Source organism: Colius striatus, chromosome Z (assembly GCF_028858725.1).
Source record: "Colius striatus isolate bColStr4 chromosome Z, bColStr4.1.hap1, whole genome shotgun sequence".
Taxonomy (NCBI): domain Eukaryota; kingdom Metazoa; phylum Chordata; class Aves; order Coliiformes; family Coliidae; genus Colius; species Colius striatus.
The window spans coordinates 25,467,239-25,528,186 of record NC_084790.1 but is presented as its reverse complement, the minus strand read 5'-3'; the positions used below and the strand labels follow the sequence as shown (position 1 = coordinate 25,528,186).

The 60,948-nt window shown below is 37.8% G+C and overlaps 1 protein-coding gene across 3 annotated transcripts; it reads right to left on the bottom strand.

The window, feature by feature from the left end:
* Positions 1 to 207: 207 nt before the first annotated feature.
* On the bottom strand, positions 208 to 32,859 carry SNX2 (sorting nexin 2). Of its 3 annotated transcripts, XM_062017814.1 has the most exons (16): positions 32,713 to 32,851; positions 32,497 to 32,626; positions 23,574 to 23,691; positions 14,798 to 14,961; positions 13,529 to 13,595; positions 13,274 to 13,317; positions 13,046 to 13,187; positions 10,513 to 10,591; positions 8,098 to 8,173; positions 6,646 to 6,759; positions 6,325 to 6,418; positions 5,458 to 5,663; positions 4,272 to 4,415; positions 1,613 to 1,693; positions 1,433 to 1,504; positions 208 to 371 (listed from the first exon to the last, which is right to left on the bottom strand). In XM_062017814.1, exons 1-16 carry the CDS (start codon positions 32,751 to 32,753, stop codon positions 321 to 323), a joined length of 1,623 nt encoding a protein of 540 aa, XP_061873798.1. In that variant the 5' UTR covers positions 32,754 to 32,851; the 3' UTR covers positions 208 to 320. The 3 variants fall into 3 exon arrangements, with proteins under 3 accessions (XP_061873798.1, XP_061873799.1, XP_061873800.1); XM_062017815.1 differs by lacking the exon at positions 32,497 to 32,626 and having other exon boundaries at positions 32,713 to 32,859; XM_062017816.1 differs by lacking the exon at positions 1,433 to 1,504.
* Between the last annotated feature and the right edge of the window lie 28,089 nt (positions 32,860 to 60,948).

Genomic DNA, 60,948 nt, shown 5'->3' with positions numbered 1-60,948 from the left:
GGTAAACCTACTACAGAACATTGTATTGTAAAGAACAAAAATATCAGCTTTCTGGCCTTGCAGTGCACGTTTTAGTGCAAGTATTAAGACACAATAGTGTTCAATTCAGCAATGTACTGCAGAACATCATGCCACAGTCCACTTCAAAGAGGGTCAGGACATGCAGCTTATTAATAAAATGCGGTAGTATATAAAAAAAGCCACATGTTAATTCATAAAATATATAGTGGTTTATTTAGATGATTTAAAGTGATTTCACTGTGGAATTTAGTTTTATCCAGAACAAACATCCCCATTGTCTTCCTATTTGGAATATTGTTTTAGGCGATGGCTTTGGCTTCAGGCAGGAATGCCTCCCAGTATTTTATTAGCTTGAAGAGAAGGAAAAAACACTCATTATTAAGTAGTAAATGTCAGAAAACACACGTACTTTCATTCTCTTGTGGTAAACTTGTCTCCACTGGACAAGGTAAGAACACAGGTGCTTTCATAGAATCACAGAATCATTATGGTTGGAGAAGATCTTTAAGATCATTGAGTCCAACCAGTCACCTCACACTGCTAGGCCAGTCACTAAACTAAACTGTATCCCTCAGTACTTCATCTATGTGTCTTTTGAATAACTCTAGGGATGGTGACTCCACCACCTCACTGGGCAGCCTGTTCCAATGCATAATAACCCTCTCAGTGGAAAAGTTCCTTTGTGTGACCCATTCACATTATTATGTAATGCAAGAAAAAATACAATAAATAAATATATAAATCTGCTCTTAGCAGCAGAGCTGTTACCACACAGTGAACACAATGCTACAGAGTACAGTTATACAGAATTTGCTTGCAAGATCAGTTTGCTATTCTTACCTCTAAGTGTACCGCTTTTTTGTTTGGTTTTAATTAAACACAGGGGTTATATTCCTGAATGAACAAAAGAAAGACTCCAGACACTCTTTTGGTGATAAGGTCTCCTTCTGCGGTATTTGAAACCCTTGTACTGCTTTGCAATATTTGCAACATTTTATACTCATTAAAAAGGTCAAGAAACATTTAAGTATTCAAGTCTCTTCAATGCTTCTAAGCACGTATTCATTACAATTTATCCAACCAATAACTGGAAAGTATTACTTCCATTTCAGAAGATGACAATACCCTCCACTTCCCCTTATCCGTAAGGGAGCTTCTCTCTTGCTTCCTGGAATTAGGGCTGTGAAAGGCAGCACAGCAAAAGCTGAGGAACTGCAATAATTACATTATTCTCCAATATAGTACACACTCTAGTTATATTTTAGGAAGTGCTATACTTGAAGCATGTCTTTTTTAAACTAACTTATTATGAAACGTATTAAATAGTAACTTGTACAAGACTTAAAATTTAACTAACTTATTATGAAACGTATTAAATAGTAACTTGTACAAGACTTAAAATTTATCTTACCTGCTGTTGTGTTTGCACTAATGACTCTAAGTATTCGATAATAACAGTTTTAAAGTCTTTGACTCGTTCCTTCTGTTAATAGATAAATTATAGCATATTAACCTCTTAACCAATTTGACTTGAAATTTCAACATTATCTAGAAGTACAACTGTAATTTACTTGGACAAAATTATACGTGCCTCAAATCTTCCCACTTCCTTGCGAATGGTTTTGGAGATCTGTTCAAAGTCTTTTTCCCCTTGCTGAACTTTTGTCTCCCACTGGCAAAGCAAAGACATGAAGAGGTTAGACATCATGTTGTTCATTCAGTCTATCAGTGTCTGAACTTTTAGTTTTTTTAGTTTGTTAGTGATAGTCATTCAAGAGCTGAAAAGAACCTGTTTATTTTTTTGTTGTACTTAAGGCAAAGTCTTACAAATAACAATTTTGAAGTAACAATCTGTAAAAGAGGATGTCATCAGATAAGTTAAAACAATGTTAAAAGTTAAAACAATGGTATCTGTAGGGTAATGCTCTCTATAGATGAAATGTATTGCCATTAAGGAAAAGAACATTTAGAAAGAAAACAGGATTGCTAAAGCTTTACCTGTTATTCCATTTAGAAACACCACTACAAAAGAAATCTAAACCCACAAGCTTTTGTGACCACCTGTTCAATCAAATGTGGAAGAGTCTCAAAAGCTAGTTCCCTGAACTTTCCTAACCCCAGAAGAGATTATTAAATCTTCTTCTCTGCCCATAGTCATGTATACAATTATCATATTTCTGTTGCAGATGACAAGCTATTGAGGAGGTGTTTATTTGCTTTCCAGTCAGAATGCATGTTGCTTAAGTAAGTCAAAGCACATGCTTTCCTCTTCAGTGGGAACTGTTTTCATAGAAAGCAGGACTAGAAAAGTCATCCTGCAGGTAAGAAGAGCAAAAAAGGAAAATCAAAAAGTGATGTTGCTCATGCGGTTTTGCCGTATTTAGAGTATGGCATTTATGTAACAGTACATGACACTAGGCTACATTTCTGCTTAGTTTATGGGAAAAGACATCCAACTACACAATAAGAGCTCATCTTTATCTGTGTTACCTTGTAACTGCTTTTACACACCTAAGGTATTCTTAAACTTCAGTTGGCTGTGTAGATACACTTTAAAAAAAGCTATCAGCTTCACAATTCATATAGGTGCAGGCTAACAACTATTGAAAATGCAACTGTATCTGTTCATCTCAAGGTATTAGTCATGGAAGCCAATATATCCAGTTAACACTTATCTTCCTCAGAAAAAGGCAGCAGGCAAGCAATATAGTTCAATATAGCAATCTGTTGGTGCTATTTATTGAGAGTGAAAAGGCCTTACTGGAAAAGGCCTTACTGCCTTTTCAGATACGTATTATGAAGCTATGCAATAAGTCAGAATAGGACATCCTTCACAGATTAACAGCCTGAAGAGTTATCTGAGAACTGAAATGATATAAAACTCACACAAAGAAAAGGTATATATATTAAGACTGCCTGTGCGTGCCTACCACAGCAACTACAGGTACCTGAGACTTGAGAGAAAGCCTCTACAGGTCTAAGGGATACATCATCCCAGTTTCATCATGCCTGAATGCCATGTCCCATATGAATTATCATTGGATAATAGTCTGCCATCTTAGTTTCTGACAAGGAGAAATTTCTACTTATTCACCAAGGTATTTCTAGGACTGTTCTTTGGCCTTCTATCTGCAAAAGGCAACAGTCATGCATGAAACTTAAACTGTGTAGGCTTCCACTTTGCACTTTCTCTGACAGAAGGATTACTATTAAAGAATGCATCAATACTGAACGTATTTCAATGACAGCAACATTCAAATTGTGGGTTTATTAATCATCCAATAATCATCCAATCAAGTTGGAAAAATAAAATTCTTCAAGAACATAATAATTAATTATTTTAATATTGGGACTGAGAAAGTACCATTGAGTATTTCTTGCTACTTCCAATACTCAGGAAGTACTTCTGACAGGGAGTTCTAGCTCAGTTGAACTGTTGATGGATGGGTGACATCAAGAAAGACAATCAGCAACTATGTGGTCATACAAGAGTGACAATAAGTTTTCCCAGTAAAAATGGCCTTTTTTTAAGAAAAAGAAAGCCAAGTTAATGAAAAGCTTCGCATTATATGCAAAATACATTGAAGGGCAGAAGGAATAAAGCAGCATGTGGTTAGTGACTAATGAGGAAGCCAAACAAAGTAACTGCATAAGAGAGCTTGAAATCTGCAATGATGTTCTCCCATTATTTAATAGGAAAATAGAACTAGAATGCATTAATGTTAAATAATTAAGTTGTCCTACCTCTTCAATTTCCTTAGTGAAGCATAATAGAAAAAGTGTATAAATTATGACACTTCAACATGTTAATTACTTTTACTGAAATTACACCATATATACATACGCATATATATGGGTAGGTATGGTGCATAGTTAAGCAAAACACGGGAACAATTCTCCGTTAGTCAACTTAGCTGGATTTTAGGTTTAGAAGCAAAGAGATGCTCCTCTGCCTACCCATGCAATCTGTTAATAGTTAAAAGCATTATTTAATTTGTCCATATTCCCCTCCTCCCATCTCCCAGACTCTGCAAAGACAGTATTAAACTGCCTTACAGATCTTATGATGAGTAACAATTGTGCACATTTAATATTTTAAATAAATTCCTTTTAACAATTTCAGTAAATATGGAAAACAGCAAATGACTAGGTGATTTGTAAATAAAAATGGTATAAAGTAGTGCATTAATGCAGAATGAATGAGTTAATGCAGAAAGTGTGACCTCCGAAATAATGTTTGATAACATTACCTCTTTTATCTCATCTTTAGCTTGCTGCAATTTATCAGGTTTGTTTGCAAGTTGGAGCTTTGCTTCAGCCTCACGTTTTTTTTGTAAAGTGACCTGAGCATCTTGCCACTTCTGCCAGCACTTCATTCGATGATCAAACACACCCTGTAAAGAGAGATTTATTAAACAACAAGAATTGTTAGAGCTGTCTAAATTGAAAAAGTAATTCCAGATAAAACCAAAACAAACATACTCAAAGAAACTTCACTGTGTCTACCATAGCTTTCCTTTGACAGCATGCTTGCAGAGCTCAGTATCTTCCACAAGTAACATGGTATTTGAGAAGACTTTTCAGAGCAGACACCTTAGTGCCCCAAACCGTTTTACGTTCCTTATTCCAGCAAAACACTACCAAAACTACCAATACAAAGTGCTCCATTATGCAAACATTTCCCTAAATGTAGAATCTAGTGAACTTGTCATGCATATGGAATTACAAGCATATTCAGTAATACATTTTTGTTAGCAATGGACTAAGTTACCACAATTAAAGCGTATATACTTAAAAATATTTTATATATTTATATATATATATGTGTGTGTGTGTGTGTGTGTGTGTGTATATATAAAAATAAAAATATGTGTTCACATACACACAGACTCCCAACAACCTAGCAAATTCAAAGATATTTCTCAAGCAAATTTGTAGATATCCCTTCCCATGTCAAAACCTCACTATGCTGTGTGGCAGAACTTACACCAACATTATTTTCATCGTTGAGATGCAGATCCACAAATAGTATTTTTTTTTGTCTACAGGAACTATTTGCTATTTACCAAACCTGGCCAAATCATAAAGATTTCTAAGCACACCTCAAAAATAATTAACCTGAAAAAAACAAGTACAGTATGCTTAGACACAGTTGCGTGTGGTATCCCCAAGTACTGTGCACAATTGGTACCAATTAAAGTAGATGATGTTCCCCATTTACATTTTCCCTTAATATTATTAATCCGTTCCTATTTTTTATCATTGAAATAACTGATCATGGATGCATTCATTTTACTCAGCTAGAATTTCAGGCAAAAACTTAGTCTTAACTGTGTTACAATGCATGTAAGTGCATAAGTTCACCTACCCTAAGTCTAAAAGTTGAGGAATGTGACTTTAAACACAAAAATCAGTATTTTTTCTAGTAGTACTCACTTTCACTGCAGCAATGAGACGAATGTAGTCACCAAGAAGTTCTGAGAACACATAGAAATCAGCAAAAGCTTGTTCCTGATGCAATTGATCTATCTTCTCCTCAACCTCTGCAAGCTGCGACAAAGCTCTAGAGAGAGCAGTGTGGTCCTCGGAGTTACCTAACATGGCAGCACTTTTAGCAAAGGCAGCCGTGTTGGCTGAAAGCTCTGAAATACAGGAGAAGTTAATTTATTACTCAGCAGCATAGGTCAGTGGAGCAGAGACTTCTGCCTTACTTCAATTCTAACTTCACTAACTGAAATAAAGCTTAAGACACATGGAGATCATAATGAAACCACATTTAGAAGAAAAACTGCACAAGAAAGCCTGTCCATCAGTAAATGTTTTGCTGAGCCTGTTAGTGCCATGCCTAACCTGTCTAGCCAAAGACATGGAAAAAACTGTCACTTCAGTATTATGAAAATGTTTATTTCAGAAAAAATGCAAGCCAACAAAACAAAAGCCAAGCCACCTACAGAGCAATTTTAACTAGTCTATAGCATAGTTGTTCCACACAGTTTAAGGGTTTTTTACCACAGAGAGTAATTCTTGACAGTTATGAGAAAGCAATTTAACAATATTTTCACCTACTCTTGCAACTGTAGAGCTGAAAGGTGACCCCGTATCTTAATACAATAAAGAAGTACACAGGTATACAAAAATGTTAGTGCAGCTTAAAAGGTACAATTAGAAGGTTTTTAGTTTAAAATATATTGTGTAACTCTATTCATCAGTTAAAGAGGTCTGATAAACTAAGGTCTTGTTTCATTGCCATTTCCTAAACTGCTAAGAACTTTAGTTCATGCAGCCACATAAAAGTAAAGTTACCTTTTCTGTGGCAGACTAATGCTTCAACACTGGCATGAAGTTTCCTAAGCTGCTGATCCAGATTCTCAAATTGCTGTTGCTTTTCTTCAAACCACTGACAAAAGATGAAAGAGTCAAGCATTACAAATTAGATTACCAACAACATTTCTGGTTTTAAATAAACAAATTATCCAGGTACTGCCAGGGTGGTCAACTGAACCAGCTAAGGATTCAAGACAATAAGCAAATTAATAACCCATTTTCTACTTCTACAGCTTTAAAATGCAATTGTTGAGGCTCATTAATTCATCTCATTATTCAAGCCGAAAAATCAGCTCTTACTGCATCCGATTCATTCATCTTGATTGTCATTTTGTTGACAGCGTCGGCAGCCTTGTTCACCATCCTCAATATTCCTGCTCCGCTCAGAGCCTGAGTGTTAACTGCTCTTGGCAGCTGGAATTGAATGACAAATAAGGGCGAACAGACTAGTTAAAAGGACGGAGGTTTAACTGGGCACAAGGGGGAAAGAAAAGGATATAGTGTTTTCTTTACTTCTATGTGTTTCAATATAGTGGAACCTAATTTCTGATTTACTACTTTTACATTCTCAAGAGGAAAACTTAAAAATATAGACTATTTACTTTTGTTCTACATCTTTACATTTAAATGGAAAAAACCACCCACTTGTCCAAAGTTGTTATGAACTAGACAAAGGTCCTAACTAGCCACCTATACACTACAAACTGCCACTGCACAAAGAGAAAAGCTTAGATTTAAAACAAATTAGATAAAAGAAATACTATAGAACATTTAATTGTCACGCACAATTTGTACCATGTGTTGATTTATAAAGGTTTTTGTGTTTCAATACGGGTCAAATTTCAAAATGTACTTCATATGTATCACGACAAGTGTATATTTGCTTAGGTACTTAGAAATCCCCAAGGGTAAGTAAACAAACTTTAAATTTAATTGAGATCATTATTCAGGCTAGTCTAAATATGCCATACTGGGTGGCCCCTATGTCAGGCCATTTACCCATGATATGATGTTTTGCCTGACAGCAGCATTGACAAATCCACTGTAAGTTATCATATCAATGATGCATTTGTCAGTAGTGAGGTCTTTGCGGCTTATTGTTATAACTAAGATATGGACGTTGGCCAAAAGACAGTTCTGTATTACAGAGAATCTACTGTGCACATTTATGTAGAGAAATTATGTATCTTTAACAATATATTTAATGTTGTGAAAGGTGCCAGATTGATAGCACAAATGACTGAAGTCCTTTAGTAACAAAATACCTAGTCTGGCCAGCAGCATTGCTAGTGTTTTCACATTATCCTACCAATATACCTCAAGCTGGACTCCTAGAGGTAAGACAGCTACTTCTAAGACAGTCTAATTCTTGATCTTTCTTAACAGTTAGTAACAAAAACTATGGATTTTCACTACGTTTGAAGAGCTTCACTCAGAACTGGACAGAACAACTTGGTTGAGAAGTCACTGAACAGCAAATAAGCTTTTGGTCCCTACCACTCCAAGTTTTAACAAAGGTAATGGTGCACCTCTGCCTAAGTAGCCTCTGCCATTCTGTCCCATGAAGGGTAAAATCCAATTTGATTTCATATGAATTTGGAAGACCAGGCCTCAATACAAAGAGAATACATTACTTTGCAAGTTACTACAAGTAAAAGCCAACAGGAGAACGCCTCAATACAAAGAGAATACATTACTTTGCAAGTTACTACAAGTAAAAGCCAACAGGAGAACTTAAAAAAACTTAAATACCTCGGAACTTTCCAAGAACTGTCTTAAATCGGGATCCTGTAACAAGGCTGGGTGTTTTACTGTTCGTTGTAGATACCTATGATTTAAAAAATTTAAATATTAGGTAACAAAACGGATTTAATGCCTGACAGTGTTGAAAAGTGTCCTCCTTCTAAAGAATGGATACAGTGCAGCACACAACCTCCTTTATTATGTAACATGGCTTGAACACTCTTAAAAAACTCACTTCTGAAGAGTCAAATGATAGCTTAGTCTCCATGCCTCTTCAATCCATTGCCTCTCTGCTGACCCTTCAAACCATATTTTCGCATTTTGTCACCTCCCTCTAACAAGCACTTACGCCAAGTCCTACACAGAATTACAAGTTATGACCACTAAGCTGTTGAAACATTCACTGCAGCCTTACGCCACACCACCTGGAACTTCTAACAAAGTAATGCAGTCCCATACCACATAATATAACAACATCCCACGCCAAAGGTGCAGGCAGTGGTTTCTGACACAGTGGTTTATATCACAAACTCCCTAGGGTGGGACTTGATATAACTGTACGTTACACACTAAAAATAATATACTCCCTATTTTCATGACCTGAGTGAAGTCCTCCTCCTCTAGTATCAGCCAATTTACACCTGAAAAAAACCCAAGCCAAGCTCATTTAAACATTCTTGTACAGTGTAATGGACAGTCTTTTTGTTACAGATCATTCCATGTGTCTTATTTTAGAATTTAAGGAAATCTTGGAGACTAATATTGCTTTCCTGACCACGTTTCCCATAGATCTTGGTTCAAAAGAGAGCAAATTGAAGCAGATTTCTTTGTTCTGACTTGCTGGGGAACATGAATGTGTTTTCCTCAGATCTAGGCAAGTGCAAGAGAACTATTGTCTCTAAATTTAATTTGAACACCTTGGTAGGTAGGTAAATTTTTGATGCTGAAAGGAAAAGACTTTCCTTTCTGAAAGAAAAAGCTAAAGTTGGCGTGATGAAAAAGATGCTCCTTGCCACGTAAAATAGTCATAGTCTTTCTGAGAATAATAAATGGAATATATTGTGAAGCCTTCCAAATATTGTCAAAAGCCCTAAGGAGTCTATTCCCCTGTACAGCAGGAGGGCTCTACATACACTAGAAATGCTACACTAGTTTTACTGTTTTAAGAAATAAATGAAAAAGCAGCACTCAAAGCATGCACACAAGCTTGTGAATGAACCTTTTTCTCATCTACTTTGGTTGTTACAAGTAAGCAACCAACCAAGAGGGATAAGTCATCCCTTACTACAAACACAGACTTAAAGTTGTGTAGAAATATCTGTTCAGTTGTCTAAACCCAGTTATTCTAATCCTAGCTGTTATTCCAAGTCTTCATATCTCACCATACCACTCATTTAGCAACAGACTTATATAACTAGAGCATATTTCAGAGTTCCGCTCCAAGAGACAGTAAAACTTCAGTAGCTTCTGGCTGCAATTTTAAGTGGTGGATGTTAAGCCACATGCCAATTTTCAGTAACAGGTGACCAGAACTGAACAACTTATCAGTGTTGTGAGGTTCAGCATAATATCAGATGTTATTAGGAAATGGAAATATATTAGCAATGGGATTCTTAAGAAATTTTTTTGTTGAGATTGGCTTTAGAGCTCCAGAAGTTTTAGAGCTTAATACATCAACTGTTAAATAATTCTTTCAACGTACAATCTACCACGTTTGACTTTTTCTAATTTTCTAGTTTAACTGAAAAAGTTATATGGTGTATTGTTCTCAAATGATCCAGCCGCATCATAGCAATGGGCATATTATAAAACCATACAATAATTAGGGCAGTAGAACTTACACAAGTAGACTAGTTGATTTCTAAAGACATTACTAGCCATGTCATCAGGGGGAAGTGATGCAGTATATCAATGACAGTACCCTTCCACAGCAAAGATACTTGAACAGTTTAAGTTGTACACCAGTGCTGGGAGACAGATCCAATACCTCTTACGGCAAAATTCAGCTAGTCACATCAATGTACTGCAAGTCATCAGAAGACCATTTTACTTCACAGTGACTAAAAGTCTCTTTCACCCATCTTCTGATTTTCTGTGAAACATATACTGCTGAATTGCATTAATTCCTTAACACTAAAATGCCAACATAAGCTGATAAACTAAGTTTTACTTTCCAAATCTTGAAATCTTAATTTTAAGCACCAACCAGTTTGAAATGAGTTAGCTATATTCCTCTCTATAAGTAAGGCTACACTTCTCATTATAAATTTGAATTATTCCATTTCTACACAAAAATTTGGCAGCTACATACAGCCTCCAGAATCCACCTAAACACATGTGACCCAGAGTCCAATTACAGAGCCCACATAGTATATTACAACTCATTCTGAAGCTAAAAAAATTTTAGTCAGATACATACATTACCTTTCTAGAGCTGCTCTTCTTTTCTCTACAAATTCAGTAGATGAAGAATCCTCCTTGCCTACTTTAACCTTGGTCATGCCTTTGAAGAAAATGGAATCATAATGACTTTATTATAAATAAATTGTTATCGTAACTGATGTGTCAAATTACAATGAAAACTACTACACTTCTAGGTCCTTCTAGATCAACAGTTCCCAAAGTTGTTCCTCACTCAATCTCCCTTCTGGTACTAAAAGTTTCACATAGCAACCAATGCAGGGGACAAACAGCACCATTAGAGGAACAAAGAAAGACCCTTAACCTCTTAGTGACGCTTTAGTTTTTCCCTTCTCTGTAACATAATGAAAATAAATCTGATTGAATTTTTTTTTTTCAAATGGTATATACTACAGTGTAAGGTAACTGTAAATGCACAAAGTTACCTGAAAAATCGAATATTTCTTTAAATACAAGGATTAAAAGTATGCCAACAAAGGTGAGGTAATTCACATGCCTCATCTTTTTCTATTAGAGTACTACTAGTCAACAATATTTCACTGCAGAAAGCATGAAATGCTGTGGTTTAATACAGAAAACCCTTCACATTTCAGAGTAAGACAAGTCCATGGGGAAAAAAATGACTATGTAATCAAATTACCAGTATGAGGAATGCCTAACCTGTGATATTAACGTTTATTTTATTTCTAGATATGCTGTCAGGTTTCTTTCTCTGCTAATACAAGACCACTTAAATACAAGTGTAAAGACAGTTTATGTAGCTCAACGCTTCACATGAAATGACTTTGTATTTTCTTAACATCAGAAAATGCTATTTTCCAATATACATATATAAGTAGTGAGGCACTTTGGATGAATGTCCAACTGCTGTTCACCAATTACTTTGTTTAATCCTGTTGTTCCACAGTCAGTAACTGACCTTCTGGCTAAGGTCTGAAATGCCAACCTCCTTCACCTGTCACCAAAATAAATTAAAACGCCAGGCATCATTAGCAGTCTAACAGACTGAGCAGACTAAGAACACTTCTATAATACACACTGCATAACACTGAGTGTACAATATTTCATATTAAGATTTTAAAAATAAACGTGTGTGACGTAAGCACAATATGTAATCTTTCTGCTGTTTTGTCAGCTCTCTGCTTTAAGATGCCTCATGTCTAGAATCCCTTATTTTGTCCAGAATTAGAAATGTACAGGCTATGTATTTTCAGACACAATGAGATACTACCAGTGCACTGAAGTTTGAAGTGGGAATTTCATGCTCTATCCACTTACCTGTAGCTTAACAAGCATTTTATACAAGGAAATGAAATGATAGCCAGTGTTTGCTTACACTGCAGTATTTCCCATAATTTTACACACTTCCAGGTTTATCAATATTTATGGTGGTTTTGTACAAGTGGTATCTCAAAACCCATCCAAGTTTTACCTTAATAATGAATTTTAATACAACGCAAGTCCTACATTTCCATGTAACTGCACACTGTCATAAAGGCCTTAAAAATTTTACCATGCAAAGGACTTGACTAGAAGTCTCATTCCATCTTTGTATGTCTTGTTAGCATTCGTAAATAAACTTATGTTTATAACATCAAAAATCAGTTATTACGAATCACACATCACTTTCAAGAACTACCAAAAATTCAGATAAAACTTTCAATGTTTGAAAAATGCAATGCTTTCCACAGAACTAAAAATGTGATTTTGCCAAGCATTCTGCTGCTCAACTCTATCCAGTCTGCCTCTTCCTACGTACAGGAAAAGCTGCTGCTCTGATTAGCTCTACAAACTAAAATACTTCAAAGAAGTCCTGCAATTCCCTACATTATCATGCAGCATTCTAGATTCAAATCACTTTTTTGTACAGAAAATAATTCAACAGGTTTAACAGATTTTCAATATTTAGTTATTTTTAAAGAACTTCTACTACTTAGAGCTCTTTAAACTGAAGTTGCTTCAGTGTGTCAGGCATGCTTCTTAGTTCATGGAGAACAAATCTGATCCTTCAATGCATTCATGAAGACTAAAATCACTCAGAAGTGTTTTCTGAATTAGAACTTTTCAGAATTAATTGGAGGTTTTAGCATTCACCATGACCTAAAGAAACAGACTAAAATGTTAGAGAGGTGGAGTATATATGAAGCTCTGTATGTTGCAGGCAACTGATAACCGCATAAGTTAAAAATAAAACTTTCATTTAACATCTTTGTTTTGATAGACTAATCAGCTCTTGAAGCACAACAGTGAAGAAAGAATGAAGATAAGAAACAGAAAACCATGTTTTAAGACAAATGCCCTTCTTATTAGCAATGTTGGCCTGAGCTAGAAAGAGAGTCTTTCAAAATTAACCTGAACTTTTTAAAAAGACAAAACATCAGGAATATTTAATACTTTGAGGCACCTGATAAGCAGCAAGTAGTATTTGTGCAGAAGAGTATTTATTTTGCAGGTCCAACAGGTATTAAAATACTTAATTTATATCACAGTACTTAAATGACACGCTTAAGTTCAACCCTACAGGATATACACTTACCTACAATACTTTTTTCTGGAGCTGGAGGCACAATGTAACCAATATGCATGTACTTTGTTGCTAATTTGCTGTGCAAGCCAAGAAAATCACTGAATCTTCTTTTAACAGAGAATTCATTTTTGTGGAACATAGCAAGTGATGTCTTAAAAAAAATAAAAAGAAGAATTACTGATCCATCCATTCAACTATGATACAAAGTCATATGCAAGTATTTGTTGCACTAGTTACCTTTGTTGTTACTCTGTATGCCATATAAGCATTCATGCCATCTCCTGTAAGAAAATTAAGATATTTATCCTAAGGCAAGTGATTTTAATTCCTCCACACACTTTTTGTTCCAAAATATTAATTAAATGGAAAGCTATTTATTTACTAAAAACTGTCAAAACATAACTGAATAAGAAACCATGCTAAAAATCTCAGAATAGTCTTCAAGGGGTAAGACAGTCTACCACTGGATTTACTAGGGCTCAAGGAACTTACCAACTTTCTCTGGGTCTGATACATTGATTTCTATATCAAACAGATCTCCGTTTGCTTCCTCTTCAATCTAGGAAAAAGATGCCGTATTTCAGAAGCTAATGTGCATTGATATTATGTACAAAGGAAGGAGGACAAAAATCCTGCTGTTTGCATAAAGAGCCTTTCAAGACTCACCATCCAACATACATAATTGCTAACATTGACTATGACTGCAACACAGCTCATGTGGTGGACTAGGAGGTATTAAGGTTTATGGTTGGATCCAATGATCTTAAAGCTCTTTTACAACTTAAATGTTTCTATGATTTTAGTATGGCAGCCTTTCTCAGGACTTGTTGGCCTCAAAATTTTAGTATGATCACTGTGTGACTTACAATGTCAGCAGATACTACGGTTCAAAAACTACTCTCATTTGCAATGCTTCCGTATGTCTCTAGTCAAAGGACTTAACAGTCTTTTTTACTTACAATATCTGCGGTAGAAAATCTTGGGAATGGAAAAGTTACAGAGAATTTTCTGATACTTGCCAGAGCACCAATCATGCAGAATTTTGTAATCTTTCATGTAATATATATAAATTTGTTAAAAACAAAGATTTTAGGAAACACCATGGCAGGTGGGATAGTGCATGAAGGATGAAGGTGGGAAAAAATTAGAATAAAATGACTTCTTGTGGTATCTGGGGAAGCAGTCAGATATTCAAGTCACAGTAAGTCTTGTTTGCAAACTCATTTAGCATAGGTACTGTCTAGTAAGACAACACTCCAGAATGAATGGTATTTGGTAACGTCCAGGCTTTGAATGGAACAACACATGTAAACAGCAACGTTAAAACTACCATTAGCCTAAACCCTTTGCTAGCATGCAGGATAACAGTGAAAACTATCTCCTCCATTTCCCCATTAACAACAACTTCAGAAATTCAAGATGAAATCTGTAACATGCTAGGAAAAGTTACGCTACATCATTAACATTTCACCTGTATCCAGTTCACAGCTTGAACCTACATGCACTTTTACAATATCTGATCTGAAGGAATGGTCCTCTAACTACACATCTCCAATCTAATCACCAAAGTAATGAATTCTTGTGCCATTTCATGAGTCAAATTCACACTAAGCTTAATATGCAAGATGAAAAGAATCAAGTTTCTTTTACATAATTACCCTTAGCAAAGGATAATCCCATGAGTCTACATTTTGGAACCACTATTTTATAAGAAGAAAAAAAATAAACAAATGACTTCTATAATTTAAGTTTACTGCATACCTCTTCTCTGGATCTATCAAAAATCACAGGGGTTGTCACACTTTTCGATTCCATCCTGGGAGCTACTAATGTAGTAGGTGTTACAGGAGTGACCGCAGGAGTAGGTTTTGGTGAAAGTATTGGATCCCTCTCTGGACTGTCCAATGAAACTTCTTCTGTTGCTTCTAGATAAATATTTTTGGGTTATATATTTTTGTGCATCATAAAGGTTACAAACACGCATACTAACAAATGACTATATAGAAGTTTAATAAGATCATCTGTAAGTCTTTGTAATCATTTGTGCCAGACCTCTTTCAATACACAACTAAGACTAGATGTGACATTTGAGCTTGCAGTGCATAATGGGTTAAAGTAAGATTAATATTGCGCTTTATTTTTTTAACATATTGTGAAATAAAGAGTCTTAAAGCAGCCACAAGTGATTAAGTAATTTCTTTCTGCATGAGATAGTGTGAAAACTACTAATTTGGGGTTTTTAGCACACAAGCAGCTCTTTTTCAGCATCTGTACCAATTCTAGGTTTTGCACTCCGAAAAACAGCTGATTAGTCATATGCTCTGAAACTGAGTAGACCTAGTCATGTGTTAAATGAAGTTACACAACCATAACACACCCCCTTCCTCCCCTGACTAAAGCCCACAACCTGTAAAACAGAAGTGAGACATTCTGACTAGTAAGATTAACTATCTTTAGTGTCTATCTATCTTCTATCTCTTTGGGGCTTAAAACAGTTCACTAGAAAAATGAGTACCTTCTTCAGTCTGTAGATAGATGAACTATCTTTAAAAAGGATGTCAATCTCTGCTCCACAAATCCCATGTGCTTTACTCCACTAACTGGTTTTGACCACTGGCAAACTACACACTTCCTGGGTATACAGAAGCTCCTGTTTAAACAACTAATGCTGTGGTTCTTGCTATATGGGTATTTTAAGAATATTAGTTCCTTAAAAGATAAAATTGAGCACAGAACAGTCATTCGATACCACAGTTGACTTCACAACTGATCGCAAGCCATGTTACTAATTAGACTTCCACAAGTACTTTACCAAGCAGGTTAAAAGGCACTAAACCAGATCCACTCCAAGTTATACAAAGTTACCAAGAGAGTTTACTACCCAAGTTGGAAAAGACCTGTGCTTCCAGCTTCTGTCTAAATGAACCCCTGAATTTTCAAAAGAAAATATGCCTTCTTTCTTCTAAACTTTTTGAAGTCTGGTGCATAAAATGACTAGAACTACTCCTTGGTTAAGAAAAGAGGAGTTTTAAAGATCAGATCTACTTTAAAATTTGTGAAACAGTTACACTGTATGTAAAAAAAGTCTTTTTTGTCCCACACAGGACTGTTTATTTCTCCAGAACAGCCTGGAGAAATACATTCCACGAGCAATGTAAAAATAGAACTAGAACTAGCACCCAATGAAGCATATAATTTATTACTGCAAAAGGTAATATCATATTTCATAATCAATATATCAAAACCACTCATCCCTGCTGCCACTTGGGAATATTCTGTTAGTCAATTCTGTTTCCCATTCTTCTGCAACACTTTTTTTGCCAGTCCTTGATATTTTCCATAAATTAAAGAAAAATCACGCTTCTGTATATCAAAGATGAAATTACTGTGGGCCTAAATTTTGTCTGATACTGAAGGTCAATAAATGCAAAAATAAACTTCAAGGTCACTATGCCATAACCTGGTGCAAAACAGATGCTCATTCCAGCTTGAAGCTCACAAAATATGCTGTCTTCAATTTAGTTTGGATTGTATCACAGAATTGCTGAGTTTGGAAAGGACCTCTGCAGTTGATCTAGTCTAATCCCTCTGCTCAAATAGGGTCAAGTAGAGCAGACTGCCTCTAGACCACATCCAGATGGGTTTTCTGCATCTCCAAGGATAGAGAATACACTTCCCCCTTGGACAACCTGTGCCAGTGCTTGACCACTCTCATCATTAAAAAACACAAAACAATGTTTTTTCCATATGTATTGTCTATCTGTACTTCAGTTTCTGCCCACTGTCTTGTCCTGTCAGTGCACAGCCCTAGAGAAGTCTGGCTTCATTTTCTCCGCTCCTTCCCATCAGGTGCTTACAGATATTGTAGTATTCTCCAGAAGTCTGCTCTTCACTAGGCTCATCAGACCTACCTCTCTCAGTCTCTACATCTATGTTGTATACCTTATGCTCATCATCTTCATGGCCCTGCACTGGACCGAGTCTCTCTCTCTCATACTGGGTAGCTCTGACTTGGACTTCGCACTCCAGCTGTGGCCGCACGAGGGCTCAGCAGAGAGCAACCATCACCTCACTTAACCTGCTGCTAAACTTAAAAGCAAGTACCTTTTTCTAGTCTCCATTTTTAATATGAACAAATATTATCTAAAAGCTTTCTTTGACAAGATTTATTTTCCTACCATTGCTTTATTCTTACTGATAACCCTTCTGAAGAATCCTGCTGATGCTTCCTGCTTCAAATACTACAGGAAGAATACTGCACCTTAAACTAATAAAGAACATTAATTCAAAACCTCAGTTCATGTGGGAAGTCATGCTGAGGGAAGTGGAAAATAAAAGCTTTTACATTATAGCTCTCTGGTGGTGAACAGCATTCAATATATATGTGTTATACAAATAGCTTCCACAGGAAAAAAACATACACGTATGTAATGTAAGATGTTATAAACTGAATATGATATAACATCAAGTAAAAAAAATAGGAAAAAACCCATTCTGCCTTTGTCTATCACCAGCTATACTCTAGAATGTGTGTTTGGAAAAAAAAATCATTAAATCCCACTAAATATTTCTCTGTACCTTCAAAGTTTAGACAGGCTTATAAAACAAGTCATGAAACAATTCAAAACACACAGACTTTTAACTTTCATCAGCTGTGAAAACATTCCCGTTACTGTATGACTTCAATAAAAAAGTGTGAATTCAATACAACAAACTAGCAAGGTTAATAGATGAAGAAGCAGCACACTTCTTCCAAGCACTCCTCTTTTTCAAACTTGTATCCGCACACTCTTTGGTATCATTAACTGATCTAAGCTGCGTATCACATGAAATTCAATTACCTACCTGCTACTGTTCCACTGCTAGCTGAAGCTACTGCTAAGCTGGTGCATTATTTCTGCAAAAGAGAAATCTGCAGGAACAAGCAACTGGAAAGGCAAGGTTTCCTTTCAACAGGACCAGCAACATTAAGACTTCGTCCACGCTAGTATTTCTCAAAGACGTGTGATATCAGATTGGATGAGTATGAGTGCTGCCTACTCATCCTCCTTTCTTTCTCCTGAAGGAACTTACTCATAGAAAATTGTATCTGTTCGTTTGACAGCAGTAGGTCAGTTCTTTTAGGAAGAAGAAAGGAGAACTTATGCCATCCTCCCTCTTGTTAAATTTTTGTATGCATCTCTAACATCACGTAAATCTAGAAAAGTAATATGGAAAAGAGTGGAAGGGATGATAAGTCAGAGACTAGAGACAAGGATGATGTATTTTCATTTAAAACAAAATATTAAAAAATTCTCAAGGGAAAAAGAACCACTAACCTTATATAACAGCAACAGACTCTCCCTAGCTTTTTCCACATGCCTCCCCCTGCTCAAAAAGAATCCTTGAGTAAGGACCTTTGAGTAAGGTGAAGACCTGTTTCCCGAGAAATAGATTTTTTCTGAAAAACTCTGGCATTTTTGCTGCTTACACACATTCTTTAAGAAATCTGATGACACAGTCCAGAATAAAAAGTTTCATTGACAATTCTTATTTGTGGTGGGTTTTTTTCATGGCAAGATGAATTTGACACATTTCAGAGGAGAAGCTATGGCACTTCCAGAAACATTTTTTCTGTTTATTAACTTAGATTTTTCTCTGAACACTGACGTATTAGGTTGTGGTTCTGTGGTGTGGTTTTTTGCCTGTTTTTTAAATAAGAAATTTGCATCAGTATTTGCACGCAAAATGAAATCTAGATGTTTTGGCTTTCCTGTGAAGTTCTCAAAACCATAAGCTGTTCTTGCATTGAGACAATCGGTCTGCCTAACTTTCAAATGTTTACATCAGCTATGGTAGTTACCAGGATGTATTAAGCACTCCCACCAATCTAATGCTGTAAGTCTTCTACACATACATACCTACTTTATAATCTATAACCAGTCTTTGTTATGGATCAGTGTCAAGACACCTAGCTCCAAAAGAAAATGAAAACATCTCATCTTGCTTCGGAAGACAACTATTTGTGCTTAATCAACATTCTCTACCAGCACTCAAGTATAGGCCTTCATCTCAGCATTAGGTAATTCTTGCATCCTTACTTACCACCACCAGTATTTCTGAAACATCACCTTAGAAAGTGCAAGTTTGCAAGTCCTCACTAGCAACTCACTTCACCTGAGCAAGTTATATTTACTGGTCACACTTGTAAATGTCAAATCTCTAAATATTCTGATATGGCTTGAATGTTTAAATTGGCTTACTAGTATCTTTGAAAATGTACTCAAATTATCACAAAAATGTCAAAGCAAACCAAAGTAAAAACTGTTGTCCAGAACATAGGACAAGGTACTAAAAAAAGGCTGCTACATGCAGTTGTAGCAGTACTTCAGAGACATGTCCTAACAGAATTGATCAGGAGAATTCCTATACCTAAGTCATTGCCCATGACCCTTACTGTTATATCAGAAGTGCTAAGGAGAATCTTAACGAGAACAGGAATAGTTTTAACACAATGGCCAGCCACTAATAAGGCCTTCTTCTGACTTCAAAACTGTTCACTTGCTTTTTTGCATTTGTTTCTTGCAGAAAATACCTAGAACTGAACAATCAGCTTCTAAAAAGCAACAAGGCATCTGCACTGAACTCTTTTGATCGGATGCATCACATGACAACAGCCTGATGGACACCAGGATCTAGAAAATTTAGTTGTTCATCTGGGCTTAAAGCACATGTCTTGTCCATACACAAAACTTCAGGCCAACATTCATAGAACCATAGAATGATAGGGTTGCAAAGGATCTTTAAAGATCATTTAGTCCAATCTCCCTGACAAAGCAGATCCACCTAGATCAGGTCACACAGGAACATGTCCAGGCGGGTCTTGAAGACTTCCAAGGAAGGAGATTCCACACCCTCCCTGGCCAGCCTGTTCCACTGCTCCGTCACCCTCACAGTAAAATATTTTTTTCTTATGTTTAAATAGAACTTTTTGTGTTGCAGCTTCATCCCATTAACCCTTGTCCTGTTGCTTGCTACAATAGAACAAAGGGATGTCGCAACCTCCTGACACCCACCTTTTAGATATTTGTAAATATTAATGAGATTCCCCCCTCAGAATCCTCTTTTCTAGACTAAACAACCCCAGTTCCCACAGTCTTTCCTCGTATGAAAGATGTTCCAGTCCCCTGATCATCTTGGTGGCCCTGTGCTGGACTCTCTCCAGCACTTCCCTGTCCCTCTTGAGCTTGACACAGGACTCCAGATGAGGCCTCACCAGGGCAGAGTAGAGGGGGAGAAGAACCTCCCTTGACCTGTTGGTCACACTTTTCTTGATGCATTCCAGGATGCCACTGGCCTTCTTGGCCATGAGGGCACATTGCTGGCTCATGGTTAGTTTATTATCAATCAAGACTCCCAAGTCTCTCTCTGTGGAGCTGCTCTCCAGCAGGTCAATCCCCAGCCTGTACTGGTGCATGGGGTTGTTCCTCCCCAGTACAGGACTCTGCCCTCTGCCCTTGCCCTCATGAGGTTCCTCTCTGCCCAACTCTCAGGCTGGTCAAGATCCCACTGAATGGCAGCACAGCCTTCTGGGGAATCAGCCAGTCCTCCCAGTTTGGGATCATCAGCCAACTTGCTGAGGGTACACTCTGTCCCCTCATCCAGGTCATTGATGAAGATGTTGAACAAGACTGGCCCCAGAACCGATCCCTGTGGAACTCCACTGACCACAGGCCTCCAACACAATTCTGTGCCACTCACCACCATCCTCTAGGTTCTGTCATTCAGCCAGTTCTCATTCCACCTCACTGTCCACTCATCTAAGCCACATTGTCTGAGATTTCTGACAAGGATGATGTGAGAGACAGTGTCAAAAGCCATGGAAGTCTAATTCAGTATCTAGGTCTTTACAGTAGCAGCTTATGGACCAATAGGTCTTAAGACATACCCCAAATACTCTTAACACTACCTGTTTTAGATTCCACATGGAAGAATTACTTTATTTTACCTTGTAGAACTATTTTTTTACCAAATAATCAACATACTGACTTTTATTCTAAGGGTGAAAGTTGTTAAGTGGGTTTAGAAAGACAGTTCACGTTTTTACAGAACAAAGAACAACAATACTAATGAATTCAAGAGCATAATTTACTGCTCTCCAATGACAGCTGTAATACTGATTTTCTTCCACCTTTGAAAACCAGTTTTAACAGTTCACTTATGAGCCAACAGAGACGAGGTAATGAATAACGAAACCATTTTATTTTATTTTATTGTGTAGCTATAGCATTGTTGCAGAAACACATTAGCAAATAGGTTTTAAGTATAGACCAAAGAAAGTCTAAAAAAATCCCAGATCCTGGACTGCAATAAAACACTACAGGAAATCATATAATTTGCTCTCCCTCACCTCCTTTTCCATTAGGTTGCACTATTATATGAAATAATGACAAGATCCATCAAGCCTACAGTAGCTAAAGAGGCATATCATCAGATTTTCTACAAAAGTCTGCAGAACTAGAATTGTTTATATCCCCAAAGTGTTAGTCCCTCCTTTCAGAAGCTACCCATAGGGTTTTTTCCCACTTGCATTTTATAAGGTCTACCAATTCAATATGAAGGAACAATGGAAGTTAGAAAGCTGTGAAACTTCATTCTCTTCCTCTCCTCTACCATTTCTATATAAGCTCTGCCAAGATAGGTCTCTCTGGGATTTCAGCATATTAAAGAAAAAAATCAAACGAAACCCAGTCACAGGAGCTTGTAAATTAAGTCCTGCTTTCATAGAAAGTCAGGCTTAGGCAATCAGGCTCAAAGCAAGCAAACAGGTATCTCATGTTGCCTGCTCACATTGTTTCTATTCATTGCAAATGGATAAATATCACTGTCTAAGAAAACTGTCCTAAGAAAGAAAAAAATTGTTGTATATGTGAGTGCACATATATGTGTGTGTATATGTGAGTGCCTGTGCTGACAGTGACACAAAGACAGAAGTTCATCACCACAGTACAACCAGATTTCCTGCTTAGAACAGGATACTGTGAAAGATATCATATCTGTCTTAGCCTCCATAAATCACTCTTGTTTTTTCCCCTCATACTTAAGCGTTTGCACAAGTCTTAGTCTGTACAGAAATGGATGTTTTAAAGACCAGTCTTAGATGTGTTACATGTGTAGTATATTAGATGCTTTTAGCTCAGTGCTGCACACATTTAAGAGAACATCTTCCTTAGCAAAACTCAAACTCATTAAATGAGTTCTGTGTGTTTTCCTCACAGCATTAATTTCAGCTGAAACAATCTCATTGATTGTTCCTTCTGTTTGATTCCCCCTCAATGTTTACTCCAGCAACCTCTTTTCTTAATATTATCCAAAGGAGAACTGTGTGTCCTAAAATGTTTGTTCCAGATGGCTCCATGGTTATAAAAAGCCAGCTTTATATACTAAAGCTAAATAACCAAATTACTACTAGTACTAGAAAGCTTCATTGTTAAAGCACTTCTGGTACTAACATCATTTCTGTATTCTTTATTCTCTTTTTCTCTTGGAACACTTTCAAGAGAATTAGTAAACTATTCAATATATTCTCACAGAATATAAGCAAGTGGTGAGCAAATACAAGTTCAAATATATGCAAATATAAACTTAACAAGTTCAGAACAATAGTAATGGGTATGTCTATAAATGTACCTATACAAAATAGCCCAGAATTGAAGGCTATAAAATTTCTTGTCAAATGATTACACCAGGGAAGCAATGAATACAAGGACTGTATTTGAAGCAAACTGCCAACTCACTCAATATGTAGCTATAGGAAAAGTGTTAGTATGGAGAAGCATCACTCAGAACCATTTTTTTACATAATATACCTCAAATATTACATTTTTTTTACTGAAGAATTAATGCTCCTACATCTGTAACTGACAGCAATCACAGTTCATATTAGGATAGTCAAAAACCAACACCAAAGTAGTGACTGATTAATCAAGCATTAGAAATGTGTTGTTTATTGACCAATAATTTATCAGAACTTTCACACACATCTTTCTCCAAAACACGCAGTTTTGCCAAGTATCAGCAACAGAAACACACACTAGTGAAATCACAAAATTGGTTCCATATGCCAGTTTGTTACCTTTTCAATGTAACACTCAAGAAAAACAAAATACTCTCCAGCTTGCAATACAATCTGACTTACCTTCCTTTATGATTGGTAGGAGGACTGGGACAGCTTATGTATCATTATTTAGTAGAAAAGGATACAACTTAGGTAATATTTTTTTTACACACAAACAGATTTTAATATTTTTAATTACATAATGATAAATACTGTCATTACTGCCAGCAGGACTTGTTACTAAGCAGCTAACACTGCCACACTATGCACTGACAATACAAGCCACTGAGAAACTTGTATTTAGTAGCAAACTTCACTAATGTTATAAAGTACCATATGAAAAAAAACTCTACATCATTGTCCAAACTGCTTAAGAGGTTAACCCACCTCCTCAGAAAGCACAAAAGCAAACGAGTTTATGCATGTTAGAAGAACAATTACCAGCAAACAGATCTTCTCTGTCATCATCTAGCATAATTTCTGCAGGCTTTGGACCATTGGAGTTTGTGCTGAGGTCTTCTGCAGGCAGACTTGCTGGCTCTGGAGATGAAGGACTTGACTGTTTAAAAATTAAAAGTGAAATAATTAGCAAAGAATTAGTTGTCATGTGTCAGTATAGAAGAATTATTGCACCAAACATTCTTTCATTGCAAGGAAACAAGACAAGGTGTACAAAAAGGAAACCCTGTCAGCTATTTCCATTTCCTAGGATGATAACAATGAACAAAGGATATGAGCCTAGTCAATAGCTCTTTTCATTTCTTTATCAAAGAGAAAAAAAAAAAAAGTCATCTTTTTCTTGAGGTTTAATCAACATTAAACTATAGCTGCTACAGAATTATCTAGAATAAGTTTATTAGTACGGCTGCATGTAATTCGATTATTAAATTCATTTTGGAAAGTCTTGGATTTGTTCACAGAAAAAATTAATAAAGAAATCTTCAAGAGCTCATAAACCACATTTTACTCTTTGAAGTAAAAGAATGTGTTAATGCCATCTAAACAATTCAAGGCTGCTTATGACCATAAGAAACTTTTATAGCTTTACAAAAGCTTTGAATTTAGGTATTATTGCCACATAGTGTCATATTGTACTGTACATGCGAGACAAATTTGCCATAGATACAGTTCCTTTAAATCCCTGAAGACTAGAAGTTGCCTCATGAAAGAAAAAATACTTGAAGATGCTCAGGAAAACTGAAGCAACACTAAAGCTGGACTATAAAAGGTACAGCTCACAAAATGAACATACAGCTAACTGAAGATCAGTGCTTCAGTTACAAAATCCTTGTTGAATAATTACCAGCTACGTTTACTGCCACAGTACTAGAAAACTTGCAAGACTATTTGCCACAGCTTCAGTCAAGATGGACAGCTAAGGAGTTTTCAACAACAGCATATTTATTTGTGAATGCATGCACAGTTATTATAGTTTAAGTTTAGAATCAGAATATAAAAACCAAGAGAAACATTTCAGGCTATACTTCAACAAATGCCACAGGCTACAAAAGGTTATTTTAGAAGTCTGAAAAATACCGAATAGCCAGCGGAAAAATCTGTCTAGGTTGTATTTTCACTTTTTCCACAATCTCAGAATTGTATTTCATAAATGTAGCAGAGGCAATATTTCTATGGGAGAGGTCTTCTTTACACTCATCTCTCCAAGAACAGCATATGTTCTGTCATGGAACATGGCACTGCTGCTTTACTTACATCTACTCAAACCTCAGTCACCTGAAATTCTGGTACAGAGAAGGTAAGCAAAAAACAACAAAAATCCTGGCAGACAAATTTGGACACAATACAAACCAGTTTTTCAGTGGATATAGGAGTTCAATATTTTCTTGATCTGGAAAAGTCTCAGGGTTTTCCCCGGAGACAGAAAACAAGAAGGAAGACAGAAAGAAGATGAAAGCAAATATAAGAATACCAGAAAAATTAATACTCCTCTAAACCAGACTGTGGTTGCAACAATGAACTGCTCCATTCAAATTGCAAAAGAGATTATATCCCTCTGTCTTTGCCAAAGGCTGACACTCTCTGAACACCCCACATCATGTGGGGCAACCAATAAACAATCTAAAGTGAGCAACGAAAGGAGTTGTCTCTCAAACTGCTTGTTGGATTTTGCCATAGACTCTGAAAAAAAAAGTCAAAGCAAGAACACTCAGGAACTCTACACAGGTAGTAGAATTTATAACCTTACAAGGAACCTAACCACCAATCACATTTACATTTCTCATACTAAACCAATGCCAAAATGATCTCGGAGCAAAGAGTGCTCAGAGGTAATAGAAGTGTAGTTATTCACTCTGTGAAGCATGATACTTAAGCTGTATGACAAGACTTGCAAATAATTTAGATGAAATTACCTAGAAAACTTAAGAAAACCTCACTGTTTAACATGCTTAATAGTACAGATAGCATGTGTCACTTGTGATAGTCAATAGTTTTAAGTGATTTGAGAATGCAGAAGTAGCCTGCTCTGTCAGAAACGGTCTGTTTCTCCAGACTGTGCTGGGTAGAACTGGACATTCAAGATCCTATACTTCAGCTAGAGAGCAAAGCATGGAAATGCTTGATTTTCCTGTGAGGTTCAAGCAGCTTACACTTGTATCAGCAATTTCTATACCTGGCAAAGCAAAACTATATCTGGCTTCTAATCACAAAAAGCCCACCAGACACTGAACTAGCCTTCAAAACTTAAACCTGATCATGTTATGGCATAATATGAAAACTCAAATATTTATGTGCCTAAAGCAGCATGTTAACCACTATTTCCACTTTGACGAAATGAATAAGACTCTTTCTAGATATAACTGTAAATACATGTCACTGGTCCTGGATGTGTTATGGATCTCTTTCTGTTACTGAGCTGGGAAAGATCCTGTCCACAGGCACTGTTAAGTGAAGTCAAGAATTCTAAGTTGTACAGCAGGCTACACAGTTGTAATTAGCACAACAATTACAGATAGCTTTCTCCAAATTTCATATATTCCAGTTTCCACAAACCAAAACTGGAGAACACTTGCAAAAGGAGCAGACAGACCTTATGGGTACTTCAGAAAGCTCAGGAAGCAAAACTTCTTCAGGTAGCTTGTGTAATTTGTACACAAGACACGAAGTCTAGGAGTTAACTCTTACAGGGAAGTCTTCCACTGAGACAAAAGTTCTCTGTGTGCTGTTTTACAAATATCAAGTTTTGTTTTTAAGAAAAGAGATATTAAAATTCTACTTTCGTGGGTTATTTACAGGTTAAAATATTACTTTAAAATACCTTTTCAGTTTTGTACTGGTTATGGCTGGGATGGAGTTAATTTCCTTCATAATGGTTCATATAATTCCACATTTTGGATCTGTGGCAAAAACAGCGTTGACAACACAGGAATGTCTTAGCTACTGCTAAGAAGTGCTTATAAAGCATGAAGGCCTCCTCTATTTCACACTGCCCTGCCAGTGAGTAGCTGGGGGAGGGACTCATTCAGGACCACTGACCCCAAGTGAACAGTGGGACATCCTTTATCAGGTAGCACCACGCTCAGCAATCAAAGCTGTGGGGAAGAATGAAGACAGAGAGTATGTTTGAAGGCACAGTATTTGTCTTCCCAAGTAATTGTTACATGTCATGAAGTCTTGCTTTCCTGGACCAACAAGGAGGAATAAATCAATTCACTATATATTGCTTACGTGCTTTTGCTTTACCTATTACACTGTCGTTATCTCAAGACACAAGTTTTCTCAATTTCATCCTTTCCATTTTCTCCCCTTCCTTCTGGGGGCATGTGGAGCCCAGCTGGAGTTGAACTGCTAAAAGGTGACAGTTGAATAAGGTATTTCCTAGCCTATTAATCTTTCAGTGGCTCTTTGTTATTTTTGAACAGCTGTCATTCTCAGACAAGATAAATTAAGGATGGAGTTAAATATCTTCACAGTGGGACTTTATATGAAAAAGATAACGTGTAGAAACTTCTTTAAAATGATTCACGGTCAGAATACAGCATCAGCCTGGTTTTAAGAGTTTTGTAACAAAGACTAATTCAAAACTTATCTTCAAAACAGACATAGTCCTCAGCAAGCTACAAGAACACAGAAAGCCATAGTTTTGAATGTAATAGAAACTAGAACTGTGATTCCTAATAATCTGATTATTTTACAGAGTCAGTGAGTCACAAAGTGCTATTTCAGCCTCTCAAAATAAGCACCATGTAACCCAACAACTATTAATACTAAGCTCTTCCGGTTTCACCCTACTACAGATGCAATCTAAAAGACAAGACCCCAACTTTCTTCTTTGTTTTCTCCAAGAAGTACAGCTAAAATGGTAATTAAAATGCTTGTCAGAGGAGTCAGTAGTTAGCACAGTGGAAATCTGAGTATCAGACAAGAACTGGAAGATAAGACTAACAACCACCCAGACCCACATGGCCAGTATAGCTACTTAGAAATCTTAAACTTACTTCATATCAATATACATTGCCTAAAAGGTATACACCAGTGAAATTTCTGAGTGACTCCTGAGCTGGAAGCATGCCAGGCAAAGCATTCAGCCCCCAAGATACCAAATGGTCAGGATGTTCAGGTGTACAGGACAGTCAGGATCCTGCTTTACCTGTTTTCTCCAAAACAGGTTTCTAGTGAGAGGCCTATGGGTCTATTCCAATTTCCAACAAGCTGCTCAATTTTAACCTCTCTTTTTGTGCATTACATTCTGTGGCAATAACTAAGTATTTTACAGCTTTGAATTATGAAGGAACAAGAACAAGTTTCCTTATTTCCTGATGGCTCAAATTATAGCTCTAGGCATATATACATCATCACTTCTCTTAATGGCTCAGTTCACTCTGCCAGGTAACCTTTCCTCAGAGTCTCTGCCTTTCAAACAGTAAGTTGTCAAGTAAGAGATCTGTTAAAATAAGCCAATGCCCTTTGGTCCTATAAATTTCACAGATTACAAGCTTCCTCAAGTCCAGTCACACATGACAGTAGTAGCTCCAGATATGCTTTAAAAAGGCCAAACTCCACACTGTACAGGCTTTCTCCCTTAAGAGTAGTCTCCCCCAAAACCAGTTCAACTGCTTGTCAGAGCCCTTCCTAGACACCTTCAGTCATAATACAGTAGGCTGACAGAAACTGGTCATCATACTATTCCAGTTGTTCAAGTTAACCCAACTCACTGCCTGAAACAGGGTTGCAGAAGTTCACAGATCACAGTGCAGACAGAGAGAAGAGACTCAACACTAGGACAGTAACATTTCCAGCAGAAAGTAAGAGGATAGAAGTAATTACAATAGAACAAATGCCTATATGCTTCCACTACAGCCTGGATTTAACGTGAAGGGGTCACCAAGATGATGAGGGGAATAGAAGATCTTTCATATGAGGAAAGGCTGAGGGATCTGGAGCTGTTTATTCTGGAGAAGAGGAGATTGAGGGGAGATCTTACTAACATTTATAAATATCTAAAGAGTGGGTGTCAGGAGGTTGGGACATCTCTTTTTTCTTTAGTAGCTAGCAACAGGACAAGGGGTAATGGGAGGAAGCTGCAACACAAAGAGTTCTACTTAAATATAATAAAAAACTATTTCACTGTGAGGGTGAGGGAGCAGTGGAACAGGCTGCCCAGAGGGGTTGTGGAGTCTCCTTCCTTGGAGGTCTTCAAGACGCACCTGGACATGCTCCTATGCGACCTGATCTAGGTGAACCTGTTTCTGCAGGGAGATTGGACTAGATGATCTCTAAAGGTCCCTTCCAACCCCTACTATTCTATGATTCTATGATTCTAAGATGCACATTTCCAGGAGAATGATGTCATTTAACCTCAGATACAAACTCAGTTTTCTGCAAGGGTATAGTAAAATGTTGAAGGACTTAATATTGTCCTCTGAGATACTTCAGTGGGATCTTTACTGGTTCCTCTATAACTATCACTGTTAAGTTCCACTGATATCACTAAAGACATCTGGACTTCTGTGCCTATCGAGTGTTTTGCCTTCTGTGAAAAACCCAAATGCATATTGCGGATCTTTGACAAAGTGATAAACTGGCGTTGAGATTATATACACACCCTGTCCTAAATGTCATTCCTTGATAGATTACCACATCTACTGCTTATTCATTGTTTTCAAGTGCCTCCACATATCCTCTCATTACAAATGAAAATCCCAGGAATATAAATACTAGTTGAAATGAGTAGGTTGCAATTTAGCTACATGTTCACAAGGGACCTGATTTATTTAAAAAGACAGAGGCTGGCAGTGTAGACATGAGTGAGAAGTTGAGGCAATGTAACAGATATACAAAGAAGATGGAATAGTCTGATAGAACATTCTGTAGAAACAGACTAGGGGAAGAAGGAAGAGGACATGACAAAATAAGAGTTAACACTAAACATACCATTTTTCAGAAGATTTAACTAAAGATTTTTTCATACATGTTGCCACAAGTGACTTTCTTATAGTTGTCTGACTAACAGCGGCAGAGGACACCGATTTTTATTACAAACTTAACAATGGGATGATTATTCTAACAATGCACAGTTGACTTCCAAAATTTCTTGTTCTCCATGTCGTGGCCATTTTTTTTTTTTTTAAGTAATAGAAAATCACGCACTTGAAAATTTTGCAAGTAGGTAAGCCCATGGAAGACTATTAATATTGTAATGCTACCTAGCGCTCAGGAAGTCCTTGAGCTACAAAACCCTGTTAGATGCAAGAGCACTGCAGGTGACTACCAGCACATACATATACTCATAAGCAATATTCTTCACGCGCTATCTGCCGCCAAGTATTGTTACAAATTAAGTCCTGGCTGAGACTATTTGTCTGACTCAGTCTGGCTGTGCATTGATGAAGGAAACTGGCAGATAAGGGGAAACCACTCAGTGAGCACGAATTTAATGGAGGCAGTCCTTTAGACATTGCAATAGGGTTGGCATAACATAAATCAAATAATTTTTCTGCTACTCATGGGCACAGTGATTACCTTAGGAGAAATTGAGCATCCCATCAGATCAGACAAGCTGCTGCTGAGCCCAGAGTACAGAGTTCATCGGTGCCTTGCCTTAACAGAAAAGGAAGTGTTCTCATTGTCTGCCATTCAGCATGTTCTCAAGTCCTACATGTTTTCACTGCCCTCAGAAATGCCAGGTGTTACAGACCAGTACGATCTTTTAACATTTTATATTTTAGAATTAAAAGAAAATAAAATCTCCAGCTTCTTTTTCTTCACATTAGAGAATTTAACCTGATGTAAACAATGTTCTCCATTTGATTACACACACAACTCAACATAGTCAGTAAGATTTACTGTGTTTAAGTATTTTGTATTTGCCATTCATAATATACACTGAATTTACATCTTGTCAGAAGAAACTCTGATGAGTTAGCATGTGTCTTCTAACATGAAAGCTAGTTAGAAGGCCTACTGGAAATCTTACAGCTTCTCTACTGCACAACCACATCTTAGCAAGAAAGGAACCGCACTTCTTTTGTCAGCTGCAAAGCGAATGAAAACAAGAAAGTAATAGGAGGGAGGCTGAAATAAATCGTGCAAAAAGCAAACGGACAGCTCCAACACAAAACAGTTGGGAACTCTTTCAAAGTCCTACAGCCTTCACATCACCTGGGTTTGGATCTCACCATCCCTTACCATACCCTCTTTTCTGGTATCAGCAAATACATGATCAACTATGAAATGCATGACACAATTCTGTTGTGACTACAGAACTTTCATTGCCATTTAGAAAAATCTACTTCCTGAACACCTACAGGATTGAATCAACACTTAAGACAGAAGTTTAATTAGACCCAAACCATAAGAGAATTGTTCTTCTCAGGATGAAGGTGGCCTATATGCCTGAGTTAAAACAGTCTACATTCAAGCTAGTGCCAAGTTTAAAGTCAATTGTCATAATCTCTTCCTTCAAAATGTGCAGGAAAATCACAAGATTAAGGTTCTTCCCTAAATGCTGTGGCTGATTAGATGTCAAAAAAAGCTTTACTGACAAAGCTTTTCAAAGCTTCTTTTTAAGTAAAGAGGCTTCCTCTTTCTACTTAGCAACTTTCTTCCAAACAGGCTGTCTACAAAACCAAGGCTGCACACGAACTGTCAGCCAAACCATCCAACACAAAGTGCATTCCTTTTCCAGTTTGTGCAGCTGAAGGAGTTTTCATTAACTATTTTCAATTATTAAGATGAGGACTTCTCATTGTGATTCTGCCACTGAATATATCATCTCTTGCAGCTTTGTTCTAGACCATATCAGTAAAGATATTATTTACACTATACTGCAGTCTTTCTTAGTGTACAGAACAAGACTCTAGCAATACACACAGTAGCACAGAGGTCTATGGACATAAGTTTTGTCATCTGCATGCCTACATCATTTGCTATTCCCAGCATTCTTCCACAGATCTCTCCCTACCAATGCACAGATCATACATTTATAAAAACAATAAAATTACTTGAGAGAAAGCATGTGACTTTAAAACACATCTAAGAACCTCTTTGTATACTGTCCTTTTTTTTAAGGACAGGCAACTGCCAGGTTAGAACAAAGAAACATGCACTGATCCTGTTACTGCAAAGGTCAGGGACGGGACACTCTTCCAGAAATGAGGAACAGGAACAATTTTCTTCTAAAAAGTGTAACTGTGTACAGGAAGAACAAAGTTCTTCCAGAAGATACTGGCAAAACACACAGGTGACACATGATGACAACAACTCTGCAAGGAAGCTCCCACTGTAAGGAGTGGACACATAAGCATGGTCAGCTGGTCTGGTTTTTGAGTGGGTGTTTTCGTACTGGATTCATGACATGGAAAGCAAGTACAGTTTAGAGATGGATTTCCTCCAAGTTTTCAGATCTTCCAGACTGTGATTTCTCTGGAGGAGTGCAGGTTTCACAACGCCTTGAATGCGTTCCCCCCGCTGGCAGTGCCGCGGCTGCCGGTCCAGCTCGGTGGCGAGTTTGGCAAGGGAGGAGAGCAGGTAGGCTCCCAGCAGTCCCGGGTGCTGAGTCCCGGGCACCACGCCGGCCCCAGCGGAAAAAGGCTCAGAAAGAACCAACTTCCTCCAAATTTTCGCAAAGTGGAAGGTGGTCAAGCCTCGGAGAGAGGCTAAACAAAGACAACGGGTTGTTATCGATCCATGCAAAGTCTGAGGGGAGAGAAGGACGAGAGAAGGCGGCGTTGTGATAAGAGGAAAGGTGGGAACACTCACTGCTTCCGCCGTGCAAGGAGGGAGCAAGGCGAGGGAAAGCGGAGACCCAGAATAACGGTACTCGAGAAAAAGAGTTTTCGGTTTCTTTTGGCAGGAGAAGACTCAAGGGAAAGCACCGAATCCCCGTGAAGCCGAGGCCACTCACCCGCCGCGAAGGCAGCGCTGAGGAGCCGTCGCTCCCGGAACAGAGAGGGGCGGCGGGGCTGCCGCCGGAGGCCGGGCCGGAGGTTCGGGCGGGAGCCGGGGGCTCCGCTCTGGAGTGCGATACCGGCGGCCTGCCGGGATGGGAGGGAAGGGAGGGCCTAGCGGGCGCCGGCCCAGCCACGGGGCTCGGGGCCCACGCCGGCGGGTGGGCTCTCACCTCCAGAGTTGACACGGTACTGGTGAAGAGGTCCTCGCCATCCTCCAGCTCCTCGAACTCGTTGGGCCGCGTCTCTCCGAGCGGCGGGGGCTCCCTCTCCGCCGCCATCTTCCCCTCCAGCCCGGCCGCCAGCTCCGTCCCCGTGATCACGTGACAGCCACACCGCCCCTCCCGCCACGTGACTGGAGGAGGACGTGAGGCGGTGGAGTCGCGTCGGTGAATGGCGCTGGGGTTGGCTTTGGGAGTAGGTGGCTTCGAGAGTAGGTGGTTTCCCTTGCCGGAGCGGCGGGGCCCGCGAGAGGGAGGGAGGCCGGGCGGGACGGTAGGTGCACGTGAAACAGTTCCGTGAAGTCGGTTTGCGGTCCGCGGAACTCCCGCCGCAGGAGACGTGCCTCTCCCTCCCCACTCCTTGCCCTGGCGTTCCCTGCTTGCTTTCCGCTGAAGCGTTACGGGACGTTGTATGTTGTCTCGGGCCAGAAGTCATCCGGCGAGGCTGGCACTTGAGCTATTGGTACCCTCTGCCCCGTACCTTGCACTGCAGAGGCAGGAGGAAATTCGAGACATTTTATTTCCTATTTCATGGGAAATTTGTTACTGGGAATACATTCTTTGAATTGAGAACTGTTGTGGTTTTTTTTTTTTGTGAGGAAACTCCACTGACTGCACTAAGAGGAGATTTTCCTCAGAGTGAAGTACATTGCCCCACTAGCATACAGTAGTAGTCACAGTCACTGAAGCAACAGGTTCTATGCAGCTGAAGTATTTGCAGGCCCGTTCCCTAGGCTACTGTTTCCAAATTGCTTTCTTCTTTTGCTCTGTGATTTAGCTCTCAGATGATACCTTAGCTCACAAATCATATCAATTCTCCCAAAATTTTAATTTATAATACCACTTTTAAAAAATATTAAGTTAGGTATCAACAGTGTATATATAGTGAGCATTATTTGGGATATTAATACTTGATTTGAACTGTTACTCTTATTTCCACTGTAGTGAAAACATGTTTCAAATACTATATTGATTTTTCCTGTTGACAGAGTACAGGTTTCATCCACTCAGCATGTTCATGCTGTGTGAGGACTTTGGTAATGTTTGCTATGTTGAAGTTAATTTCTAAACTGTGTCCAACAGCGCTCTTAACATGGGAAGAATGAGTCTGTTTCTCCAGATTATAAACTCTTTGGGACAAGGGTAGCACCTTTCTAATATTTTCGGAATGCCTAACAAAGATATGGAGAGAATTCATTCTTACACATTGTTTTCCTTTGGCCTGTTCCCCCTTACTTCATGAGAAAGTTGTAAATATGTAAACACAAATTCAAGTTCTCTCGGAAACATGTAACTGCCATGCATAATTTTACCTATACTGCTCAAGCTTGAGATGTCAGAAACTGTGGAGAGCTCTCTCCTCAGATATATGGACTGCAGGGTTGAGGTATAATGTCCCTTGTCTTTGCTGATGTCTGAGAGCATTTCATGCCTCAATGTTTTGAGTGGGACCTTGTAAATCTCCCACTCAGAAGAGCAAATTTTTTATTGAAGCTCAGGAACTCCAAGTTTCTGATTGCAAATAACAAAGAGATTACTAAATAAAGGAGAAGTATGAACAAAAGTTCCAACAAGAGTATCAATATCTCTTCCTAGACATATAGAAACCTAGTAAAGAAACTTTCCAATTTTACTTAGGTCAGAAAAAGTTGTCTACTACTCTGATAAAAGGTATGTATTTGAGACAAACATATGTATCGCATCACCGTTACTAGAACCTGTAATAACTTGTGTACTGTTTACTAGGCTAGATAACATGTACAAGTTTCATGGGAAGAGGATATTTGCCAGCATAGTCATTTCCATTTTCTGTACAAAACAATAATAGTAATGATACTTAGATTGTTTACAGTGACTATGAGATGAAATACATTCATGTTTTTACTCTGTTCCTAAACTTGATGGGTTGCTGTTCAGTATATTGTGAGATAATATTCAGAGATCTTTTTTAAGATTTAAAAATGTGGAGTAAGAAACTGAAAAAATTCTATTCAAAGTACACAAACACTTTCTATGCAAAAGTGCAGTTCTCAGGCATCTACATTTTTGTGGATGGCACTATTATTACATCCTTACTGCCTTTCCAATCTCTTGTGGTATTCCTGTTCTGCTATGCTGTTCCTGGAAGCTTTTCAAATAACTGGCAGGTGCATGCTTTATGTAGAAACTATAATTCAATCATCTCAGTAATAATTCTGTGTCCTTTGACATTGTACATTAACATATCTCACCATAATTTTATTTGCTCTGATTAGAAAGATCATATGAAATGTTTTTCATTTTTTTTTTAGATTTCTGGCAGCTGTACTAAGCTACCATAGTACTTAAGTGTTTAATAGTTTTCCACCCAACTGACTAGTTTTCTGACTTCATCAAGATTCATACCCATGCCTTTATAGCTCATGTGGCTAGACTACAAATCAGCTCTCTGAAATACCCTGAAGTAGTCATCTATCACACCAATTGAGTATGCTACAGAAGCAGGATAAAATGAAGAGCAAACAAGATGCCAGCTGTGGCTATTTTTCTTTTCTTTTCTTTTTTTTTTTTATCACTCATCAAGAAACCTATATAAGGAGTTAAGGAGTTTAGCTTCTCTGATTAAAAGTAATATTGTATTTATAGGTTGAAGTTTGTTTGCTTAGGTTTGTTTTCTTTTGTTTGGGGATTTTTTAGCATAATTTTTCAATGCTTCTGAGATCTGTGGACACAGAAATCTATTGCAGATATTTTTTGTGTCAGGTGTCAATGTGGAACTGGATATTTAGCAAATTAACATTTTGTTTTAAAAGGCCCCATGGAGTAGTAAATCTGTGTGAAAAAATAATCCAAAAGACAGAAAATTAATCAAGGAAATAAACTGGAAAACCATTAATGCTGCAGTAAAACTTAGGATTATTGTAAAAAGCCAGTCACATATGAGATCAAAGTTTATTACTGCAAAAAAATAAAACCTCTGTGTAAGACCAAGCCAAATCTGTGTCATTGTGGGTATTAATATGTGTGTCATTCAGCAAACATGTAATAGCAGCTACTAAGTCAGAATCTAAGGGAGAGGAGGGGATGCCTCTGTATCCTAATGGAAACTGCAGCCACCTCTTCTTTCGCAGCCAATAAATCTACTTCTGAAATGCTGTAGGAGAAGAATATTAAGGTGACAAAGTCAAGAACCTGAAAAGTAGAAACATCAAGGCTAAGTTTGCAAATGGAACTTGTTTCAGTCGTTTATGCCATATGCTTGCTTAAAATACCTGCTTACATGCTAACATTTCTATAGCAGCCCTCTTCCCAAAGAGCACGTGGTTACAGATGTTGTTTTTTCTTATTGTTTCCTAACAATTATCTCTGTAATTCATTTATTGCATGTAGTTCAAACACTACTCTGAAGACAAAGACATTAATCTCATCACAGGCTTTTCTCATGCTCATCGCTACGACACCTAATCGTCTTATTGGCACAGATGTATCTTCAGAGTGTTCCTGTGTGACTATGTTGCCCATTACACAGGCAGCAAGGTGAGGCTAAACACTAAAGTATTTGGATGCCCAAACAGCCAGCTAGGACTATTTTTTTTTTTTTTTTTTTTTTTTTTCCCCCTACTATGCCTAACATGTCAACAGATTCTTCATCTAGGCAGCAAGCCTTACTATCATAGTACTAACCTTATCCACATCCTTTTTTAGGGATGGGCTTTTATTTTATTCTCTGTTCTGGCCCTTTCTTTCCTTTTGTCAGCACTTGTCAGGTCCCATACTTTCTTGATTAGCCTTAAGAGAAGTTGAAAACCCTCCAACAATGGTCATTTCTGGTTTTATCCCACCAGACAGTAATTCCTGCAAGTCGATATGTCTGCCACACAAAACTTACACCATACCTCTCCTGCTTCTGCCCATAGCATCCGTGGGCTCTGTGAGCCTCTGCAGCCCAGCCCTTCATAGGAGATACAGAAGTCAAAAGTGTCATCTTCTACATAAGCAGTTTTAGGAGTTCTAATGTAATAAACCCTTTCCTTTTGTCATGCAAAACCAGTTTTCACCGAGGAGTCTAATCTTGTTGATTTTAAATGGATTTTAAAAGGAACAATACAACAGCAATGTTAGAGTTTTGTGTAATTTCCCTAGTTCAGGCCACAGAGGTGCTGAAGTGTTGGAAGTTACAAGACGTTATTTGGGTCTGGGCGATATACCACTTATTATATTGTTTGGATATACTCCTATCCATCTGTCCAAAACCAATTTAATTAAATGCAACTAAACTAAAGGTGATAAAGTTCTAAACATGTGAATATTTTTTTTTTAATTAGAAATGTCAGATTTATTAACTTCAAACTTCATTGACTCTTAGTCTTGTACTAATGTAATAGCCACTGCAATATTTTGCCAACTTAACAATGGAAATATCAATGAAATGGAAAGACTAAGATGAGGCTATTCTGGAAGAGAGAGTGATATTAAGTTTTACAACCTCAAGATCGGCCTCTGTGACTTAGATCTGGAGGGAGCCACAGGAGGTTATCTAGTCATAGAATCACAGAATGATGAGGTTGGAAGGGACCTTTAGAGATCCTCTAGTGTAACCCATCTGCAGAAGATCAGGTCAGCCTAGATCAGGTCGCAAAGGAACATGTCCAGGCAGGTCTTGAAGACCTCCAAGGAAGGAGATTCCACAACCCATTTGCTGGAAAATATTTAACGTTTTCTTAATCATCTCCAGTGATGAGGACCTCAAAATCTCTGCAGGCAAGATGCTTTAGTTTCTTGCATTTACAACAGAAAAGATACTCCTCATGCCTAACCTAAAATGTTATTGCTATACTGCCAGTTGCACATCCTCATATGAAGTATGGCTTTGTAGCAGCATGGTGCTGTTGGGGCTCATGCAGTTTGTGATCATGTTCAGGACTTATATTGACCTCATTTTATGACTGTAAATGTGGTTTAATTAGATTTTGGAGTAAATCTCACATTCACCACTGAATTTTGTCTTTCTTTTTACCGACATTTACTCCAACCTGTTTTGACTATTTTGAATTACTTTGTTATGCTATGATCTTTGGAATCACTTAGAAATACAATAAACATTCTCACCATCCCATCACTGATGAGACTATTAAATGATATCAGGCCTACTGTAGACCACTATCATCTTTAATTCAGTGCATCCTCCCATAAAAATGACAGCCACCAAAAAATAATCTTTAACTTTGTTTTCTAACCGGTTTTGTACCTACTTTATATTAGGTTAAGATATGTTTCATTAGCCTTCTTATGAAAATGTCATAAAAGATAAATGTTCAAGAAATATTGAAGAAATATTGTAAGAAAATGGCTAAGAGCAGTGAGAGAACATCAACCACCAGAGTGCTCAGTGTTTGATTTTTGCTACTTATAAACTCTTAAAAAAGCAATAATGTGCTATTATGGAGTGCCTGCACTTGCATATAGCAGTGAAGCACTTCATTGAATCAGCCTTCCTAAGAAAAATTACAAAGCACAAATATTCACAAAATCTGTGCATTTGAAATGTGTGCCCACTCATGCAGTCAGTCAAATGAGTATTACACTTCAGATTGTGATGACTGTTCTTCTGCAAAACATATGCCACTTTTCCATTTGGATGTCTAAGACAATAAAAAAATTATTCTGCTACCTTTGTTTTATTTTTTGCCAGTGAGTGGTCAGTGTTTTCATGTATTAGAGAAAAATAATTTTATGTATGTGAAAGAGACACATTCTTTTATTGGTCAGATACTTTGCCTTTGGAGCAGTGACAGGTACTGTCCCGTATTCAATTAATAGAATGGCAATTTCTGTTCCCTAGTGCTTCCAATATTGCAGTATACTAAAATATAAAACTCCAGTAGCCTTATCTGGGCACGTTTACCCTGCTACAATGGTAAGATGATGTAGAAGAATTTTTTCTATCTTCATAAGCACTAATGGCAGCTGTGAACTAAGCAAGAAATATTGGTTACAGTGATAGGCATTTATCCACTATTGTGATTGTCCTCCACTGCTTGTGTTTTACAAGAGAGAGAATGCCTTCCAGAAAGGCTTTGCTTTCATTTTGGCACTACCAGCCCTCAATCTAAACCAGGCCATTGCAACTTGATGAGAGACACACACCAGCCTCTGAGATACCCTGATTTTCTTTGGACTTTGGTCATCTGTTTGCTGACCACTGTCTCTCAAAGCTCATGCTGAAAACAAGCGTATAGTTTTAATCACATTAAAGAGAGCTAAGGATTCCTAAATGGCAAGTAATTATTTGTTCAACTACAGACCAATAAAATTTTTGACTCATGTAACTGCACACCCATGGTCTATGGTTACGTCAATTTCATACATTTATATAAATATAAAGCTATCTTGACCTGCTTTTCTGCCTTCTGAGATTATAAGGAAATTATGTAAGGTTAGCAATGGGTCCCGTATAAGGTCTGAACATTTTTAGCATTTCATTAATTTCAATGACCTGGAGGAATGGACAGAGTATACCTTCAGCAAGTTCACTGATGACACCAAACTGGGAGCACTGGCTAATTCACTAGAAGGCTGTGCTGCCATTCAGCAGGATCTTCACAGGCTGCTGAGTTGGGCAGAGAGGAACTTCATGAGGTTCAACAAGGGCAAGGGCAGAGTCTTGCACCTGGGGAGGAACAACCCCATGCACCAGTACAGGCTGGGGATTGACTTTTTGGAGAACAACTATGCAGAGAGAGACCTGGGAGTCCTGGTTGACAATAAACTATGAGCCAGCAATGTGCCCTCGTGGCCAAGAAGGCCAATGGCATCCTGGGATGCATGAAGAAGAGTGTGTTCAGCAGGTTGGGGGAAGTTCTGCTCCCCCTCTCCTCTACCCTGCTGAGGCCTCATCTGGAGTCCTGTGTCAAGTTCTGGGCTACTCAGCTCAAGAGGGACAGGGAACTTCTGGAGAGAGTCCAGTGCAGGGCCACCAAGATGATCAGGGAACTGGAGCATCTTCCTTATGAGGAAAGCCTGCGGGAACTGGGGCTGTTTCGTCTAGAGAAGAGGAGACTGAGGGGGCATCTCATTAGTATTTATAAATATCTAAAAGATGGGTGTCAGGAGATTGGAGCATCCCATTTTTCTGTTGTGCTCAGTGACAGGAAAAGGGGTAATTGGAAAAAGCTGGAACACAAAAAGTTCTATTTAAACATAAGGAAAACCTATTTCACTGTGAGTGTGAAGGAGCCCTGGCACAGGCTGCCCAGGGAGCATGTGGAGTCTCCTTCTCTGGAGGTCTTCAAAACCCTCCTGGACATGTTCCTGTGTGACCTGCTCAAGGTGGACCTACTTCTTCAGGAGAGTTGGCCTCGATAATCTCTAAAGATCCCTACCAACCCCTACCATTCTTTGATTGTGTGATTAATGAATTTTTACTCATTTTATGAGGAATAAATTGTTACAAGATTTTTGATGACAAATTAATAAAGGCAACATCCATTTTTTACTATTCTCTAACTAGGACTTTCAGTTAGAGGTAGGAGCATTAGAAGTGGTCAGTCTGCTTACAGATTCATGTACAGCCTTATCTGCTGTTTCAGTGACATTTGTAACAATCTCAGTGCATATTCTTTGACTCCTTTTTCAGAGTTATCTTTTTATGTTGTTGTTTTGAGATGTCTTCATTCTTTGATTCAAATGTGCATGATTCAAGGTGCCCAGAAAATCAGAAAGGTAGGGAGAAGAAGGCTGGACCTGTGGCACAGAGAGAAAAACAAGTGCACAGTTTGTATTGGTGCCACCCAGTGTGGAATATCAAGTCCCTTCAGTCAGAGAAAAGATTTAATGTAGCAATTATGCAATTTTTTTTTAATGGATTCCCAGTGTCTTCCACTGTGGACCATTTTATTTTCCTCAGCTGGGAGACAGGATCAGAGGTTATCCTCTTTTTCTGCAACTAGTTTCTGGTACTGCCTTAGGAACTGCTCAAAAATGCCTTATAACTCTTACCATCACTGCTTCACCGAGGGAGAATTTAACATTACCATTTATTTTTACCTAATTTCTCCAGAGTAAATTTAATCTAGTGAGAATATTAGGGTCAGAACCATAATGAAAACAACAATAGAGAAGAAAAAAAAATCTAGTCAATTTTCAAGTGCCCATTTTTTACAAGAAAAGACAAATCACCTGCTGAAGGCACACACTTGTTAAAATCCTGTAACTAGAGCTGCATCTCTCTGTGTGCATTTATGTATTTCAGCCAGCAGTACTATCTCCATCTAGCATAGAACTTAGTAAGATGAGAGCTCAAAATAATTTTATGTTTTCACGTGGTAGGTGAAGAAAGTTTATGTTGTCTTTCTCTTTTAAAGAGTTACAATTCTCAAACTAATCTTGGTTTACAAGATTTGAGGTAGGAGAGAGTAGTAGAGAATGGGGATGAGGAAAGAGGTGAGAACATGTGTGAGAACTCTATGGAGAATCATGTCAAAAGCCTGAAGGTAGAGAAAATGGCAGTGTGGAGGGAAATGGAAGCTACATACAGCAAAAATTGCTGTAATTTCCTCTCCAGTTCACCACCCTAAATAAAACCTCGTGAGTGCTATATTGTTCTGCCAAGGCTTGATCCTGTGGGAAGGAAGCTTATTTTCCTGCTTATCAGAAATAAGAGACTGTAATACTTGCATACAGCAAACTACTCCCATGCTGTCGCGCTTTGCTGTATCCTAAGGCAGCTGAGAGTTTTCAGTTGTTATCATGGGAATAAAAGAAGCTTTTACTCATTACAGGATTTTTCTGAATGAAAATCTGCATTCTTAAAGCATTAAACTGCAATACCGATCAATTAATCCATTTGTAAAATGTTCCTAAAAGGCAAGAGCAACATTGCAACTAGTTCATTGGGATAGATAAGGACCAATATTTGTTATCTATATTCCAGACACTGGAGACAATGTGTTTTGTGTGTTCTCATAACTTTGAAGCCATTGCTAGGGAGTTGCCAAGAGGATTTCCAAGTAGCTTGTGGAAGGTTAGGCGTTTGGTTCCAGCAATTCCTCTGCTGCAATTACACATGTACAAAAGGATGGAGGCATTGTGTCTACTCTTATATATGTAGTCAGTGCTTTAAAATAGTTTTCCTCTCTCTGCTTGCTCCATGTGGTTGTTTTGAGGCAATTCACTTTGATTTTTAAAGCAGAAAGTAGAGAACAGAAAATTGCTCTTTGAGACCACTGTCAAAGTCGTAAGAATGCGCATATCCAACACAACTCCAAAACCCTGCACTTCAATTCTCCCTTTGCATTTCATGTGCTATTATGATACAATTTTCCTGTCTTTGACCTGTCTTCAACTCTTAAGCTAGAATGGATTGACTGATGAGTGGCTATTTGCATTCCCAAGAGAAGATGCTTGTACAAACACATAGATAGATGCTTGACTTTAGGACAACTGTGGTTAGGTTAGAAAAAATCTCATTCAGGACATATGCACATGTTCTAAATTATAAACTGTTGAGCCTTAGTCTTAACTGTGGCTTATTAGCTGATTGTAGTATTTATCATCATAAAAATATAAAGAGGCTGTAAAATTAACATGACTAAAAATACTATTAATAATACTCAACCTAAAATTAGTCTGAGAAAAAATTACTTCCCTTCCCTATAGAAGCACTGACGCATGTACTGCTTCTGCTTAAAATAACCAACAACAGAGCCCTAAAATTAAAGAAAAAAAAAACACACCAAAAATTAAAAATATCCCTCAAAATGTTTGCATTTGCATGCATTAGGAGAATGCAGAAAAACGTTGTTTCAAATGTCGCTAGTAATTTTTTTCAGAGCGTAGTCTACAATCCACTAAGATTTTTTTCCCACTTCGTGAACATATGAGAGCATGTGAAAGCAATTTTTAATTGAAAATTGAACAGTGGATATGCATGAACCTGTATTTGCTTTATTTCAGAGTAGCTGTGATTTGCATAATTTACAATTTTGCTGTAAACTGACTTGAGGCATCTGTCTACATTACAGGCAGATCAAGCAAAAGATAAGTAGGAAAAATGAAAAACTTCTAGTGTAATTCATTTACACCGAATAACACTGTCTCTGGCTGTTATAACAATTAGTTTATCAATTTAATGTTGATTGCAGGTTTCCTAGTAAGTAACTGGAAAGTTTGCAAACATCCACTGAACAGCAGTGCAAAAGAAGAAGCTGACAGTCTTGCTACTAGAGCTAATACAGTATCTAATGCTTATATTTGTATATCTAATACGTGTATTTGTTGTTCTTTGAGATATTTTCAGACATGTTAAGGCCAAATCTGGCTTTACAACATTGTCCTTCTTTGATAACTTTTATTTTACTGTTCTCCAGCTACATTTATCCTATGGTTTAAGTTTGGGCCTGGAAAATCTGTTTCCTTTGTCCTTGAAGCAAAACTGTACTTTAAGTGATAATGGTTGAAACAATCAACATATCATAAAAATAAGTTAATAGTCACTTCTTTTGTTTGGGGTTTTTGTTGGTCAGAAAACAGTTTCAAGAGCTCAGGGAAGTCCTTAGAGGAGTGTGAGGTCATAAGACAGAAGGATATCCATTGATAAAGTGATGGGAGCTTCAGAAACAAACCATTGAGATGTGCTTGATGTCTTAGCAGGGATTTTTAATGCCTTTGACCTGCATAAACTAGAAATGGAGCTACAGAAAAGTGCATGCAGTATTCTAGTCTTCTGTTTATCTAGTTTATGTTGTATCCTACAATGCATTTATTGGCTTTGATTAACCTAATGTTAACCTAATGTTGTGTATGTAAAAAACCAGGGCATCGGGTGTCTCATTTCAATACTAAGGTTTCAACTATGATTCTGCCAGCTAATTAGTGAAATCACTGAATCTGTTCAAGATTAATTTAGTATGAACTTGAAGTGATAGTGATGAATTCTGCATGAGCACGGTAAAGTGGCACATGGTGAGATTGTCTTAAATTCACCTTACCAGTCCTCCTTAAAAAACCCTAGCAGAACCATAAGGAGGGGCTTTCTATCCCAGGCACGTTTTCTTTTTTTGATAAAGACAAGTTGTAAAAAGCTTTGTCTTATGTAATTTTAGGCATGATATTGAATTGGCTGAAATACAAGTGTCCTCATTTATATGTTCCCTATGTAGCTGGCAAAAGAGATACACCTTCAGAGAGCAGTTCCAATTTACTCTAGATCATTCCTATTTATCTCTCTTATCTCTTTCTGTTGACTACAGCAAACCTATAGCAAGTCTTACTTCATCTTTGGCCTTTAAATGGGCAAGTCATGTGGATGACCTCTTTGACACAAGATATCTTTTTTCATTTTAGCTTCAGTCTTTTAGATAAAAAATATGTAGATCCACATGGAAAAAGCCATCATAAAACAATGCATAGAGAGTGGAACCATGAGGAGATAGAATATATATATATATTTCAGTCTATACAGACAATTTATATATATAGATACATGGTGTATATATGTGGTATATAGAGACTATATATATTCTATATATATATTATATAGAGTATGTATATTCTTTGTCTATATATATCTATATAATCTCTCTCTCCATCCTCTTTATCAGTGTATATACCTCTAGCAGTGTCAGTCAGAAGTTTGAGAATCAAAATTTTTGCTGTACAACAAAAAAGTTTGTTTGTCCTGGAGATCACTAAGTTCTCTTTCTGTGGTTGCTAGTATACTGACACATTAATATAAAGATAGTGGACTGATATCTCAGTTCCTCCTTTTCATTTGCAGTTCTACAGATTAAAATGGAAGAAGGAAGAGTAGCCTCCCACTTCCTGCCTGGTGCTAGGAATATAGATATTAAACAGCTCATAAGCAGATTTATCCAGAACCACAAAAATGGCCAGGCCATGGAATTAATTATTTCAAGAGATTTCAGCTCTTGTAATTATTTTGAATAATTTCCTCCAACAAACATACCCACTTTCCTCTTCATAGACCAGTTCAGTTTCTACAAGATATGTGCTATTTTGAAGTGTTCATTTTCAAAAGATGTTCGGATTGTGATGTTTCAAAGCTATATTTTTCCAGACGCTCACTTGGCTCTTTGCAGTCACTGACTGCTCACCATAGTGGGCCTGCTCACAGTGCTGGTGGAAGTGATAGCTGTTGGAAACCATCAGATGAGTGGCTCAACCAGTAAGACCAACATGCTGGGAGTAACTCCATGGCAACGGGCAGTTTGAGGCGGGTGGGGGAGGTGGGATGATGTGTGTTATTGCTGTGCTGATCCTCCAACCAGTCATCTCAGATGAGCAATCAAGCGATTTTGCCAACACAGGCAGGAATCGGATGGGTTTGCAATCTGAATGAGCCTGCCTGATTTTGTCTCAAGTGCACTGAAAACAACTCCCATGTATTTGGTGACAGAAACACAGCACTAAAAATGTTAAATAGGTCTTCCATGGCAACAAAATAATGAACACCACATGTGAGAATTGGTGAAGAAAACATGATGTATTTGGACCAATAGTTAAGAATTAAGTTTTGTGTTTAGGGAATATTTATTTTGTCATTCCCAATAGTTGAACTATTATTCAGTTGCAGTACTTTCTGATCCATAAAAATTAAAATAAATTTGGTTCAGTACAAAAATCTGAATGTAGACATGATAGTTGAAACCTTGTGAAAAGCTTAGACATTAATATGATGTAGTGTCACCCATAGTTAAACAAAGTTAAATATTTATAAGGATAATTAGTCTTTGTGTTTTAAAATATAAATTATCTGCTTCTTAACATTTGGAAGATTTACCCTATACTCATTTTTTATGTGGGAGGAGAATTTTTGTCGTGGTTGGAACAGGACCGTAGTTCTGCTTTATTGTGGCAATTCCTCTGTTCCTACATTTGACTAAGTTTTGTTGGCACCATAGATAGGCAGTACATGCAACTCTGATTTGCACAGGTATGCAGTGAGACCAGAAACTGTTTATGTGCTTTTAGCTATCTGAAAGTTTATCTCATATCCTCCAGATCATTCAGCTATCTGCTTCTTAATGAAATCAAAAGGGTTGTATACTTGCACACCTGTGTGGATTGAGCTTTTACATAAACACTCCAGAGACGTCTTAAAAGTTCACACTACTGTGCTTGGAATAGGTACACACTGTGAAGGTGCCTACTTCCATCAAGGGAAAAACCCACTTGGGGCTCTCAGTGCAGTAGGAGGGAGACATGACCAAAGTAAGCAGCCGCCTCATCTATTCTGTCCAGAGCAGTGGAGCTGTCTCATCCTCCCTCCTGATGAAAGGGCTGGTAACATGGAGCACAAAAGGATAGACCACAGCCCATGCAGCGACGTAACACAGTCTGCCTCTGTGGGAGACTGTGCTGGTGCCTGCGGTTGTGTGAAACAGACTATGAGGCAACCTGTGTGGTCCTCACCATTACTGCTGTCCCTCACAGCACACTGACACGAGTGTACATGTGGCAGCTACTGTTTATTCATTTTGTGACCCTGGTATGCGCCCCAGCATTTACCATTTACTGTCACCAAACTCATCCATGTGCCAGGCTCACTTCTCTGTATCTGTTCATCAAGGAAGGTCTGAAAAAGTTATGTTGGAACACCTATTTATTTATTTATTTATTTATTTATTTATTCTTTTTACCTGTGGAGAAGGCTCCTCTTGTAGCAGAGCTTGTCCCAGAGGCAATAATATCTGAAGAACTGGTTGACGACTGGGAGGACTGGAAGAAATACAAGTGCAGCACTGGCACCAATGCCTTTGCACAGGTGTTTAGGCAGCAGGAACCTGTGAAGATGGATGTTTGCTGTGCTGTCCAATACAAGTTGCCATGTTCAACCTCTGACTGGTCATGAAGAAGGGGTGAGGAAGATGAAGCATGTATCAAACAGGATCTGACCCCTGCTCAGCAGTCTTCTCCTTCCAGGCACCAAGAAACAGTCTAGCATTGGTTCTTACATCCTTTCACTGGGTACAGAGGTGTGGATGGGTATTGGGGAAGAGTAGTGTATTTCTAGGAACTATATTTGTGGCATACTGAGGATACAGCTGGTGTATTCAGGAGGTACCTTGAAAGCTGGCAATGAGAACATAGGCACCGTAAAAAGATACGGTCATTTACTTACTCTTTCCATATGCCCTGAGACAATGTGGGCTTCAGGGTAGAATTAAAAATATTTAATATATCTTCATCCTTCAGTATGATCTGAGCAATTTAGGCATGCTTGAGTCAAGATCATGATTAGTGTAACCCATTTGAATATTGCATGGGATAAATTCCTTTAAATTTTTTACAGGAGCTTACACATTTTTACTTAAGCCTTTCAAAACACAGAGGAAAATAAAGTCTTCTCTTAGGTTTTGATGGATGAAAAAAAAAAAATGCTGACATTGTACTGCTTATTAGATCCAAGCACTAGAATATTCAAATTAAATCACATGGAAAACATTAGTGGACTTGTAATTATGACTTCAGTATGATGGGAATGCATTGTGGGTTTTCTGGTTTAGAGAACAAATGTTATTCAGAAGCCACTGCTCTTAATCATGAATATAAACCATCAACCTTAGGAAATTCCCATACTGCTATTTAACCAGAAATATTAAAAAATGAAGCAAAAACTATTTTGGACTAGTGATCGTTTTTTTTTTTTTTTTTTTCTTTTTTTTTTAAATCTTGTAACATCTCTAAGCTATTATGAAGAATATATTTCTCTTTGCTAAATCAGTATGTTGACATGAAACCTATTATTTTAGATGAGCATGTTACTTCTGGAAAAAATCATTGGTCTCAGTCAAAGTATTTTGTATTTTTTCTTCCTCAAAGAACAACAATACACTGGATTTCATTTTTCCCAGATGTTTATGTCAAAGCTGGCATAAACATGTTACTTTATGAGTTCAGTAAATTAAGGGTCTTTCTTTTCTAACACCAGTGTTTAAGCTGCATTTGGAAACACAGTTTAGAACATACTTCAAGGTTAGCACTCATATTCTGTCTTTTCAGACATTTTTTTTTAAAAAAAAAACCCTATGGTCTGAAACAGTCCTTTTCTTGTGAGACTGCAGAGTATTTTGTGTTACATTTTGAGAGAGGTGGACCCCCTCTGGTGAATAGCTTCAACCTCATCTGGCCAGGTACTACCATCTTCAGGATAATTCAGTAGCTACATTGGTAGACAATTAGTTATGTAAAAATTTTCTGTGAAAGTAATGTGACTTGAAGCCTTTCTTCAGCCTTTTTTACAAAATAAGGCTTGCAATACTGAAAAATGCTAATCTACTGAATCAAAGCCAGTACAAATCACTGATTGTCAACTCTAAGTAGTTTATTGTCTTTAGAAAACAAAACATTTCACTTGATAGCTTTGAGTAATTACTGCAAAATGCATCTTTAAAGAAACATCTGCTTCCTAGAGAAGCTATCTGAAACTGATGGGAAGTGGCAACAAGTTGTCTCAACAATTTACCACAACAAGGAGCTAACAAACCCTATGGAAAATGAATAGTCAGTGTTTCACAGCTAAAATGCAAAGATATTGTAAGCTGATACCACAGGTTTCTATTCTGGGTCAGTCCCTTAATTGTGGTTTAGTTGGTGAAGAAATTCAGAAAATAAATATGTAGATACTTTATAGTTAAGTGAGAGAAGCTGAAAGAGGATTAAATTCTGAAAGTAAAGAACTCAAGGATTGTCTGTTAGAATTTAAAACAATAAGTATCTCAAGATGAAAATGTGAAATACACAAATACAAAACAAGGACTACCTTGTGAGGAAACAAAATTACATCAGAAAATGGAGACTGTAGACCAGACTACAAGTTAATCTTGAAGACATCACCTATAAAATCTCAATTTTTATTCTGGGAGTATTGACAAGATCACTTTATGCAAGTCATGAGAGGCTGATTGTTTTTTTTTTAACTCAGTTCAATATTGAGGCCCTATGTCAAGAATCTTGTATCTGCAAAGCACAGTAAGAAAGATCTAGACAAACTGAAAAAGACCTCATGGGACAGTAAGAAGAGGGATAGGAGGTTAAATAACATGACCTGTAAGGAAAAGCTGAGAAAACAATGAGAGGCAATAACGATCTAATATATAAGAAATTGCAAAGAATGGTATAAAGTGATGGTGGACCATTCTGCATTTCCCTCATAAAATAGCAAGAAGTAAGGCTTATTTGAACATGTGAAAATTTGGGGCAGATAAAAAAACTTTCTAATGTGTGCAGAGTTGATCATGTGTGAATCGCCTCTTTCATGACACACTACACAGTAGTCTGAACAGCATCTTTCAAGAGTGGTCTATGCATATGTGATCAGAACAGGAAGCAGATTGGTTTACTTCCTGTCTTTTAAGTCACAGATGTTGCCACTGAATTCCCACAGCTTCTGTAGACTAATTCCTTTTGCTCAGTTTTACACTGTAGCCATAAATATAAGAGCAAACACTGGATTCTGTCCTTGCATTGGAGATACCCACATTTTACGAATTGTTGAAAGTGCTTATCAAGAGGTGCAGAATTAAACTCTCATTTTTTCTTGTCTCAGAGTTTTCTTGAAAAAAGTGACTAGTGCCTAAAGATTGTTGTAAAACTTATTTGTTATGTTTGGCATCTGCTGCCATAGAATGGTACCAGGGAGTCTGAATCTGTTGTTTTTCCTCCTTCAGCCACACTTCACATATTTTTTTCAACTTTATTTCTATCTGAAAAAAGAAGTCACAGGGGATTTTTTAAAAGGGAAACATCCAAGACAAACAAGTGTTTCAATTCACATGAAGTAGATAGTAATCCTGAAATATAAACCAAAATCACTTAGATCATTCTGTCACAATATAAATCCTGTATACAGTATTTTCTTAAGAATTCTTTAAAAAAAATAATCTTGTCTCTCACGTTTGTTCAACCTGATCAATTATTCTTTTTCAGTTACATGTCTGCCTGTGGTAACGCTCTGCTTTATCACAGGATTGTAGGAGATGAAGTTAGAATGGAACTCAAGAAATTTCTGGTTCATCCCACTGACTTCTCACCTGTCTCCTTTCTGACAATATGCACAGAGCTATTTTAGAATACACAGTCTTTTGGTTTTCATTCTAATATTTAGAACAAACTGAGATGAAAATTTTGAGGTAGAGTGAAAAATACCAGATGCCTGAAGAGAGCCTGGGACAATATGGTGACCGTCTTTGCCTGCCTTCCAGTATTTTTCTCTGTTAACTATGTATTTTGTTTTCCTTTTCCTTCTTATGCTATTTTACATTTTATTTTTATGTAATTGTTTCTTTCCAGTGTCTGTCTTTTGTTTGCCCTTATTTCCTCTGTTACCTTCACAGATAATGGTGCAAAGAGAACCAAATGAAATGACTTGCAATAGGAAAGCCCTCAACAGCAGGGTATCTTTCTGATAAAGAAAATAGAAATGCAATGAGCCAGAAATGATGCTTGTAATTGTTGGTAATCATCTCAAGACTTTCCCAGTCCATTTTTGCCTACTCTGATTACATTTGTGTTGTGGTCTGGATGAGCCACATAAGGACACAATGGTTAATCTGTGTTCCATCCAAGCACCTCATTCCCTCTGTTACTTGTCTATCAGGTTCTTGTTGTTTCCCCTTGACATCTTTTCTCCACTCTTTCAGCATGGACTTGATGCCAGCATCATGACTGAAAGCCAGGCCAAAAGTCATGTCTGTCCTCTTGTCTGTGTGCTTTTTATGGGAATTTGGTATGTTGGGAAAAAAAACCTCCCAGTGAAAAATCCAGCCTATTTCTTGGAAGGTGCTCACCCCTGACGTGAACCTGAAGGCAGGAAATAACTCTATAAAAGAGAATGCTTTTTAAAATTAATAAAAACTGCCTGGAGAATAGAATCCTATTTTTCTAAACTCTATTGATAATGCAGTACAGCCTACCCATGTGTTATCAAAACTATTTAGATATGGTGGAGTCCAGTAATGTTAATTCTTGCATATTTTTTTGTAGTCAATTTTCAATCTACTTTTTTTTTTCTCTCTCTCTCTCTTACTGTCTTTCAGTAACTGTTCCTACATTTGCATTGTTCTGCAGCTAGTGCCATTGTTGGGTAGGGACTAACTGGAAGAGCCAGTTACAACCTCTGCTCCAGATGACCTACTGTCCTTTCCAGTGCTGTTCTGGAATAAATCCCCAAAGCTGGCAACTGGATTGTTAAACTCCTGTTTATAAATCATGATTCAAAATGGAAAAGAAGAAAAAAAGTTGATGCACAAGATAAAAATCAGGCGTTGGGTTATTTATAACAACTCATAAGGCTTGGATCTTTATATTTAGTTTTGTAGTCCATTTGCAAGAAAAAGAACTAAAGTAGTTGAGAAGCATGTTGTATTTTTTAATGTCTGATAGCAAGGATTAATTTGCCTGGGAAACAGGGAACAAAAGAGAGCTTGGGGCACATATCTTGCAACATAACTTGCAATTAAACATTTACTTGTGTAAACAGACGATCTATGTTGACCTGCTCTGCACAGTTCTCTGGGTAATACACATCCATGTCAGTGAGGATCCTGGTAGATTTCCCCAAACATTGGGACTTATGCAAGGTAGTTTTCTGTGGGCAAGAAATGTGACCTGCAGTAACAGGGAACTTCCATAGTTACTTGAAAGAAAGCATATAGGTCCTTGAAGAAAACATGTTGAAAAAAAACCTAAACAAGGTTGATATTTCTCTGATTTAAAAAATTCATAGGAATTCTCTTTTTATGCAGGGGTTCCCATAATTCCTAGGAGATGGATCTGTTTTGAAGCTATTAGCCAGCTTTGATGCTAGGAAAGGATTCTCACCAGTCTTATACTGTCTCTGCAACATCCATCCCGAAAAGCCTATTAATGTACGTGCTAAAACAGAGATGAAGATGAGTAGAGGAGTCTAAGGCTCCACTGATGAAAGTAATGAGCTGGTTCATTGGAGAGCAGATAGGATATAATTTTTAGTGAGTTTTTCTTTAAGAAGCACTGTGAGTTAACATGATGGAGTATACTCAGGACATTTACATCAGCCTGTGCATGTGAATCAGAGTTTAGTTAGTAGTATTAGGAGAACGGCTCCATCACCCTTTCATTGGACACCATGGGAAAACAGATAACCTTGATATATTTTATGTTATACAAATAGCAATAACCTCCAAGAACTCGATCATTGATGGCCTAAAGACTGTGAGTAAAAACATTACGTTATAATTCCCACAGCAACAGGTGAGGTTATGATTGTGCAAAAAAAAATTTCAATGTTGTCCAAAAGTATTGTCAGATTTGGCTCTCAGGAGCTGATTTTCTCCAGCCACTTTCTCACATCAGTTTGGGTTTATTTTTCCAACTCTTTGAACATGGCATCTCTTTGTGTAGTTTTAAGTGTTATGAAGCACAGAAGGACTCAGGAGTGCCCTATAGGCTGTGTTCTGCCACAGCCATTCTGTGGTATTTAACTGACTGTAGAATTCAGAAGTGTCTGACTGACTCTACTAGCAATGAAGTTACTCACCTTTTGTTCTTAAAGACTGTCATAAGGTGAAATAATCTGCCCCTCCTTGTTACTGTTTAACAGCTTCCTAAGAGCCTGGGAGTAAAGGTTATGAAGACTGGAGCATGCATAGCTTTTTTCTTATCTTGTTCACCTTTTCCTTATGTGACTTTACCCCTGACTCTGTAAGGCTTTTTTTTTTTTTTTTAGGAGAGAATCCTAAATCCTTCACTTACTCTTTGATTTGTGAAAGCTCTACAGAATTCAATAGTTTGCTTTCATTTCATTTATGAGGAAAAAGACTTTGACTGCATTTTGCACCACAAAATTTTGTGACCACAGGTCAAGAGATCAGGAAAGCACATCCAAACCATATTAATGCTCTGTAAAACACAAAAAAGAGTAACGAATGGGAAAGATCTAGTCAGGAAAGTTGAATAATGCAGTGCTTTCCTGAGAGAATAATAGTAAGCATTGTCTGAATATTAATTAGCAGAACTAAAGAAAAAAAAATATTGCTGGAACGAAGGGATATTTGCCACACAAATACTGCAGGACTTGCTGAATGAGAATACACAGTGCTTTCTGATTCTAAGCTGTTGTGTTAAGAGTGACTTTCTGCAAGAAAACTCATTAAGGAATTAAATCCACGTTTACTATCTACAGCACATATATTTTATAATAGTGGATAACTGTCCTATCTATGTAACTTTCCCTGTGGATTACAAAAAGGCAGCACATACGTAGTTGCTTATGGCACTCAGCATGAAAGCATCATGTTTGTCTTCTCACTGGATTTTACCTGCCAAAAGTTACCTGCATCCTCTTATCTGCTTATCTGTCAATAATATACTTGTCCTGGTTGTCTACATTTAAATTATGTCAGTCAAGTTTCTAGAGAGTATAGCACTTTTTATATGCTATGGAGAGAGTGAAAGGGAATTTGGGTGCAGTAATAGGAGGTAAATGTATACTTTTAAGCTCCCTAAGTAATTCAAGCCTTCAAGCTCAATAATGTCAACAAAACACAGTGATTATTTAAACAATAGGACCTGCAGATAAGAGGAGAGCTCAGACACTGGTCTCCATCTAAAACATGGAGCTACCTAATAAGATTACTATTTTTATACATGTTCCATCTTACTCTGTGTAAATATCTTCTATGTGGTAATGTTGTTTGCCATAAAAGAAATGAACCTGTTAAAACTCAAGCGAAAAATCCAATGCCTGGAATTGCACTGACATATTTAATAAGAACTATACATACCAGTGGTGAGGAACTTAGAATGATACTCTAAGAAGTTCCCAAAATGGTTTCTGAAAAGAAAAAAATGAGCCCTATTTTTCTGGCAGTCTGTGATGTTAAGTGTCAGGATGCGCTGTGCAAGGACAAATGCTATTTACAATAACTATGAGAGGAGTCCTGGTGGTCTCTCTGCTCTGGGCAAACATGGGCAAGGTCAGCACAGCAGGACCCCTGTGATATCTGGAGACCAGCAGATACTGGATAGATTTGGCAGTAAGCATTTGAGCTGGGTCAGTGTAAACACCTGCACAATATCTGAGCTGCTAACTTCTGAAGAGGAATTTCTCCTAATTGGTCTATGTAAAGAAAACTAATGTTAGGTGGGGAAAAAAAAACATATAAAGCATATATTGGTCAGAGAGTGGATAAGAGCTTCAATCTGACCCAGCTGTGCCTCATCTGTGACAAAGAAAAGTGAAATAAATTGCAAGGTCATTGCACCCTGCCTCTATCAGACTGTCTTTCATATTCAATAAATGATGTGCGATTACAGTTAGCAGCTACCTTTAAGGGAGTACAGTTTGGCAAGGCCTCGCTCCTCTCACTTTAGCACTGGTACTATGGCTTTCTGCCATAGTATCCTCCTACCTGTCAAAATACTTCAGTCTGAATGCACTGGCTCCTACTGAGTGAGGAGTAAGCCTGGCATTAGGCAGCTGCTTCTGGAATGTGACTCACTGGAGCGAAGTCGCTGGACAGAGAGGTTACTACCCCCATACCCACAGGGGTCATTCTGATATCAACAGGACTTTTCTCTCCAGACCAGAAAGAGGTGATTTTTGGAGATAGCAGGCTGTTTGTCTAGGTCTGTTTGTGGAGGGTGTAGCAAAATGAGTGTCTCCTTCATTTGTTTTTCCCTTTTTCCCGCTCCAAAATGACTCTGTCAAGATGTGGTGGGGTTTTTGTTGTTTTGTTTTGAACCCTTTTTATACTTAAGATTTGGTTTTTTTCTCATTGCTTTGCCTCAAGATCTCAACATCTGAATATTTTTCTTTTATGAGTAGCATAAATGGAAGGCAGATTTAATTTGCTTCCCTTTACGGAACTTCTCTTGGTATAGACAACTGATTCTTGTTTGTCATCTCGTTTATGCTTTGAACAGATACAGAATTCCATTCTTTGATAAAGGAATTTAGAATGGGATCATGGATTCATTATTATTCATCATGTACGTGTATGTCTCCATTGTACAGTGACACCACAGATAAATTCATCTGCTTGCAGTGCGCTGCAGTTAGACTTCTGACTATCTGGAAAAGTGACTATTCATTACGCTGCCACACTACAAAGTTAGATTAACTTTTATTGAGACTTTTCAAAAGCACTGTTTGCACTTTCTGGCATCCACTGAATAATAATATAACTAAATAGCTTCTTGGTAATTTGTAATGCAATAGCATATATGAGCCCACGTCATCAACTGAGAGCCCACTGGGTTAGGTCCTATACAAACACCATTATGTTTTGACTCCATCCAAAAGGTTTTAGTCTCTGTGTGAGCCAGACTGAATCAGAGAAGGCTTTTTCTGAGACTGTCAACTTCCCACATAATTCTGCACATTATGGGACTTGCTGCAAAACTCTATCTCAGAACATAAGCAGCATTTGAGACAAGTCATCCATTTTTTCCTTTATAGTAGATGTCTTTATTGCTCCAGTTCAGAGCAGATGGCTTTCTAAAGGCAGATTTGTCTGTCACAAGTGGAGTAACCCAGTGTAAGCACCATCTGGCAACACAGAGACAGTGGAGAAACTCTGGTGCCAGCCTCTGGCTGTTTGATGGCACACAAGGATGGATGCTATTTGAACCTACAGTCTTTGGCTAGAGTCAGAATTCCTAATTAGGTCTGCTAAGACATAATTCAGCTTCAAAGAATACCATGAGAGAAGACAGTTAGATACCTGCTCAAAAATGCAAAAGTGTAGAGGTCACCTTAATGAGACCAGCATCTCCTTTGAGCCAGTGCATGTGTTCTTCATCTACAGTCGAGGATTAGCCCTCACTGTCCTTGAAATGATGTAGGTAATCTTCCAAGACTGACCTGTATATAGATGTAAATATGTATACACCTGTCTGTAAGCAGCTTGGAGCAGGAATTCTTCTAGGACAAATAAATTCCTTTGTAGCCTTTAATTGGAGGAATATCAAAGTAACAATAACAAATTCTTACCTTTTCATCTGAATTAAGCTGTCCTCTTATGAATACTCAGTTTTTCTTGTAAATTTGAAGAAAATGAATATATATTTAAGAAGAGTGAAATAAAATTGTATTTATGCTGCTACTGTAGAGAAAACACTTGAGTGTTCATTCTTACCAGCTTTAACAGTGAAGCCTGGAAAGTCAGACAATCTACATTTGTCATAGAAACATCTTTAAAACTTTAATAGTCTCTTTCAATGTTCAAATCAGTAGATCTATCATATTAAAAAAAATCTGTATATATGTGAAACACAACTGTTAGGGACTACTGTTTGATTCTGATTTCCTAAAGCTGCTTGTTTGTATAAGATACATTGAATGAATTTTGAATCATATTAAAAAAATACAGGAAGTTTTGATTCTCAGTATGAAGAATTTGTGTCTGTGTGTGAATGACTGATGTCATGTAGACAAAAAATCAGACTTCCTAACAGAAAGGAAGCTGGAAAGTACCTTAAATGAAGCCTCAGGTTTAACAAAGCCCACTTTTCCTCAGAGCTGACACTTTACCATTTCTTCAGCCAGGAATTATGTATACTGCAACACTAGCTGCTTGATACCATACAGAGGGGTATTTTTGGTGTCATAAAAACCTTCAAAAAATCATATTTTTAATGTGTGTACTTCTCTTTTAATGTTTCATGTCTACCAGGTTTACCATTCCCTTTCATTAGCCTTTTACATTTGTTTAAACAACCTATTGTTTCTTATCATAACTATAAATGTCTAAGGGCAGTGAATGTCTTTCTATGCTATGTGTACGCATCCAGGGCCAAAAGAGCTGTGACTTGTTATCTATGACTGAGCACTCAAAGTCTTATACCTATGTGGAAAATTTGCTATGACTCAGAAGATACCTGGTTGTTACAGAACCTACTGTCAGGTACCTGCTGTATTACATTATGATAACAACTCCTTCCATCCTAAAGTATAGTAAAAGGACAATCAAAACTAACCTGCAACCAAGATTGGGATTTGAAAAATGAGCTTTAAACTCAGCAAGAAAACTTTTACAAATGCTGTGATTTCTACTTTAAGAGAAGAACTTACCATGCTATGCATGCACCTCTGTTGTTTAGCACAGGAATGAAACCCTCTGACACAGGTTGAGGTATCTGCCTGGAGACAGATTCCTTGATAAAAGGTTCTTAGGGATGCTGGGTGTTGTAGAGCAACCTTGAAAATTTTGGCTATACTAGAGAAGAAGTTGGGATGCACACAAAAAACAGAATGGAAGGTCATCAGGGAAGAGTATGCTGAGGAGCAAGTGGATACATCAGAAGTTACTTACTATACCACCAGAGACCTACAAAATCAGATGTGCTTCTTAAGTTTAGAGGGGAAGATCCTCAGTCTGTTTCTATCAGTGGGCCGGAAGCAGAGAGCAGCAGCAGCAGCAGAGAAACGTGGTGAGAGCCTAAAAGGAAGGGCCAGACTCTACATGGGACCAAGACCAATCAAGCTGCATGACAGAGCTCCTACAGCTGCTTTAAGAAGCAATATTTGGTTGTGCAAACTATATACATGCCTCACAGATGACTATGAGAGCAGTGACTTTATTTCTTGGAGTTTTCACCAAATCTGTTTATGACTCAAAAATTACAAAACTCACTCAAGCAGGAAATTGTTTGGTTCATTGTCATTGAGTTCAGTAAGAACTGTTGATTTCAGTAAGATGCTACAAATGGACTGTGGATGTGGTCTTCCTGGACTTTAGTAAAGCCCTTGACACAGTCTCCCACAGTATCCTCCTGGAGAAACTGGCTGTCCATGACTTGGATAAACCTACTCTACATTTGGTGAAAAACTGTCTTTATGGCCAGGCCCAGAGACTGATGTAGAATGGAGTTAAATCCGGTCACCAGTCGTGATACCTGGAGCTCAGTGCTGGGACCTGTTTTGTTTAACATCTTTATCACTGATCTGGATGAGGGGATTGAGTGCACCCTCAGTAAGTTTGCTGCTGACAATAAATTGGGTTGGTGTATAGACCTGCTTGAGGGAAGGCTCTTCAGAGGGATCTGGACAGACTGGATCGATGGGCTGAGGCCAATCGTATGAGATTCAACAAGGTTGAGTGCTGGGCCTGCCCTTGGGCTCCAACAACCCCATGCAACGCTACAGGCTTAGGGCACAGTGGCTGACCTGGGAGTGTTGAATGACATCCACCTGAATGACATCCAGCCAACAGTGTGCCCTGGTGGCCAAGAAGGCCAAAGGCATTCGGCTTTGTATCAGAAACAGTGTGGCCAGCAGGACCAGGGAAGTGATTGTCCTCCTGTACTCTGCGGTGGTGAGGCTGCACCTTGAATATTGTGTTCAGTTTTGGGCCTCTCACTACAAGAAGGACATTGAGGTGCTGGAGCATGTCAAGAGATGGGCAACAAAGCTAGTGAAGGGTCTGGAGCACAGTCTGATGAGGAGCAGCTGATGGAGCTGGGAATTATTTAACCTAGAGAAGAGGAGGCTGAGACATGATCACTCTCTACAACTACCTGAAAGGTGGTTGTAGTGATGTGGGAGTCAGTCTCTTCTCTCCAGTAATGAATAACAGGACAAGACGAAATGGGCTTCAGTTATACCAGGGGAGGTTTAGACTGGAGTTAAGGGAGAATTTTTTCGCTGAGAGGGTTATTAGGCATTGGAACAGGCTGCCCAGGCAGATCGTGGGGTCCCCATTGTGGAGATATTTAAAAGATGCATAGATGAGGTGCTGAGGGACATGGTTTAGTGATAGGCTTGGCAGAGTGAAGTTAGTGGTTGGACTTGATGATCTGAAAGGTCTTTTTCAAATGAAATGATTCTATGATCAAATGGAGCAAATGATTACTTGCAATATGGCTGGATGTAAATCCAGTCTGTAAATGTCACTAATTAATTGTCTTTGAAGAAGAATGATAATTAGGCCTAAATCTTATTCATAGATTTCAGAGATAGGAGGTATTAATACATCTTTATGTCCTTTGTTATTATAGGTCAAGTAGCAAAATCTAGAAGTTCAAAGTTCAGTATCTCTACATTTTTTCCCCCTGGTCCTAATAGGAATGAGTTCCTCATTAATTTTGTTATTGCTGATGACTTACTCTGTAGTTAGACTTCTTATGTCATGTAAAATAATTTTAGTCTATGCCATCATCATGGCAGAGGTACCATCCATCCCTGGGTACAGCACTAGTTGTGCAGCTGCAACACAAGCTTGGGCTTGGTCCCATGATATATGCTGTATATATCACTGATATATGCTGATATATCACTGTATTTGGCAGTGGTTTGAACTAACACCCTTGCACTGAAGCAGAGTCTAATAAACACTAAGGCAAGTAAGATATTGTTCAGGGAGAGGTGTTAGCTGCCTGTGTGAGGGACTGCAGCTGGACAGAGGTCTGCAAGCCCTGATGTCTGCAGTCTCATAGGCTTGTCAGTCTCATAGGCTTAGTTTTACAACGGAGATCTAATTTTAACCTCTTTTTTGTACAACTTTATCACAGCTTAACTACAGCTTACACACATACAGTGTATGTTAGATTTAAGGCTTGCAAATATATTTGTATTAGATTGTGCTGACTGCTCATATTGCCATACCTATAGCAGGTCAGTAATCAACAGTCCTTTAAATAAACCCTTCTATGTTATGGAGCTGATAGTTTAGACATTTTAGTGAATAAGCCCTACTTATTACTTCTTGCTTCAGCAGTCACAAAGAAATCTTTGTACATACAGGGAGGAATGTTAAAAAGGCTTTACCAAAGACAAAATTTAATCAATTTGCTCCATAGTTAATTAAAACTTTTTCATTTGTTCTCTATGTATCAAATGGTTCTCATCAACATAAGGACAAGTTCACTATCAGATGCTTTAGAACAGGGCATAAAATATGACATGAATATGCACAGCAAGTGTATCATCTGAACAATAATTTTCATAGATAATTTCATTTTTTCCTGCTCTACAAGGTTTTGGAAGAAGTGCTATGAAGTGCCTTATATATTGAACATCCCTCCCATAAACAAACGCACTTAAGTATGAAATTGCAGTGCAGAAACCACAAGAACCAGTTTTGGTTTCTGAAGACAGCTTGTGGACACGATGAGAGGAATTTTTGTATGGCTCCTAGACAGGCTTGTGCAGAAAGATAAGATTTAAATTCTTTAGATCTAAACACATGGCACTTTTCTGTGCATTTTATATTTTATTTTGGAAAATTTAGCATCTTCAGATCTTTGAAATACCAACTGATCTGAAAGAAAACAATAAGATTTTAAGATCAGATGTTAAAATTGTGAAGATGTTGAGCATGAATAAACCCACACCTGTAAACTGAATCTAGGTACTTAAATTATTCCAATTGCAAGTGAAATCAAGTGTTTGTATCAGCTAAACACCAGAAGAATAGTTTACCCCATATTTCATAACTCCAGGTATAAAAAAGTTCTTCCTAGCTCTAAGTTTCGTAGCCTTCATTTTTTTTTAACCTACTTCACATGTTAATCTACTTTTAAATGAGAATTTGTCCTCTTCAGGTTTATCTACACAGCAAAGTGAAGATATGAGTGCAAAATGTGATAGTTCATCCACACCAGCCTCATAGAGCTAGAACTAATACCAATAGCAGTCATTGCAGCAGTTCAGTCTTAGTGTGTGCTATCAGAAAAGAAATTCTCCAGGGACCCTTAACTAAATTAGAAGTTATCTACTAGGATGTGGTACAACTGAATTTTCCTTGACAGACATATCTTTAGTTTCTCATCAAAATCACCAAGTGGGTTAGGAGCACAAATCTTTTGTGACTGCCAGTAAAATTCGTTATACTAATTCATTGAGGCACTTCATAAGTCTTCCTCTAACTTATCTTTACAGGTTACACATATAATAAATACTGTTCTCTCCATTTATCAATCAATCAATTAATCAACAAATGTTGTTTGAGCTAGTAGTGAACTAATGTTTTTCTCTGTATACTAATGGTATACTAATGGTTCTCTCCAGAAGAATAAAGCTTCAGCTTTGTAAAAAAATATAGTTTATCTCCTGCTCTGAATTTGGTAACTAGGTTAAACATACTACGTGATACCATGCTTTAAGAAAATATCATTAATTAGTTGTGTGGCTGTTATCATGAATCATCTGCAATCATCTTTCTTGGTACATTTAGTTCTACTGTTGTGAGAGGCAGTAAATGTACGCGT

Coding starts and splice junctions, on each gene's coding strand:
- SNX2 (XM_062017814.1), bottom strand. CDS start 32,753: ATGGCGAGGACCTCTTCACCAGTACCGTGTCAACTCTGGAG. Junction 32,627..32,712: donor GTACCGTGTCAACTCTGGAG/GTGAGAGCCCAC, acceptor CCATCCCGGCAG/GCCGCCGGTATCGCACTCCA. Junction 10,592..13,045: donor TCCAGAAAAAAGTATTGTAG/GTAAGTGTATAT, acceptor TTTTCTTCAAAG/GCATGACCAAGGTTAAAGTA.